The 71,795-nt window shown below is 44.6% G+C and overlaps 2 protein-coding genes and 1 pseudogene across 2 annotated transcripts; all 3 read right to left on the bottom strand.

Annotated features, from left to right (window-relative positions):
• Nucleotides 1–4,757: 4,757 nt before the first annotated feature.
• On the bottom strand, nt 4,758–31,734 carry LOC144457686 (sodium channel protein type 4 subunit alpha-like). Its single transcript, XM_078155746.1, has 12 exons — nt 31,729–31,734; nt 31,070–31,537; nt 24,629–24,764; nt 23,843–23,997; nt 21,450–21,623; nt 20,417–20,539; nt 14,007–14,285; nt 12,140–12,193; nt 11,675–11,812; nt 11,117–11,221; nt 10,167–10,437; nt 4,758–8,405 (listed from the first exon to the last, which is right to left on the bottom strand). Exons 1-12 carry the CDS (start codon nt 31,732–31,734, stop codon nt 7,198–7,200), a joined length of 3,117 nt encoding a protein of 1,038 aa, XP_078011872.1. The 3' UTR covers nt 4,758–7,197.
• A 9,932-nt stretch (nt 31,735–41,666) lies between these two features.
• Nucleotides 41,667–43,826, bottom strand: LOC144457685 (sodium channel protein type 4 subunit alpha pseudogene; annotated as a pseudogene).
• Nucleotides 43,827–46,297: 2,471 nt separating this feature from the next.
• Nucleotides 46,298–66,216, bottom strand: LOC110215889 (sodium channel protein type 4 subunit alpha). The gene is given in 14 exon segments (XM_078155745.1): nt 46,298–46,483; nt 49,471–49,709; nt 52,599–52,674; nt 53,151–53,237; nt 54,440–54,652; nt 57,127–57,268; nt 57,791–57,854; nt 59,475–59,651; nt 59,654–59,671; nt 63,196–63,287; nt 64,023–64,151; nt 65,085–65,174; nt 65,388–65,506; nt 65,916–66,216. Coding segments are annotated over 14 exon segments (1,905 nt in total). The 5' UTR covers nt 66,189–66,216.
• Nucleotides 66,217–71,795: the final 5,579 nt, after the last annotated feature.

Below are 71,795 nucleotides of genomic sequence, written 5' to 3'. Positions count from 1 at the left end.
GCTGCAGGTTCCCCCCTCTAGACCAGATCATCCTGAAAGTATTCCTCTTAGAACTTTTTGTTTTTATTCTTGGTAAGGTCCTTTTCTATGGGGGGGGGGGCTTTCTCCATCCGTCTTAATGCCAGTGGCTGCCCTATGTTGATTATTTCCTATTTACCCTCTGTCTGTGTTGTTTGTACAAAGTCATGGGCATATCATCTCCTCCTTTTAGATTGTGAGCTCTTTGAGGGCAGGGACTGTCTTTTACCTTTTTTTTTTTTTTAAATTCCCAGTGTTTAGCACAGTGCCTGGCACAAAACAGGCACTTAATGAAATCTTATTGACCAATTGACTACTTAGAATTTAATACTACTTAAAAGTTCTTTTGAGTTTATGTGGCTATTTGGGCTTTTGTGGAATGAAGTTTATATTCTCTTCCTAGTGTTCAGTGAATAAATATTTGTTGATTGACTGATTGATTTCTGATTCCAGGTACATCACTATCTACCATTCTGCACTTCCTCTCTGAGAAGAGCGGGAAGGAAACAAGAGCTGAACCCTGCGCTATTTCTCTTTTGTCCTGGCCACGTTGGCCTGAAGTCTTCTCTCATTCTCTTCCTCCTCCTTCAAAGAATCATAATAATTTCAAAGAGGAAACAATATTGGGGATAACTGCAGTAAAACTATAGTAAAAACCCCCCCCCAAAAAAGAAACCAAAGCAAACATTTAAAATATGGAAAACCAAGAGGTGTATGGGGGAAGCTCAATGTTGAAGAAGTAGATTTTTTTCCCAGTAAAGAAGGGAAATATGTTCCCCGAGACTTCATATAGAGGGTTGGGGTCTGAGGCCCAAGGCTCATACAGTGAGTTTGCAGTGATACAGATCCTTTGTCTACCTGCCATTGAAGTATGGGCTTGTATGGCAGTATGAAGTCAAATACACTTAGTCCTAAGCTTAAAAAAATATATAAACAAACAAAAACAGTACTAATGTTGAGGTTTAGGGATGCTGGGACCTCAAAATCACAACATGAGTGAATTCTACCCAAGCCACCCATCCCTATCATTCTCTCCTCAAATAAATGAGATCTCAATTCTTTTGGGATAAAGGCAAAGGTCTCGGCATGGGCACGTATCCCTTCACTAAGAGGAGATCTAAGCCCCAGGGACTATTAAAAAGCAAAAAAAAAAAAAGACTTGCGGGGACACTAATTAGATGTGACCCTGTTTTGTGTCTAGATATTTTGGTTATCAAGGGCAAAGAACTCTGGACAGTGGGCCTCTGCTAACCAAGACTCTCTACCCGAATTCAAGACTCCTCTCCCTTTTCCTCCTCTCTCCTCTTCTTCCCCTTGACCCCTCCCTACCTGTGAAGCCTAGGGAATAACAACCATCGTCATCGTAACTATGGGTTCCAGGCTGTTCCAGATGTTCCCGGGTGTTTACAGATGTTCTTGGACAAAACAAAATAACATTTCCCCGTAAAGGTGTCAGCTGTTCAGCCCACGGAACAGCCTGGGGATTACAAACAAAACAGGATTGAGCTCAGTGACCTGGGGTCTTTTCAAGGACTCCTGGCTGGCCTGATGTGTTTGTGTGTGCGCACATGTGTGGGGGTGGGGTGGGGTGGGAGAAGGAAGGCGATGCAGGGCAAAGCAGGACAGGATGAGGAGAGCAATAGTGCCCTGTACCTCTTTAACTCTAAGCTTGGGTGCCCTAACAGCCCCACTGTGCCTCACTTTGGGGGGCTGTCTGATTTTATCACACATCCCCACTCCCCTGGGAGAGGGAAGTCTTCCCAGCTAAAGAGCTAGTGGCTTCTTTCAGAGCTCAAAGGTAGGAGGGCAAGTGGAGAAGGTTTGGATTGTAGTTGTGTTTTGTGTTTGGGTTATTTGTGGTAATTGTTTGCTCAAGGGCGGTACAGTGGTTGGAGTGTGTAGTGGACCTGGGAAGGAGCGTGGGAGAGGGTCCTTGCAGACTCTATTTCCCTATCTTGTCAAAAGATAGGCCCTAGAAACCTCTGTTCCATGAAAACTCATCTCATCTTCCATCTCTTCTCCCCCCCCCACCCTCCACCCTCCCCGTCCTCCCCTTCCCTACCCCCCACACCAGGCCATGTGAAGATCCGTGGTCATAATGCAGATGTGCCCTTTTGTAGCTTCATTCCTATTCACGCCGGGTTGATCGTTTCCTGGGCCCCAGAGCGGAGCTCTGGGGACACTGTCCAGCCCCAGCACTGCTTGGTTCTGGGTAACGGGTTATTTATTACACAGGGGATCATGCTGTTCCCTCTGTGCCTTAACACAACAACATCGTACTCCACCCTCTCTGCCTCCCCACCCTGATGTCAGTGCTCCTTCCCCCTGCTGTCCCTCTAGTATCGCCTTTCCTTACACCCTGAGGGTGGGAGTGGAATCAGAGACCAAGCTACAGCTATTGAAGTGGGGGGTTAAGAAGAGAAGGGGTGCTATCAGGAAGATAGCATCTAAATAGAATTTAGGTATTGAGAGAATTTTAGAGAATGTCTAGTCCTGTACCCTCCTTTTTTCAGGCAACGAAACTGAGGTATAGACAAGAGAAATAATTTGCCCAGGGTCACAGAGGCAGTAGGTAGCAAGCTTGATTTCCAGATTTATCAGTCTTTCCATCAAATCTGGGGAAAAAAAGGGTAAATCCCACTCACTACTTCCAAATCAAATCAAGTTTCTTAGATTCTATTTGGGACCTGCAGCTGAGAGGATGGATATGTGATTTAATATTTTATTTTATTATTATTTTTTTTAGACAAGTGGGGTTAAGTGACTTGCCCAGGGTCACACAGCTAGTAAGTGTCAAGTGTTTGGTCTGAGACCAGATCTGAACTCAGGTCCTCCTGACTTCAGGGCCGGTGCTCTATCCACTGCACCACCAAGCTGCCCCCGTGATTTGATATTTTAAATGGTCTATTTGGTCCCCAGGAGTCAGAATGCATATTGCCTCTCAAGGGCTAAATGGGGTGGTTACTGGAGCCTGGAAGAAGTTGAAAGGGGGATCATGGTCCCAGAAGGCGAGAGATTTTGTTGGGTCTTCTTTCCTCAGATCGTGTCTCGTCTTCCCATTCCCAGGGCTCTGTACCAAGAAAGTGCTTGGTTTACCTGGGAGATTGGACTTAAGGCAGGAATTTACATGAGAGGGACCTCTAGACCTGAGAGGCCATACAGATCTGACAAAGGCAGGAGGAGTGGATTCAGTTATTCATTCAACAAATAAGTATTCGTGAATACCCACCGTGCTGTAGAGCTGAAAATAGGGGCTGTCCCACAGGGTAGTCTTTTTAAATTAAATTAAATTAATTTTAATTTAATTTAATGAGTCAGCTTGGTTCTGGGGTGGACTGTGTAGGACAGCAATGTGAATAATAACTGGCTTTTAAACTGTATAATTATATTAGCTATAATATATAATGATATAGCCCCTTAAAGTTTGCAAAGTGCTTTTCCATACGTTAACTTCTTTCAGCATGGAGAGTACAGTTGGAAGCAGTGTGGGATCTTAGAGTCAGAGAGTCTGGGTTCAAACCCCAGCTTTGCTACTTAACTTGGGCAAGTAAGTTAACGATCTCTCTCAACATCAGATTCCTCACTTGTAAAATGAGAGGGTTGAACTAAATAACCTCTGAGTTCTAAATCTATCATGATAGGATTCAAACAGCCTCATAAAGAATCCTGTGAAGTAGGTACTGTATGCATATTTATCCCCATTTTATAGCTGAGGAAACTGACAGTTGTAAAGGTTAAGTGATTTGTCCAGGGTCACACAGCTAGCATGCATCAGAAGCAGGATTTAAACTCATTTTTCTTCTCAGTGTTTAGCCCAGGCTTTGAATAAGTATTTGTTGACTGGTTCCTGATTCCAGGTCTAAAACTATAACATTATACTACCTTTCTTGTGTGTGTGTGTGTGTGTGTGTGTGTGTGTGTGTGTGTGTGTTTGGCAAGGCAATCGGGGTTAAGTGACTTGCCCAGGGTCACACAGCTAGTGTCAAGTGTCTGGTCTGAGACTGGATTTGAACTCAGGTCCTCCTAACTCCAGGGCCCGTACTCCATCCACTGTGCCACCTAGCTGCCCCTATACCACCTTTCTTAGAAGAGTTGGCAAAGGAGCAGAGGTTGGACCCTGGACTATGTCTCTTCTGGCCTGGCCACATGGCCTGAGAAGGGCCTAAAGTCTTTCCCTTTTCCCCTCTATCCTCTTTTATCGTTGTTGTTCAGTCATGTCCAACTCTTTGTGACTCTTTTTGAGGTTTTCTTGTCAGAGACGCTGGAGTGATTCGCTATTTCCTTCTCCAGCTCATTTGGCAAACAGGGTGAAGTGACTTGCCTAGGGTCACACAGCTAGTAAGTGGCTGAGGCCAGATTTGAACTCACAAAGATGAGTCTTCCTGACTCTAGACCCAGCACTGTATCCACTGTGCCACCTGGCTGCCCTCTTTTATCTTTATCCTGTTCCCATTTAGTTATTGTAAGGAAAAGAACACTGGCTTTGGAATCAAAAGACCTAGGTCCAAATCTCCCCTTTGCCACTTAGTTGTGTAAGCTGGGGAAAAATCACTTCCCATCCCTGGGTGTTAGTTGAATTTGCAAAATAAGAGGGTTAGACCGGATGATGTCCAAAGTCTAAAGTCCAAAGCTCTAAATTAATGATCTTATTCCCATCATCCCTCCCCTCTCATATACACTGCCCCCCCCCATTTCCACAGTGTCTCCTTTCCCTTGTCCAACTCAGACAACAGGACCAGTTTGGGTTGATGTTTATTGTAAGAAATATACAAAGGAAACAGGCTTCTCCTTACTTGGCTCAGAGCAGCTGCATCATCCCCACCCAGCTCACAAGGCCCACCCTAGGGACACTCCTGTTCCCAATGGTCAACAATCCTGCTTTGCCCAATGTATGTGTGGCAGGGGTGGGGTGGGGCAGGGGAGGGAAAGGAGAGTCTGAACTTCAGAGGGGTTGAGAGGCGAGGGCTAGGCCCAGAATTGGGGAGAAGGGTTAGGATTCCAACCCCTTTCAAGACATGTACACAGAAAATCAATCTTAGCCACACAGACAGAAGGCTTCCAGTCTAAGAATTTTCTGTCACTTCAAGAGAAATTTTCAAGCCCAGGGAAGGAGAGTAGGGCTGGCCAGGATGGTGGACAGAGAGAAGCCCTACTATTTGAATGAACACAGTGAAAAAATAGATGAGACGGAGACAGATGGAAAGAGGCAAGGGGGAGAACCAGACATAGGCACAGAAAAACAGAAGGGAAAGAGACAGAAAAATATGCAAAGGGTTGAAGAGAAACACAAAAAGTGGGAAGTAGGAGAGATAAGGGAGACACACAGACATAGACGCCTACTATGGAGTGGCAAAAAGATGCCTAGAGATGCTGAGAGATCCAGAGATGGAGAGATGGAGAGAGACCCAATGCCAAAGAGGTGAGCAATAAGTGTTCATGCTTATACACACACACACACACACACACACACACAAACTGCTCTTGTTTTGAAGGTTTTACGGTTTCCTGAACTTTAGTCAAATTGTTCACGAGAAATGAGAAGAAGAAGAGGAACTTGGGACAATCTAGTTCTCAAACTGACAAACATGAGGCCCAGCCACCAGACAAACATACCATGTATGTGCCCACACATATATGCATACATATATAAACACACATACACATGGAGGGAAGTGTGTCTAAAACAAATCATTCCCTGAGCAGCTTCTCAGATTCCCTCGCTGGCCTTGGAACTTTCTCCCTGATCTCTTGGGGGGTAAACAGGGCAGAGCTCTAGAAGGATAGTGGCTATCTCCAGATCAGCTGGGATAACATGAGGTGCCTTTTGCCTCAAGCTTGTAGGTTGTCAAGGGTATGGCTCCTAGCACTTGGGACCAGAACACTTGAATCCCTTTGGGGGCTTTGAAGGTACTACTTACTGGGCTTTCACTGTCCTCTTTTACAGAAATGGGATTAATCATTTCTATTCCTAGGATCTCTTGCCCTTAGGGAAATGGTAGAATGAAAGAGGTGGGGTAGTGGGTGGAGAGGGTGTAAGGGAGAGATAATCACTAGGTCTTGAAGGAGAAAAGATAATGTAGTTCTCTAGAGTGGGGTGGGCTTTAGCCTGCTCTTCTAATACCCCCCCAACTCCCTTCCCCCAATAACAGAAACTTTTTCTTCCTCCCACACAGTCTGGACAACCCCAGCAAAGAACTTTACACTTTAGCCATGTTTATGTTATCAGCACAGTTGGCACATAACACAGTTGCTGATCTTGACACCTGGTTAACCACAGTTCACGGAAAAATACAATTCCAAAATCATATCCTTATTCATATCTGCTCCCAAGGGGATATGGCCAGTTTGGTTAGGGACCAGGAAGACAAGTCTCAGCAGGATCACCAAATGGAGGTCCCTGTGATCCACATCCTCCTAACTGATGACTTGGTGGTCCAAATGTCAGAGTTGTTTGTGAGGCTGTGTCAGTACCAATAAGATTTCTGATGGATCATCTTTCTAGAGAGTTCTGAAGCTGGTGGGGGTGCTGGCCAGGTTTAGAAGATGCTTGGAGCTGGCATGGGCCCCAAAGATGGTGCTCCCCATGGACTCGGCTTTTAAGACATCATTCTCTTCTGAGAGGGGTGGGTGGCTGAATTCCTCTGGGGAAAGGGGGCTAGGCAGCCCTTAAGACACTGAAGATGTGAACTCAGCTGATTGGTTGTGAGGGCTGAGTATAGCTTGTGGGGGCTTTAGGTTGTATGTGACTGGCCATGGAGTGAATGCCTGAAGAAAGCAATCAGGTCCTAAAGCCCCCAGGCAGAGAGGAGATATATGGCAGCCCCCAGGAGGGAGAGAGAGAGTAGCCCCAGTGACTAATAGGAGAAACTGAGGAGAGACAGATGGACGGACAGACACTCAAGCTTCTCACCCCAACTCTTGAGGCTTTTATGGCTCTTTCAGCCAGCAGTAGACAATTCACATTTCACACGGACTGTGCAAGATTGGGAGAAAGGTCTCCGGATTCTAGGGTGAAAGCCCAAATGGCCAAATCTTTTCCCCCAAGATGGATTTGGGCATCACCCCATCTCAAAGCATGCCTCCATCACACAACTAAAACCTATAGGCTGGAGTACAGGGTTCAACAGGGGAGCCCACCTGGGGCAGAGCCCACTGAAGGAAATATCCATCCCCATCTTATTAGACAAGTGACTCCTTGACTCCAGGGCGTACTCTTTGCCGCTGTGGCTCTGGGGATGACTGGCTTGAGTCTGGAGCATCAATGGGCTTGAGACCCAGGGCAGGGCCAGCCTCCCCTGTTGCTTTATCCTCCTCTTTCTGGGAGCTGTTGTTCCCATACATCTTGTTCATGGTATCCGCAATCAGCCCCTCCTTCTCTGGGGCCTCAGACCCACTGCTGTCTCCACTATGCCGGTAGAGATAAGAGGCCTGCTTCACTGAACGCTTAAGCAGATGCCGGCGGTAGGCTCTCTGGATCTTTGTAGCACATACCTCCTCATGCTTCCTCTTCAGGGTAGTAGTGATGGGTTCATAGGAGACCTTGGATGGGTTGGCCGCCATGAACTTTTCCTCCATGGTCTGTTTGAGGGCATCCATCTCACCGGAGTCCCCTAGAACCTCTTTAGTTAAAGCAAAGAGTATGTCTAGGCAGTGAATCTTGTCTCCAGGGACCATGGGAAGATCCAGAGTGACAAGTTTGATCTTGTTGGGTTTGGCAATCCTCAGCGGCTCCTGCAGGGTGTCCACAAAGTCAGAGAGGCGACTGTAGGCAATGAACTGTGTGGCATCTGGGTCAAACTTCTCCCATGTCTCGTAGAACATCTCAAAGTCATCCTCCCCCAATGGCTCACTGCTCTCCTCAGTAGCCACGTTGAAGTTCTCCAGAATGATGGCGATGTACATGTTGACAACAATGAGGAAGGAGATGATGATGTAGCTGCAGAAGAAGCAGATGCCTATGGAAGGGTTGCCACAATCACCCTTAACGCTGCTGCCTGGGTTCTCCAGATCGGGGTCACAGTCAGGGGGTCCGCTGTTAAGGATGGGGTTCAGAAGCCCATCCCAGCCAGCCGAGGTAGTGATCTGGAAAAGGCAAATGATGCTGTTGCCAAAGGTCTCAAAGTTGAAAATGTCATCGATGCCAGATTCTTTCTTTACATAGGCAAAGTTGGACATGCCAAAGATGGAATAGATGAACATGACAAGGAAGAGGAGCAGGCCAATGTTGAAGAGGGCAGGCAGAGACATCATGAGGGCAAAGAGCAAGGTCCGGATTCCCTTGGCACCTCGAATCAGCCTAAGGACGCGCCCTATCCGAGCCAGACGAATCACTCTGAACAATGTGGGTGAAACAAAGTATTTCTGGATCAAGTCAGAAAGGGCAAGGCCTATGAGAGGGAGAGAGAGAGAGACAGAGACAGAGACAGAGAGACAGAGGAGACACACACACAGACAGAGACAGAGAGACAGAGAGAAGAAAGAGGAGAGAGAAGAGAAAGAGAAGAGAGGAAGAAAGAGAAGAAAGAGGAGCAAAAAGAGAGAGAAGAAAGAGAAAAGAGAGACACATGCAAAGATAGAGGAGACAAAGAGAGAGAGTCAAGGAGAAGCAAGAAGGGAGAGAAGCAAGAGAAGAGAGAGACAGAGACAGAGACAGAGAGACAGACAGAAAGACAGAGAGAGAGAGAGAGAGAGAGAGAGAGAGAGAGAGAGAGAGAGAGAGAGAAAGATTGATTAGGAGTTGTCTCTCTACGGGGAAGGTGAGGATGTCTACAAAGCATATATATCCTAAGAGGAGGCAAGGAAGAGGTAAGGTTTAGCCACCTTACCTGCTCCTAGGGACAATAGAACATGCAGGTTTTGAGGAGAACCTTTTTTTTTTTCTTCTCTATAGAGGAGGTTCTGAAGCCCCAGCTTTTTAGCTTAATGGCCTGGCTTCCTAAGAATGACGAAGGGGTTATAGAATCATAGAATTTGACACTTGGAAGGGGCCCTAGACACCACCTAGTCCAATCGGCACTCGCATAAGAATTCCTGTTATAATATACGTGACAAATGATCATTCAGCCTCTGGAGGAAGAACTCAAATGCGGAGGAACCCTCTCTTAAAACAATCCGTTACCCTTAGATAGCTAATTGTTAGGAAGTTTTTCCTGGCATTAAGCTTAAATTTGCCTTTCATTTTTACCAATGTTCCTGGTTCTGTCCTTTGGGGGTGTCCCTGATATTGGAGATGTCTCCTAATTTGCTGTTGCCGGGCTTTGCCAGGAGATCCTCTGAATAGCCAGGCTTTTCCCAGAAGTCTGGGAGAGTGGGAAAAATGACTCACTACTTTGCCTTCATCCCTTTGAAGGTGAACCATGGCTTGGGGAGAGATTTGTCTCCTTATAGGATCTAGATTTTGGGGTTTGTGTGTGAGAGAGCGTATGTGTACACATTTCTGTGTTCTACAGGTGCATGTGTGCCTAGTTATGTCTGTGTGTATGTGTATACACCTCTAGATTTTCAGATGTATGAGTATGTCTGCTTATATGCAAGGGTACATTCATATATGTGGTGGTCAGCATGTTCACACATGCCTATTTGTGTTTCTGCTAGAACCTGTGTATATAGTTGAGTGTACATGTATATGTGTGTAGAGCACTGATGGAAGGACATGGACCAACTAATAGAATCAGAGATAATAGGATTACAGATTTAGAGGTGGCAAGGACTTTGTCGTTATTGTTCAGTCTTTTTTCAATTGTGTCTGACCCTTCATGACACCTTTTTTAGAGTTTTCTTGGCAAAGATATCAGAGTGGTTTGCCATTTCCTTCTCCAGTTCATTTTACAGATGAGGAAACTGAGGCAAACAGGGTAAAATGACTTGCCCAGAGTCACACAGCTAGTGTCTGAGCCTAGATTTGAACTGACTCCAGGACCAGCTCTCTATCCACTGCATCACCTAGCTGCCCCTAATATACAATAATACAATACAATATTACCCTAGTGTATTCCTATGTGGGTTCATCAGCATGCTAGAGTTTCTTGAGATGGGTCTCTTTATTGGTGAGGGCAGATTTATGTGTATACATGTCTGGGTGTGGTAGGGAAGACTCAAGCATGTGTATATAGCAAGGGGCACCTGGTGACCATTGAGCAGGGGCTCACCCACAATGGAGAGGATCACCACCACGAAGTCAAAGATGTTCCAGCCAACAGTGAAGTAGTATTGACGCAGCGCTAGCATCTTGAGCACGCACTCGCCTGTGAAGATGATGATGAAGACCATGTTGATGTTGTAAAGAATGTCAATCTTGAGCTGGCTCTGGTCATCTGTCTCTACCATCATGGTGACCATGTTGAGACAGATCAAGAACATGATCGTGATGTCAAACGCCTGCTTGGTCACAAAGTCATACACCATGCCCTGAATCTTGTTCTTTAGCACAAAATGGGAGATGGGACATGGGAGGATTCAGAAAGGACATAGAGAGCCATATGACACACAGAGAAGCAAATAGCACAGGACACAACAGACAGAAAAGAGAGAAAGAAGGTGCGTCAGGTCACCTGGGAGGAGCCTTCAGATACTGTGAGAGTGGGGGATGGGGATAGAATGAGTTGGGGCTGACTTAATGCCAGGCCTGACCATTCTCCCCAGCTAGAAGTTCCTCTGGAATCCACCCCTATCAGGGAATCCTTTGTGGGATCCTTTAGGGCAAGGGCCTTTTCTGGAGGAGCATCTCATTTCAGGGGACCCGTTGGTTGACAGCTCTCTCAGCCTGGGATATGTCCCATTGCTTGGTTCATGCTCAAGGCGTTGCCCACTTGGGACACAGGACTAACATTCCCATATCCTCACTCTTCAAGAAGGACCTTGTCCAATGGGTAAGGGAGAGGTGCTGAGATGGGGGAGCAGGGAAAGCCAGTATATAGAAATATAAACAAAAATATTTATAAAATTCTTTAAACATGGATTCACTGAGAGTAGCAAATCAAAAGATAATTATTGGAAGTGGAAGAGCAGGTTGAGGGAGCATTCTGGGCTTTCATGGGGATGAGGCACTTCATTCTCCCCCACTTCCATTCCCCCCTCCACCATCCCATAGAGACTATACCTGAGGTCGAGGAATTGGCTTCTGTGGCTTCTTGGAACCCAGTTTTTTCATGGCATTGTAGTATTTTTTCTGTTCTTCTGTCATGAAGATGTCCTTTCCTCCAAAGTATAGTGGGAATAAGCCCATTTAGATGGGGAAGCCCCTGCCCATATCCTCAACCCCCCAGTATCCTCACAACACCAAGTAATTAGTTCTATCTGCATAATGACTCTGAGAACCACTAAAGGTATAGGTGTTTGTGGAGACCCCTGGCTCAATAAGGCAACTGAAAGTCAAGCCAGAAGGAAGGTTAAGCCCTCTGTCACCGTGTCATTCTATGATTCTAAAAGGCCAAGGGATTAAGGGGGGGGGGGCGAATGGAAGGAATGGCTTGCACAAGTAACGAAAAGATTGTGGGAATTGGCAAGTGGAGGAGATGGGGCCATAGGGAAGGGGGAAGAACTGGAAGGGAAGACAGAAGGAATAGAAGTAAAGGGAGAACAGGTAGGGAAGAGGACAAAGAGGAAGAGAGAAAAGAATAGAAGGAAAGGAGGTGGATGGCTGGGGTATGATACTCATCTTCTTCTTTTGCTGGTTGAAGTTGTCAATGATGACTCCAATGAAGAGATTGAGGGTGAAGAATGCGCCAAAGATGATGAAGAGGACAAAGTAGATGTACATATAAATATTCACCTCATACTGGGGTTGTTCTTCAACCTTTTGAGTCAAAATGAGGGTGAATGAGCATTAGCTACCCAGTGAGACAGACAGAGCTACCTCTCCCCACCCCCACAACCCCATCATAGAATGGAATCCCACTGTGTAAGGGAGGGTCTCTCCTCCAGAGGAGGAGAGCAGAGGAGACAGGGCTGCGCCTCTGGCAATGCTAGGGATGGAACAGCACAGGAAAAGACATCACGTTACAGGTCAGAGTTCCGCGGAGGGCTGGAAGATCAAGGGGAGTTGCTCATCTTCCTTTTCCTCCATCCAACCTGTCAAGCTAAGGATTTGGGAGGTGTGTCTGTGTGTTCCAGTTTCACTGACCTCTCGGGAATCTACAGCTGCATACATGATATCCATCCAGCCCTTGAAAGTAGCCTGGAGAAAGTTGAAGGAGAAAGTCAGAAGCATTTTGATGGGAGAAGGAGAGTCCATCTACTTACTGGAAGACCCATCAATCCACCTGTCCTTCTAGTTTTTGTAAATCAGTTCCCACCCACCACAAAGCGCAAAGCTGGTTCTCATATTCTGCCTTCCCAACAGCAGGGGTATCAGCTGGGCCAGGGTGGCTGCCCCGAGCCCCAGGGTGAGGGTGGATGATGTAACAGAATGCTGGAATGAGGAAGATCTGGGTTCAAATCCTGACTTAGATACTTGGTAGCTGAATGACTCCAGGACAAGTCACTTGACCCTCTGGACCTCAGTTTCCTTATTTACAAGGGGTTTAGACTCTTCAATAACCTTTAAGTGCCATCCTAGCTCCCAATCTAGGAGGGAAATGAATACTAAGGACAATGAGAGTCAGGAGCTTTCCCAGCATGCAGGAAGTGACCAAGTTTTGCAAAGTAGGGCTAGGCTGGGAACCTCCCCAGTTCATGACCTCAGGGCATAATAATCAATATTCCAGACCCCTTTCTGTGGCATCTTCTTAAAGCACCAGCATCCAGGACCCTCTATACTGTGTGTGTGTGTGTGTGTGTGTGTGTGTTGGGTGGGTGCTGGGTGATGAGGTTTCCCTCATAGTGGAAAGAATGCTGGACAAGGAAGGAGTACGGGCCCTGGACCTGTAGGGTCCCATTAACTCTGCCATTAACTAGCTGGGTGACCTTTGGCAAGTCAATTAACCTCTCAACCCCTGTTTCCTCACCTGAAATATCAGAATAAAAAATAATATTTGCACTGCCTGACCCACAGGTTCTTGTGAGGCAAATGCTTTGCAGACATCAAAGTGCTGTGGAAATCTGAATCCATTACCTACCTCACGAAGCTGCTGGGAGGATTAAATGAGAAAATGTTTGTGAAAATGTTCTATAAACTAATCATCTTAAAGGCCAGATACATTTGAGTTAATATTATGCAGATGCAAATTCTTATTATTATTACTGTGGAGGTTGTTATGAGAGCCCCACCCCAGATGACAGGAAGATCAGGGAGTCACTGTAGCTGTAGAAACAGGGACAAGACCAAGCAGAGGAGACAAAAATGACAGCCTGAGGGGGGTGACTGCCCGCCTCTCTCTCCTTCTCTGTCAGATAATTCTAAAGCAGAGTCTGGAGGGATTGAACTGAGGTCCCTAGCAAGGTGCTCCAACAAAATCTGACACTTTACATTACTCTTTAAAATATGCAAAGTATTTGGAATATATTATTTCACTTGAGCCTCCCAACAGTCTTGTGAGGTAGGTGCTGACACCCAGAGAGGTGAAATAATAATAATAATAATAATAATAATAATAACTAACAATAGCCAAATTTTATTTATTTCTTTACAAACCTCTGAGGTTCATAAAACACTTTTTGTGTCTTATCTAGTTTGATTTTCACATCACCTCTCTTAGGTAGGTATCACTATTATTCACATTTTACAGATGGGGAAGTTGAGGGTAAGCAGGGGCTAAGTGACTTATCTAGGGTCACTCAGTTGCTCAACAAACACTTGTTAAGGTACCGTACTAAGTGTTGGAGCAAAGAAATATCAGAAGTAGGTTTTCAACCCAGATCTTCCTGACTTCAAGTCTAAAACTCAGTCCACTAAGCCCCAGTGTGCAATACTTCCTGCAGAGCAGGTAGGTTTTCAACAAATGTGAATGAGGACGTCATGAGAAAGAACTGGGGACAAGCCCAGTTGAGATGAGTGGGGTAGAGTTGACAGCCTGGAGGCCTAGAGCTGCCATGCAGCGGGCTCCACTTACCACCTGCAGCAGTGAGAGGTAGCCAAGGCCCACATTGTCAAAATTGACCTTGACATTGACCCATCGGACCTCCCCGGTATTCATCAGTTTGAAGCAGTCCGACATGTTGTTGACAACAGAGATGTCAAAAATCTCCGAGGTGGTGGTGTTGATGCATCGGTAATACTTCCCTGCGAATAGGTTGACCCCCATGATGCTGAAGATGAGCCAGAAGATCAGGCAGACGAGCAACACATTCATGATGGAGGGGATGGCGCCCAGAAGGGCGTTCACCACCACCTGGAAGCAGGGGGACAGGCAGGTTGTGGGGGGAGGTGTCACAGACTGGGACCCAGACAGCTTCCCCTCTCCATCCTGCCTAGAATGCCAGGACCCTGAGCCCCAGTCCAGTGGAGGAAGGGGCTGACTGCGCTTAGGGGTTCATAAGCTGTTGGGTGAGAGTAGAGTAGGGTGAAATAGCCTCCATCATCTGGAAACTTCCAGCCTGATAGTGGGGTTAGGACACATACACACACAAAAAAAAGTAAAGAAAGGAGGAGAAATGAATGGAGTTAAGAAGGGAAGACTTCCTGGAGTACTTAGCAGAACTGGGAAAGGAGGAGAGAAGCCAGGAAGCTGGCCTAAGTTTGTGGCACAGCCACCAGCAAAAGTTCAGAGCTAGGGGTTGGTAGAGAATGGAGAAGGGACAATGGATAAGATTTTGCCTGGAAAGAGTCATGTGTCTGGGAGTAGAAGGTTGGGTTGGGAAGTGAAAACAAGGGATTAGAGGATGGAGAGCTATTGGGAAGGGTCCTGGTATCCATCTGTGGTCAGGGAAAGGACCTTTCTATGAGATCAGTGTGGGGTTCTCTAATCATTTCGCAATGTGGCCGCCTGGGTTGAGGAGATGGGAGGAGGGGGTTTTCACTGGAAGTATCTCTGCCACAGGTCACTGGGCAAGGGACAAACACTCCAGCCTGGCTCCCCTCCCCCTAAATAAGAAACTTGAGGCCTCAGCCACACATGATTACTTTTTCTCCCCTTCCTCCCACCCCTGACTGACTGGGCAACTATGAAAACAGCCTCAAGCATAGAAGGGAAGCCACCAGGCTCTGCTGAATCTGAAGCAGGCTGGCATGTGTGGTGGGAAACCTTCTTTCTCTTCCCATGAAGGAGTTGCAGTTAATTTTGCCTGGTTAGCATAGTCTAGCCTCACTAACTCAGAATACCAGAGCAGAGGCCAGTCTGAATTTGTGCATTCTGGTAGATTTTTTTTAAACAGAGTTTCTTGTCGCTGTTCAGTCGTTTCAGTTGTATCTGACTCTTTGTGACCCCATTTGGGATTTTCTTGGCAAAAATATCAGAGTGGTTTGCCTTTTCCTTCTCTGGCTTATTTTACAAATGAGGAAACTGAAGCAAACAGGTTGAAGTGACTTGCCCAGAGTCACACAGCCAGTAAGTGTCTGAGGTCAGATTTGAACTCAGGTTTGCCTGACTCTAGGCCCAATGCTCTATCCTTTGTACCACCCTTAAACAGAGACGCTGTTATATTAACCTCAAATACTATTGTCCATATTAACTAAATCAGGTGATACAGTGGATTAGAGAGCTGGATCTGGGGTCAGGAAGACTTGAATTCAAATCCTGCCTCAGACACTTACTAGCTGTATGATCCTGGGCAAGTCACTTAACTATTCTCTGCCTCAGTTTCCTGAAGAGTAAAATGGGGATAATAATAGCACCTACCTCCAATGGTGGTTGTGAGGATCAAATGAGATACTTATGAAGTGCTTTACAAACCTTTCCATCATCTGGAAACTTTCAGCCTGATAGTGGGGTTAGGACACATATACACACAAAAAAAAGTAAAGAAAGGAGGAGAAATGAATGGAGTTAAGAAGGGAAGACTTCCTGGAGTACTTAGCAGAACTGGGAAAGGAGGAGAGAAGCCAACGATGGACTGCCAAGTAGAGACTAGGCTGAAGTGTTTTAACGAAGGGGTAAGAAAAATTGTAATAAGCAAACTGTTTGTATACAGGTGGACACTTAAAACAATTGGCTAAATATCAGCCACACATTGGGCAGCTAGGTGATGCAGTGGATAAAGTGCCAGGCCTAGAATCAGGAAGACCTGAGTTCAAAGCTCACCTCAAACACACTTAATAGCTGTGCGACCCTGGGCAAGTCACTTCACCCCATTTGCCTCCGTTTCCTCATCTGTAAAATGAGCTGGAGGAGGAAATGGCAAATACTCCAGTATCTCTGCCAAGAAAGCCCCACATGGGCTCACAACAACAACAAACATTGTTTACTCTATTAATTTGCTTAGAAGCCCTTTCTCAGACCTGTGGTTTATCACAGACGTTGCATGAGGTGGTAAAAAGAGCGTTGCAGTGAGAGTCAGAAGGCCTAGGTTCCAATCCTGGGTCCGTCTGGCTCGCTATCTATTTGCCAAAGGATGAAGCATCTAACTTCTCTGAGACTCGGTTTGCTTATCTATGAAATGTGGAAACCAATATTTGTCATGCTATTTTTATGTGTGAAGATCAAATGAAATGTGGTATATTAAGTGCTCTGTAACTAAGCAGGATATATAAGAGTGAGCTATTATTAGCTTTCTCAAATTTTATTTCCATCAGTCACTTCCCCACACGGAGACTTGAGGTGGCCACTGATTGCTTATAGGCTCAGTGGAAACTCAGCCTGTTACCCAAAGCTGTTTGTTCACCACAACCTAATAGAGAAGAGGAAAGCAAGGTTCCAGGTTGGAGGCCAACCGGCCCTTCTATCCCAGCTCAGGACCCCAAGTCCCTAAAACTCTGAAGTGGTTCCTTATATGCTGGAGGAAAGCAGAAGGGAGGCGGTATGGGATAGGGGAAAGACACTGCATTTGAAGTCAGAGGTCCCCCATTCAAACCCTAGTTATTTTCTGGGCCTCAGTTTCCTCATATGTAAAAAGGGGATAATAATAGCACATAGGTTTTTTTGTGAGGATCAAATAAGATGATATTTAAAGCGCTTTGCAAACCTGAAAAGGCTATGATGATAATAATAGCTTTTAAGGTTTGCGAAGCATTGTACAGATGTTACCTCATTTGATCCTGGCAAAGACCCTGGGTGGTAGGTGCTATTATCATCTCATTTTACACTTAAGGAAGCTGTGGCCCAGAAAGGTTAAGGGAATTACTTAGGGTTACACAAGCTAGTAAATGAGATAGGATTTGAACTCAGGTCTTCTCCCTGACTCCAGGTTCACCGCTCTATCTATTGTGCTACCTAGACAGACCACTGTGTTTTCGAGGTCATAAAACAGCATCTCTGTTTAAAAATCTATCAAAATTCACAAATTTAGATTGGTCTCACCTCAGAGATTCTAGGTAAATAAAGTTTAGAGTATGCTAACCAGGAAGAATTAGGGGAAGGACATAAGCATTTATGGGGGTAGCTAGGTGGTACAATGGATAGAATGCAGGACCTGAGGTCAGGAAGACTCATTTTAGTGAGTTCAAATCTGGTCTCAGACACTTACTAGCTGTGTGACCCTGGGTAAGTCACTGCCTCAATTCTTCTTCCATAAAAATGATCTGAAGAAGGAAAGGGCAAACCACTCCAGAATCTTTGCAAAAACCCCAAATGGGGTCACAAAGAGTCAGACATAGCTGGAACAACAAATAAGCATTTATACAGCACATACTATGTGCCAGGCGCTGTGGTAAGTGCTTTTTAACAAATATTATCTTATTTGATCTTCACGACAACCTTGAGAGGTAGATGTTATTATTATCCTCATTTGACAGCTGAAGAAACTGAAGTCAAGTAACTCGCCCAGGGTCACACAGATAGTAAGTGTCTGAGGCCAGATTTGAACTTGGGTCTTCCTGACTCCAGGCCCATTGCTTTATCTACTGTGCCACCAGCTGCCTCTAAGGATGAACTCAAACTCCTTCATGGGAAGAGAAAGAAGGTTCTCTACCTCACATGCCAGGTTGCTTCCGATTCAGCAGGGCCTGCTGGCTTCCTTTCTATACTTGAGTCTTTGTTTTCATGGTTGCCCAGTCAGCCTTCCCCAAAGAATCCCACTGAGTCAACTCACTCCTTTTCTCTGGGCCCCTCCACCCTTGGACAAAGTGTACATTCACAGAATCACAGGACCTGAGTGGGAAAGAGCCTCAGAATTCACCTGCTCTGATTCCTGCTACAGCAGGGATCCTCTCAGCGGTAGCCCTGGCCCAAAGGCCTCCAGCCTCTCTCTTTGAAGACCTCTAGAGCCTGTCAGCTTATCAAGTGCCAAGGGTGCCCATCCCAGCTGTAGACAGCCTTAATTGTCAGGAATTTTTTTTTCTCACATGGAGTCAGACTCTCTCTCTAAGACTTCCAGCCAATCACTCCCAGTTCTACCCTCTGGAGCCAAACAGAATCTTTCTTCCCTATGACATTCTCTCAGATTCTCAGTTGTATTCCCCTCTCTGCCTAATTATCCATGCCTCCACCCTCACCCCTCACCCTCTATTTCCAGCTCCTTCTATCATGTGTGGAGTACTTTCCGGTGCCTTCACCATCTTGGTTGGCCCTTCTGGACACACTCCCGCTTTTGTCAACATCCTTCCTAAAATGTGGACCCCAGAATTGAACACGATTTTCCAGATGGTATCTGACCAGGGAAGAATGCATGGGAACCATCCCCCTCCTTTTCTCTGGATACTAAACATCTTCCAATGCAGCCCAGGATTACATTAATTTTTTTTTTGGTAGCCATGCCAAACTACTGACTGACATTGAGCTTGCAGTCCACTAAAACCCCCGGGGGGTTTTTTCACACAAAATGTTGTCTAGTTACACTTCCCCCAGTCCTAACCATTTTGTCATCCACGCATATGTCTTAATGTCCTCCATTGCATCATGTTCTGTGGGGGTAGAGGCCCCATAAGAAAACTAGTCTCATTTCCTTATAATCACACCTCCTACATTCCATATCTGTCGTTGCTGTTCATCATGTCTGACTCTCCGTGACACCTTTTGAGGTTTTGTTGGCAAAGATACTAGAGTGGTTTGCCATTTCCTTCTTTATTTCATTTTACAGATAAGGAAATTGAAGCAAATGGGATTAAGTGATTTGGCCAGGGTCACACAGCTAATAAGTGTCTGAGGCCAGATCTGAACTCAGGCCTTCCTGACTCTATGCACTGCACCACCTGTCTACCCTACATTCTCTACAGCTAGGCTATTACCTCTTACTGGGCAGTAGCTGTGTCTTCTGTTCTCTTCAATCTCTTACTCTCCACTCCATGGTGTCATAGATACAGTACTGGCCTTCTAGTTTGGAAGAGCTAGGTTCAAATCCTGCCATTTACTAGCTGTGTGACCTTGGGCAAACCATTTAACTTCCCCAGGCCTCAGTTGCCTTATCTGTAAAATGAAGGGGTTGTACTAATTGAAGTCTAAGGTCCATTCCAACTCTCTGTGATCCAAGGGGCTTAATGCAAGGTTATTGGGGAGCATTTGATTTCAAGTCAGGAGACAGAGAACACATGGGTTTGAACCCATGGTCCAGCTCTACTTCCTACCCTCTGTGTGACTTGGGGCAAGTCACGAATGACAACCCTCTGGGTCTTAGTTTCTTCCTCTGTAAAGTGAGTTGGATCACATCATCCCTAGGGTCTCTTCCAGCTCAAAAAATCCTGTGACTCTTTGGGCGCTCAGTAGGCTCTCAAGAAAGGACTACTAATTTGATTTGTGAAATAAGACTTTTTATCTCCTCCACGATCTGAGGATAGAGAGAAGTAATGGGGTTCTCTCTGAGGGCTAATGGTGGAGAGAAGGTTTTCCCAAAGGGACTTAACTAAGAAGGCATTTCCTTGCAGGGATAGGACTCAGGAATGAGGCAGGAATGTGGGCCTCCACAATTATTGCACTTATTCTCCTATCCTAGGAGATCCAGAATTGATTGATGCTTCCATGTACAAACCAAGTTGTGAATTTGGGGTAGATGTTATCCAAACTGAAAATATTTCCTCTTAATTAGGTACTTCGCATGACTATCCCAAGCCTCATTCTGTTATTTTCCATGCCTACCCAACTTCCTTCCCTTCTCCCCCCCCCCATTGTAACTTAATCTGGGCCACTCGGCAAACCCTAGCCTGAGGCTGCCCTTGGTGTGAAAAGCTTCTAGGTATGTCAGCGTTTTGGCTCTGAATGAGGCTGGGTCACCCGCAGTATAGGCTATGGATATATGGCTTCCTGACTTCTCTCTGGCTTTTTCTTGCTTAGTTAGAAGGTCCCTTGGGCAAGAGAAGAGCAAATAGTGATTATTGACCATTGAAAACAAGTTCACTCATTACTTATCTTCTTGGAGGCTCTCCCCCTCTGCCCTCTGCTTCAAATTCTCTCTCTGATTCTCTTCCCACCCAGTCCCAGGTTCCTAGAGCACCCACCCTCATGCCTTCGAATCTGGACAGGGCTCGGAGTGGCCTGAGTGCTCGAAGCGTCCTGAGTGACTTGATGGGCCCAAGTTCAGAGTAGCCCAACCAATTGGCCACCAGGCTGATGATGGAGACCTGGTGAGAAAAACCAAAGAGGAAGCATTAGCAAGGGGGACACCCAGTGGCAAGGGGTACATGGGGCAGGGGTAGAGTAGGGGCTGTGGCTCCCTGGCCACCCAAGGTATATTATCTGCTGCATTCATCTCTCCTAAGCCAAGAGAGAACTGACCCTTAATTGACACATTCCCCCTGAAGACATAATTTCAATGTGTCATTTCTCCCCCCACCCCACCTCTTCAGGATCAGGAATAATCCCTTGTATAATCCCTGAGTCCTGCCTCTTGGAGAATAGAAGTGAGCAAGTGCTTAGGGAAGCAGCATAGTACATAGTAAATAGTACATGGAAAGTACTCCCCATCTCTGATTTTTGCTTATGGTATAACCTTGGACAAGTCGTTTGGTCTTTTCAATCCTCAATTTCTTAATCCGTAAACCGGGGGTAAAAATAATCACCCTACCTACTTGATAGAAATATTTTGAGGATCAGATGAAGCAAAATAGGTTAAAAGGCTTTGAAAAAGATAAAGGGTTATACAAATATGAGATATTTGTATCATAAGTTGCCCATATTCCTACCTCCTTTTCCATTTCTTCCACCCAAAACCCATCCAGTCTCTTCTTTGTCCAGCTTGAGTTTCTTTGGGATCTTTCTATCTATTCCTTGGGCACATACCAGGCTCTGACATCCCCTTGCCTTGAAGGCTAGGCTACATATTCCATTAGAATGCAAGCTCTTTGAGGAGAGGAACTGTGTTCATTTTTGTCTTGCCTGGTATACAGTAGGCACTTAATGAAAGCTTGCTGCATCCATAAGCTGAAAAGAACAGTCCTGGTTGGGATCCTGGGCCCTCAGACATTCCTGCTGCCCTCCCACCCCACCTTTGAAGGGAGCCCAGTGACACTAGCCCCCAGCATGATGACTCACATCTACAATGAGGAAGTCAAGCCAGCACCAGGCGTTGGTGAAGTACACCTTAAAGCCATAAGCCACCCACTTGAGCAGCATCTCCAAGACAAATACATAGGAGAAGACCTTGTCTGCATACTCTAGGATCGTCCGGATCACCTTCCGTTGCTCAATGTAGATGTCTTCGAATGCCTAGATGAGGGACAGAGAGCCATGAACACACCTGGAGGGATGGAAGGATGGAAAGATGTGCACCTAGCAGCAACGTTGGGAGAGATGGAAGAAGGAGTTGGTCTCGAGTCATGTTGTTCAGTCATTTTCAGTCATGTCTAACTCTTCATGACCCCATTTGGGGTTTTCTTGGCAACAACACTGGAGTGGTTTGCCATTTCCTCCTCCAGCTTATTTTACAGATGAGGAAACTGAGGCAAACAGGTACCATGACTTGCCCAGGGTCACACAGCTAGTAAGTGTCTGAGTCTAGATTTGAACTCAAGAAGATGAGTCTTCCTCACTCCAGGCCTAGAGCTCTCTCCACTGCTCTACCTAGCCACTAGCTCTACCCACAAATGATATTACCAGTCCCCAGAAAATAGTACCCAGCTAGAATCTGACCAGTTAACTCAATGGGATAGGTAGAATTATTCAACCCTCAGTGGAGATGACGTGGACAGGGTTATGGACTAGTGCAGGGAGAGCTACTAAGGTGTATGATCCTAGTAGTATTTCTAAGATATCTACCCTGAAAGAGGTAAGAAAATTCCCCTAAGGGACTTAAAAAAAACAGCAAACCCTACTATTCATCTATGTCCAATCCAATCCAATCTCAATAATTATCTTCTTTGTGGATTATGTACAGTGATGCTTTTTTTTAAAAGATTTTTTTGATATATTTTGCTTTTATTTCACTTGGATTTTTCTCATATCTTTCTCTCCCTCTCCCAGTTAGCTATCCCTTATGACAAAGACATTTTTTAATACAAGAAAATTCAGCAAGATTGAGCAAAATATCAAAAAAAAGCTGATGTTAAATTTTAATTCAATTCATCAAACATTTACTAAGCACTCATTCTATAGGATGTCCAGTTCTAGTCTGTGGAGATATAAAAACAAGAATGAAATGGTATCTATCCTTGAAGCTAACATTTTCTGAGAGGGATAGAGAGGAGGAGCATTTATAATATTCATATAGATAGATAAAAAACAATAACAAATAATTCAAGAGGTAGAAATCACTGACAACTAGGGAGATTAAAAATGTCCTAGTACAGCAGGTGGCATCTAAACGATATGTTGAATCCTAATCTGGCTTCCCCAAGTGGCCTAGGAAACACCCTCTTTCCCAGCTCCTCTCATCCCCAACAGTCAGTAATTGCAGATTCACCAACCTGAATAAAGTAGAATAAGAGAGACCAATCTATTGCTTTTAAAAAAAAAATAAACCCTATAAAGCAAGAGTTCTTACACTGGGGTTCATGGGACCTCAAAAGGGCCAGTGGATAGATTTCAGGGGATCTATGAATTTGGATGGGAAAAATATTTTTATATGTATTTTTATATTTTTATGCCTTTTTAATGTATTTTTATAGCTGTATTTCAATATAGTTGATTTCCTTTGGAATCCTATGTATTTGACTTACTATATTTAATTATTTTGGATTATCAACAATCACTTCCATAAGCTTTTGAGTTTTAAATTTTTCTCCCTCTACCTTCCTCCCTCCCTCCCCAAGATGGTGTACAATCTGATATGCTATACATATGCATTCCTATTAAACATATTTTCACATTAGTGATGTTGTATTACTTATTATATTTAGAAACACTCTGAGAAGGAGTCCATACACTTAACTAGACTGCCAAATCAAAGGGATCCATAATATACAAAAAATGTTTAAAACCTCTTCTATATTCCCAGAGCCAAAGATGATGTAGTTAGGCAGCATGGTGGATAGAGGGCCAGAGAGAACTGAGTTCAAATCCCAGCTTGGAGATTTACTAGCTGTATGACCCTAAACAAGTCACAATGTCTCTGGTACTTAGCTTTCTCATTTGGAAAATGGAGAAAAACAATAGTACCTATCTTCCAGGGTTGTTGTGAAGATCAAATGTGACAGTATATATAAAGTGCTTGGCACACTTTAAAGTGATATATAAATTCTAGCTATTATTATATTATTAAATCACACAATTATATAATTTATCTATTAATAATAATAATTTTAAAAGAAGAGAAACTACACCTGGATCATTTAGGATACTTTTTCCTTCTGTGGCTGTGAGTAGCCAAGAGGGACCTACGCACTTTGGTTTGAACAGTGTGAACATAGTGTCTTCCCCTTTGGCTGCGCTCTAGGAAGGAACCCCAGGAGCATGGTGGAAGCAGGACTGGGTCAGTAGATGGCACTCACCAAGGCCCCGCTGCTGAGTAGGATCATGAACACAATGAATGTCTCAAACCAATTGTGCTCCACCATCCTGAAGCAAGCCTTTCGAAGGTTCCACCATATTTTCCCCCGATCCGAGGTGATGTCAACATAGAGGAAAGGGAATCTCTTTACACAGGCTGTGAAGAAAGAAGGGTTACTAGGAAGAGAGGATCACTACACCATGGCCCATGGGGGCCTGTCACAACTCCTGTGTACCCATGGAGCATCCAAAGGAGGCTCTTTCCGCCTCACCTAAGAGGAACACGGCCTCTGTATTTCTCTGTCCCCTGATCTCCCCACTGAACTTCCCAACCCCTTTGTCCCACTCCCACTTATCATCTTTGATGAGCCAAGACTCGGGGAAGGAGGGAGATGCATCTCAGCACCTCCTGTCTCCATGGGGAACTCTGGCTTCTTTCCACTGACTTGTCCTTTAACACCCACCGAACTAGGCAGGAGTAGAATTCAGTCTTGGCAGGCTGGATTTAAATTAGTTCTAAGAAAGGTCTTGGAGGGAGGCCCGTGGTGAGTCAGGATTTAGACAGGGTGACCAGGAGAGGAGGCAAAATGCTTTCCTTCGGATTCCTGCGGCCCTCATTAGGGAGCGGCATGTGTTTGGGGCCCAGGAGTTGGCGGGGGAGGGGGGGGTCCTCTCCTTCCGCACGGCTCTCGACACAAGACCTCCGATGTTGGCCGTGGCAAGGGCGCTATCTTCTGTGAAAGAAGAAGTGGGGGTGGCCTTGGCCCCAGGGACCACAGGTTTCTCACCCTCAGTGAAACACTCCTCGGGGAGCTCTCCTTCAGGGTTCTCCTCTTCCTGGGGCTGCTCTTCTTCTTCAGGTGGCTTGTAGTCAGCAGTGCTGCATACCGAGGAGTTCCCATCACACTTGGGAGGGGGCGGCTTCTGCAGGGGACAGAGGGGCCCAGTGACCCGGACCCAGGCAGGGATGGAGGAAGGCTGGAGGCGGGGACAGTGGATTGGGAGGGAGGGGGATGGATGAAAGCTGCCTGAAGTAGTGGATGGAGCGCTAAACTTGGAGTTGGGAAAACCTGGGTTCGAATCCCACCTCTGAACACCTCCTGTGTGACCTAATCTCTCTGGGCCTCAGTCTCCTTATCTGTGAAATGAAGGGGTTGGACTAGAGCTCTCTTGCATTAATATAGCACTTTCACATTTGATCCTCACAACAACCTAGTAAGTTTTGTGCTATTATTATCCCCATTTTACAGATGATGAAACTTTGGCTGACGGAGAGGTTAAGTAGTTTGCTCAGGGTCATACACGATGCAAAGGAAACAAGCATTTACTAAGCACTGTGGGCAGGCACTGTGCTAAATACTTTATAAATAGCTCATTTTATTCTCACCACAACCCTGGGACTTAGGTGCTATTGTAGTCCTCATTTTACAGTTGAGGAAACTGAGGCAGACAGAGGTTATGTGATTTGCCCAGAGTCATGTAGCTAGTAAGTGAGGCTAGATTTGAACTCAGTGCTTCCTGACTCCAGGCCCACGCTCTAACCACTGTTGAACCTCCCAGGTCCCTTTCTAGCTCTCAGACTGTAATGGGTACAGGGAAGGAACTAGAAGTGGGAGGAAGTTAAGGAGGCAGATCAATGAAATGTGTATGTGGGGTGGGGGGAGGTGCTGATGTTCTAAGGGTTGGAGAAGTAGAGGGATGAGGAGAGGGAATTATTGAGGAATTAAGCAAGTAATTCATTGAGAAGTTAAGGGAATTTGGGGAATGGGCCAGTGAGTATGAAGACCAGGGAGTAGCCAGTGGGAGGATACTTTAATGAGCAGATAGGGACATGTCAAGGGGGTCCCAGGTGAGGGGAAGATGGGAGACCAGGAGGAGGAGGAGGAGTACGAGCTCCACAGATACAAGATTCAATCCTCAGGTTCTGTTTGGCAAAATGTGTCCAGGCAGGATGGAAAATATCTCTGAGCCAATGGCCTCCAGTTTAAACCCAATAGGAATTTGATCCCTAAAGCAAGAGGTGGGGGTGGGGAAGTGGGGAGGTTCTGAGGCAGTTTATATTTCTTTCCCGGACTAGGACAGACTCTGATGTTTTTCAGAGTCAGATTCCCAAATCCTCCCTAACCCCAGCTCTTCATCCCCAGAGCTCCCAGGGCCCCCTATCTTTGAGTTTCCAGAGAAGGTTATCCCTGAAAAAATGCAGAGCATGGAGGGAAAGGGTTTTTGAGCTCCGGACTGAGGTACAGGGGTCCTTAGCACAGTGCCTGGCACATAGTAGGGACTCAGTAAATGTTTATTGACTGATTGTCATGCAAAGAGTGCTTTGAATCTTATCTTTGACACTTACTTGACCATGGGGAAGTCACTTCTCTAAATCTCAATTTCCTCACCTGTAAAATGGGGGTAATAATGCCTGTAAGGACTTTTCTCAGAGTCTTGGTGGAGATCAAATGAAATAATGTATACAAAGCAATCTGTAAATTTTAACATGCCACATAGATTCCAGCCTTATAAATGATCATCATCACCATCTAACCCAGCAGGAACTGGGCTTTCGGTGGATTGGTATCACATTTTCCAGAACTTTCAGGGCAAAGGTCGTATGGGTCCAACCCCCAAATTTCCGGCATATTTCCTTTAATTTTGCCTTTCTTTGTAGACTCAGAACTTAGCACAGTGCATAACATATAGTAGGTGCTCTGGAATAAGCTTTCCCCAGAGACATATTCCTCTTTCTGTTTCCGTTTCTAAGGCCTCTCCCCAGTTCCTTGAACCCCTACCCCAAATCTTAGAGATTTAGGGAGGCCCCTTCTTCTAGTACAGAGGTCCATTTCTAGTTATCAATGAACGTGGTTGGGGAAAAAATGGAATCTTTTCACTAACCCCTAACTGAAATTTGGCATTTCCTCCAATTATTTTTAAAAATGCATATATTCTAAGGAAAGATCCTCCAGACTGATAAAGAGGTCTGTGATATCCTCCCCAAAAAAAAGAATCCTTGGCCTAGTGGTCCTGAGAGTGGGTTGTTGTTATTGTTGTTCAGTTGTATCTGAATCTTCATTGCCCCATTTGGGGTTTTCTTGGCAAAGATGCCGCAGTGGTTTGCCATACTCCACAGTAATATTCCCTATCTGGATACTGTGACCTGGTTCAACAGCACCATCTCCTGGTAAGCTGTTTCAAGCTAGTAAAACCTATACCGGAGAGATATAAGACACATTGCTCAGTTCTTACTGTATGTGTAAGGCTGGGGAGGGGGGCAGAAGTGAGGGAGTGAACCCATTATGGGGAAAAATAAGGAGGGAATCAGAGATAGATACACAGAAAGTTAGTGAGGAAAAGGACTCAGTGCTCTCAGGGAATCCAGTCCCCTTTACAAAGATAAAGGTTTTGACAGATCCAGAAGTCATAATAATGACTGGGGGTTGGGGTGAGGAGGGACAGACTCAAAGAAAGAAAAGTTGGAGAAGAGGAAGCATCTTGAGTCAGTGAGGGTGGAGTGTCATGATGTGAATCTAGGCTCAGACATTGAAAAAAGAGAGAACTAGGTATTTCAAGATTGTTAGGAAAATTTAAGTAAACCTTAAAAAGCTCCTTTTTTTGGGGGGGGTAGGTAATTGAGGTTAAGTGACTTGCTCAAGGTCACACAGCTAGTAAGTATCTGAGGGTGGATTTTAACTCAGGTCCTCCTGACTTCAGGCAGGTGCTCTATCCACTGCACCATCTAGCCGCCCCCAAACCTTAAAAAGCCATATAAATTTGCCTTGATTTAATTTGTTTGCCCCCATAGATCTACAGAGTTTCTTCCATGTGGGAAACTCTTAATTTGGAAATTCCCTTTACCAATATAGATTTAAGAAGTCAGCATGAAGCACACCTATAATCCCTGTTACTGGAGAGGCCTGATTGAACAATGGGGTTCTGAGCTTCTGGGTACTAAGCATGACACCAATATGGTAGGTCCTTGAGAGCATAGGTGGGGACAGAGGGATAGGAAGCCACCAGGCTGCATAAGAAGGGTCAGATTGGCCCAGGTCAACAACAGAGAAGGTCAAAGTACCTATGTAAATTAGGAGTGGGACTGGGCTGTGCGTAGTAACTTTGCTCCCAGCCTGATAGGGAGAACCAGCCTCAAAAACAAACAAACCAAAAAGGCCCTTACAAATTTAGAGTTTGGTTTAGGGGTCCTAAACAAGTTGAGTGATTTGTGCAGGGTGTTTCAGAGGCAGAATTTGAACCCAGGTCTTCTTGACTCCAAAACCAGCCCTTTATCTACTATGCTATGCTGCCTTTCTCAGTAGCTATTAATATTTTGATTATCTAATCAAAAAGGCTGTAAACTAAAAGGGACAGAGAAGACTGTCTATTTATATCTCCAAGCTCAGTACCACAAAGAATAGCTACAATGTGGGAAGAAGGGGAGAGGGGGATGGAATAAACATTTATATAGTGTCTACTATGTGCCCGGCACTGTGCTAGGCACTTTTTTTTTTTACAAATATTGTCTTACTTGATCTTCACAACCTTATGAGGTAGGTGCTACTATTATCCCCATTTTATAGTTGAGAAAACTGAGATTCAGTGACTTGCCCACAGTCTCACAGTTAGCAAATGTCTGAAGCTGGATTTCAACTCAGGTCTCTCTGACTCCAGGCCTAGTGTTCTATCCACTGTGCTATCTAGCTATCTCAGATAAGAATAGTAGTTAAGACACCCAGAAGTTCACAAGACGAAATCTGAGAAAGGAGCCAGGAATAAAAACCCTTGGCCTCAAATGTCTAAACAAACTTTTCCAAAGGTTAGACCATAAGCAAGATGAGTGAGGGGTCCTAACATAAAAAAAGGCAAGTTTGGTCTCTTAGGTATCACTCAGTTACGGTGGGACATAACCTATGGCTGGTACATGGCCGTGGATGGGTTTACCACATACAAAAGAGGTAAAAGTAGGGTGGAACGAGCATCATAATATAGCATTGAATATTAAGAAGGTTTACTTGTGTGAGGAAATCCAAGAATCAGAAGGGAAAACATGGTGGATAGTGTTTAGGTGAAAGTTAATGGTGGAGAAATAGAAATTATTTTTGTCATTGGATTATACTACAGACCACTTGTACAGAATGAGGCTATAGATGAGGAGTTTGGGAAATAGATGAGAAGTCTAAAACAAATGGGGCACTTGAATGGGGAACTTCAACTATTCTGTATCTGTTTCATTCTCTCTCCCCCCCCCTCTCTCTCTCCCTCTCTCTCTCTCTCATTTTCTCCCCCCCCCAAAAGAAAAGCAGAGCAGCTAATACCTTCCTGACTTGCTTTAGTAACACTTTCATCTTTCAAAAGGTTGAGGAGCCAATAAGGAGAAATTCTATTTTGGATTTGATTCTCACTAATAGTGAAGGTAGAAATGGTGGGAATTCTACAGGGAAGTGAGTACTCCTTCCTTGAGCCTGTGATAGAGGAGAGAAAACCCAGCCAGAATCCCAACTAAATCTTAGATTTGGGGAAATTAGATTTCAAAGCATTCAGGGGAAGGCTAGCTAAGATCACATGGGTCAGCATTCTTTTGGGGAAGTCAGCTCAGGAGAGATTGGATATACTCAAGGACGAAATCCTGAAAACATACAGGGAAACAATTTCAGTGAGGAAGAAAAATGGGATTTGTCTGAAGATAATTATGAGAATGGTGCAGCTAAGTGGTAAAGCAGATAGAGCACTAGGCCTGGAGTCAAGAAGATTCATCTTTGTGATTCAAATCCTGCCTCATACGCTTACTAGCTGTGTGACCCTGAGCAAGTCACTTAACCTTGCTTGCCTCAGTTTCCTCATCTGTAAAATGAGCTGGAGAACGAAATGGCAAACCACTCTAGTATCTTTGCCAAGAGAACCTCAGAAGGGGTCATGAGGAATTGAAGAAGGCTGAACAACAACAAATTATGAGACACAAAAGGAACTCACCATCCAATTTAGATTTTTTAAAAATTCACAGAAAACAGAAGCAAGGCCAGGTAATGAGGGATTAATATAAGAATGTAGCGAAGTCATATAAAAATAGTGTCAGGACCATGAAAGTTTAGAATGAGCTAAGATTGATTAGGAAAGCTAAGGACAACAACTTTTTTTTTTATATAGTAAAGCTTATAGGGAGAAAAAGGAGGACCAAAGCACCTTGGAGTACATGAAATGAGATAGTGACAACTGGCAACGGAAAGAAGGCAGAGTTGTTTAGGTATTTCGCTTTTGTTTTCTCTGCCAAAGGGAATGACCTTTGTACTGGAAATGCAAATGGAACAAAAATGGGTAGGGATAAATGAAAAAAGTCTTACACTTAGGTATAAAAAAAGTCAACTTCACAAGTGCAAGATAGGGGAAGCATGATTACACACAACAGCTTGCTTGAAAAAGATCTGGGTGTCTTAGTTGACTGCAAGCTCAATATGAGTCAGCAGTGTGTCGTGACAAGCTAAAAACTAATGTGAAAAGAAAAAAGAAAGTATATAGGTATATAGATCATTACTGCAATGTCACTGAGTGTTTTTAGTTCATAAGCCCAGTGCATTAGTAAGTAGAGGAAAGTATTAATAAATATGATAATTTTTGAAAAATTGCTATTTCAAAAGTATTAAAAACAAACAAACAAAAAGGAACTGTACCATAGTTTAAGAATTACATTGATTAATATGGAGAGTATCCAGGGGAGGGCAACTAACATGGTGAAGAGTCATATGGGTTTCTGGTTAAGGACATAAGCATGTAAGGGGTACAAATGAGCTGTTTTCAAGTATTTGAAGGGCAATAGAGTGTTAAAGGGATTTGGCTTGCTCTCTTTGGCCCTAGAGCACGGGTGGAAAACCTGTGGCCTCTAGGTCCTCAAGTGCGGCCCTTTGAATCCAAACAGAAGCACTTGAGGACCTAGAGGGCCACATGTGGCCTCAAGGCCACAGGTTCCCCACCCCTGCCCTAGAGGGTAGATCCAGGATCAATAGGTGGAAGCTGCCAAGATGGAAATTTAGGCTCAATGTCAGAGAAAACTTCCTGCTTTGAGAAGCGTAGGTTTCCCCTCCTTGGAGCACTTCAAGAAAAATCTGCATGGGTCCTTGAAATGTACATTATAAAAGGGATTCCTTTGTGTCTGATTTGAACTAGATGGTTACTGAGGTCTCTTTCACCTCTCCAATTCCATGATTTTGTGATTGTTATGGGGACAGAGGACAGGGGGGCAGTGTGGTGCTCACCTTAATGTCTTCAGCCTCAGAAAATGTGTCTGTTTCCTCTTCTGTGGGCATCTCGAGGTCAGACTCCTCAGAAGCAATGGGCACCTGCACTGTCAAGTATGGGTTGTTGATGAAGTTCATGTGGTCAAGTTCAATACTAGTCGGTGAGCATTCCACCACCCCAATGTGGTTCAGGATGTGGTTGTCCTTCTTTAACTCTTCCTCTTCCTCTTGCTGCTGCTGCTGCTCCTTCTTCTCTTCTGCTCCACCTTCCTCATCCTCAGCCTTCTCAGGTCCCTGCTTCATGTCCCCAGGAGCCAGGATCTGACCATGTAAGAGGGCCAGGAAGAAGGCCTTGGCATAATCAATGCCCCAGGAGATGCGAGCGATAGCAATTTGAAGGTTGTTCATCTCCCCATCCTCGTCTGAGGCTGCCAGGCTGTCGGCACTGAAAGAGCTCAGGAGCAGGGCAAGGAACAGATTCAGGACCTGGAGGGAAAGGAAACTGTGACTGAGCTCATTCAGGGCCAGTTTGTGCCCTCTAAGCAGGGGCCCTACCATCCCTTGGCAACTCTGTGGCCCCTCCACATCTGTCTGAGGCAGGGAAAGACTGGCAGAACCTATGCCCACCTCCCAAACCAGGCAACAGGGATTGATGAGCAGTCACTTCTTTTTCTCACCCACATCGGAGGAGGAGATGCAGAACAGCAGGTCACCCAGGACCTGTCTAGGAAGAGACCAACCAGGCTTTTTTCCAGTTTGGACTTGTAAAGAGGAACTTGTGGATGCAGGTGGAACACATCATGGAGACATGATGATGGGGAGGAGCACTCCATCTCTCCCCTGTTTTGAGGATTCTAGACTCAGGCCCACCTCCAGTTAATCCTTTTTTTCCTTGCTTTGCTTGTTTTTATTTTAAGATTCAACCAATCAAATATTTAAACGTCTTATAATAAAGAGCCAAAATATATTTACAAAGAAAAAATAAAAATAACAATGGCTAGCATACTGAAAATGCATCATGATCATATTTATAATGATACATATATTGAATTGAAATGGAATTTACATGACAACTTACATTTTTAAAAATTTCCTCCTTTAAACATGCCTAGATATACCTGAGAGAGGCAGAGTCATACAATGAATAGAAAACTAGATCTGGAGTCAGGAAAATTGAGTATTTATAAACTGTGTTAACATGGCAACTGTCTAAGACTACAAGTTACAAAAGGTTTGAGAGTTTCCACTAGCACTGGAAGTGGGCACCATCAGAAATCCTTGACATATAGATATACATTTCCCTTACAATACTACTACAAATAGTAAGTAGTGCTTTGTTCAGTTCTTTCAGTTGTATTTGACTCTTTGTTTTGTTTTGTTTTGTTCAGGCAATGGGGTTGAGTGACTTGCCCAGGGTCACACAGCTAGTAAGTGTTGTGTCTGAGGTTGGATTTGAACTCAGATCCGCCTGAATCCAGGGCCGGTGCTCTATCCACTGCGCCACCTAGCTGCCCCTGTATTTGACTCTTTGTGACTCCATTTGAGGTTTTCTTGGCAAAGGTATCAGAGTGATTTGCCATTTCCTTCTCCAGCTAATTTTATAGATGAGGAAAATGAGGCAGACAGGGTTAAGTGACTTGCTCAGGGTCACACAGCTAGTAAGTGTCTGAGGCCAGATTTGAACTAAGAAGATGAGTCTTCCTGACTCCAAAAGACTCATAATAGAAAATGCTATCCACATCCAGAGAAAGAACTATAGAGTCTGAATGCAGATGGGAGCATACTATTTGCTCTCCTTTTCTTTTGTTATTTTGTTTTGTTTTTGCTTTGTCATGGTTCCTCCCATTAGTTTTAATTCTTCTTTACATCATGACTAATGTGACGATATGCTTAATATGAATGTATAAGTAAAGCCTATATCAGATTGCACTCCATCTTGGGGAGGGGGGAGGGAAAGGAGGGGAAGAAAATTTAAAACTCAAAATCTTATGGAAGTGAATGTTGAAAACTAAAAATAAATAAATAAATAATTAGGAAAAAAAAAAGAAGGGGCAGCTAGGTGGCAAAGTGGATAGAGCACCAGCCCTGGATTCAGGAGGACCTGAGTTCAAATCCAGCCTTGGACACATAACACTTACTAGCCGTGTGACCCTGGGCAAGTCACTTAACCCATTGCCTAGCCCCACCCCCAAAAAGATGAGTCTTCTTGACTCCAAGCCTGACACTATCCACTGCGCCACCTAGCTGCCCAGTAAGTAGCACTAGTCATCCACAAGTCTATAATTTTGCAGAGCGTTTTCCTCATAACTATCCTGTGAGGAAAGGAGTAAAAAAATAATAACAAGCTTTTACATAGTGCTTAAAGATTTGCAAAGTGCTTTACAAATTTTTCCTGATTTTATCCTTAAAATGACCCTGGGAGGTAGTTGCTACTATTCTCATTATTTTACAGATGAGCAAACTGAGGCAGCAGTGACAGATTTAGAGACTTTCTCAGGGTCACATAGCTAGTCAGTATCTGGGGTGGGATTTGAACTCTGATCTTTCATGCCCAATGTTCTATCTCCTGAGCCACCTAGCTGCCTCTTTACTAGTAACAAGTGTTACTAGGTATTGGGGCAGATTTCATTAGTAAAGGGAATTCCTGAATATGAAAACTCCACAGAGCACCTTCTTTATAATTTAGTCTCCTGGAACGCAGGGAGGTTATATGACTTGCCCAGGGTCCTCTAGCCAGTTTGTATCCCAGGTGGGATTTGAATCCAGGTCTTTCTGACTTTGAAGCTAGCTCTCCATCCACTATTCCATCCTGCCTCTCATAGAAGTGTCATTACACCCTTCATAACAAAATGAGGCAGTCAGGCTCAGCGAGTTGAAAGCAATTTGTCCAAGTTCGCATAGGCTGTAAATGTCACAGCTGAGATTTGAACCCAGGAATCCTTGACTACCAGCCCAACACTCTTTCCACTAGACTGTGCTGCTTTCTAAAAGAAACACAATCATTCTGTGACCCTAACATCCCCAACAGCACCTGTCCTATTTGTCTCCTGTCTTCCCTGACACCATTTCTAGGAAGGGTGGTCTCCATTTCCTCACTCCTAATAAAAGAGAATAAATCCTGAAATTCCAGCTCTGTTTGCCAACATTCTACTCCCACTGTACTCTAGAGGACTGACAACCTCCTCCCCTTGGCTAAATCCGATTCTTACTCTTTTTTGCCCCTGGTGTGTTTGGTACTACTGGCCATTTCCTATTCCTTCTGAAATCTTCTTGCCTCCGTGTCAATTCATGTTCTAGGATACCATGCTCTCTTGATGTCCCTCCTACCTCTCTAACTTTATCTATTCCTTGTCTCATTTACTGACTCCTTTACCGATGTGGCTTCACGGGTTTAATCTTATAGCACCAATTTTTAAAAAGGATGGAGCTCAGGATATGTCTATCAACGGGGGATGGCTTAACAAATTGTGGTATATGATTGTGATAGAATGCTATTGTGGTGTGAGAAATGATGAGCATCTCAGAAAAACCTGGAAAGACTTACATGAACTGATGCAAAGTGAAATGAGAACCAGGAGAAGATTGTATACAGTAACAAAAATATTATATGATGATAAACCGTGAATGACAGCTATTCTCAGCAATACAACAATCCAAGACAACTCTGAAGGACTTATGATGAAAAATGCTATCTCTCCCTGGAGGAAGAACTACTAGAATCTGAATAGAGATACTTTTTAACTTTATTTTTCTTGTGTGTTTTATTTTTTGGTCTATGTTTTCTTTTACAACATGACTAATATGGAAATTTGTTTTTCATGACTACACATGTATAACCTAGATCAAATTGCATGCCTTCTCAATAAGGGGGGTGGGGAGGGAGGGAAAGAATTTGGAACTCAAAACTTTAAAAATAAATGTTAAAAATTATTTTTACAAGTAATTTGGGGAAAATAAAATAATAAATAAATGAAAAAAAGGGTGGATCTCAGAAATGAACATTTCAAATGTCTCATGCAAAATCATAGCTGAAGACATTGTCCATTACACTGATCACTGTCCTTATGGAAGCTTCCATGGGATAAATTCCTTCTTGAATTCAGGGTCAGAAGCCCCCAAATGACAAGTGGTCAAAGGAAATGAAGAGGCAGTTCTCAAAGGAAGACATTTAAGCTGTCAATAGTCACATGAAAAAATCCTCTAAATCACTAGTAATTAGAGAAATGCAAATTAAAGCAACTCTAAGGTTCTACTTCATAGCCCTCAGACTGGCAAACATGACAAAAACAGGAAAATGACAAGTGCTGGAGGGGCTGCAGGATAACAGGCATTATTAATGCATTGTTGGAGGAGTTGTGAATTGGTCTAGCTATTCTGTAGAACGATTTGGAACTATGTCTCCAAAGTCAATAAACAATGTATACCCTTTAACTTAGCTATGGCACTCCTGGAGCAGGTAGGTGTCACAGTGGATAGACTGCTGGACCTGAAATCGGGAAGACCTGAGATCAAATTTGATCTGAGACATTTACTAGCTGTGTGACCCTGATCAAGTCACTTAACCCTGTTTGCCTCAGTTCCCTCATCTGTAAAATGAGTTGGTTAAGGAAATGGCAAGCCACTAAAACAACAACAAAATGCCACTCCTAGAAGGGTACCACAAAGAGATCAAAGAAAGAAGAAAGGGACTCATGTATACAAAAATATTTATAGCAGTACTTTTCAGTAGTGGGAGAAAACTGGAAAGTAAAGGAATGGCTAAACTCAGGAATGGCTGAACAAATTATGGTGTATGAATGTAATAAAATACTAATGTGCTATAAGAAATAATGAAAGGTGAAAACTAAAAATAAATTAATAAAATCTGAAAAAAAAAGAAATAATGAAAGGAACAATTTCAGAGGAACTTGGGAAGTATGAACTGATACAGAATGAAAAGAGCAGGAGAACAATTTATGCAGTAACAAGCAACATTGTAAAGACAAAGAATTGTGATAACTCAAGAACTCTGACCAATACATGATTCCAAGGAACAATGAAGAAGGCTGCCCGACTCCTGACAGAAGGATGATGCACTCAGGGTGTAGAATGAGACACAGATTTTCGGAAATGGTCAGTGTGGGAATTTGTCTAAATTGATTATGCATATTTATTACAGAGTTTCCTTTTCCTTTTTTCTTTTAAATGGAGGTGGGTGGGCGGGAGGGATAGCAAATAAATGCTTGTTAATTGAAGTGATAAATTAAATTTTAAAGTGAATTTAGGGATAGGAAAATGTGAACTCATCCTGTCAGATCTACTTATGGTTCCACTGAGGCAGAGGACTTGGGTTCTAATCCTGGATTTGCTACCAGCTAGTCACAAAGCTGTGTGTGGCTTGCCCTTTGTTCTCAAAGAGGACCATGACATCAGGAAGATGATGCTATGACTTGCAAATGAACTGGATTACAGTGAGGGAGGGCTGTGAAAAGTCATGAGCCTCATTTTCTTCTCCAAAGCCATCTGGGTCCAGTGGCCAGATATGGATCAGGACAACTAGAGATGGCCCAGCAGTCACAAGCTTTGTGACCTTAGACAAGTCATCTTCCCTGCCCAGTGGTCAGATTTCCCTTCTCTAAAATTAGGAGGTTGGACTGTATGGTCTCTCCCTTCTAACTGTAACCTTCTGTGATCCTATGACCAGACAATGAGAAATAAATAAATAAATCCAAATTTTTCCCCTTTTGCCTTGGCTGCCAGGACCCTCAGCGCTAACATTCCATATCCAGCTGTGTCAACAAAGAGCTATTATTTCATGTCCAGCTGTGGCAATGAACTCATCCCAGGTGTCTGGCAACATCTATTTCCCCAGTTCCTTTTAGCAGTTTTCTGTTCTGTTTTTATTTTAGGAGTCAGAGTGGTATAGTAGAAAGAATGTTAGATTTAGTGTTAGAGGATATGTTTGATTTAGTACTGAAAAGGGACCTTAGAGGTAACTGAGTCTAGTCCCTTCATTTTACAGATGTGGAAACTGAGGCAAACAGAGGTTAAATGACTTGTCCAGGGTCACATAGCTAGTAAGTGTCTGTGGCAAGATCTGAGCCTCAGTCTTCCTAATTCTAAGTCTGATACCCTATCCATTATGCTAAGCAGCCTTTCTCATTTCAGGTTACTTCCCCCAACCTCCTGCCATCTGTAGCCAATACCCTCTGCTGGAAGATTCCTTATTCACACCTTCCTCTTTCCTTACCCATCTTCCATTTATTGGGAGTGTGTAAGAGGGCTACCACAGATTACCTGACTGAAGCTAGAGCTTCAGGGAGGCAGTGGATGAGATTGGTGCTAACAGTTAAGGTTTAGGTGAAAGGCTGTATAGTGCAGTGGATAAAGAGCTGTCCTTGAAGCCAAGAAGACCTGGGTTCAAGTCTCACATCTGACACAACTGGTTGTGTGGCCTTGGGCAAATTAACCTCTCAATATTCTAGGCCGGTAGAGGCAGCTACATGGTGCAGTGGATAGAGCACTGGTCCTGGAATCGGGAGGGTCTGAGTTCAAATGTGGCCTCAGACACATACTAGTTGTGCGACCCTGGGCAAGTCACTTAACTCTGTTTGCCTCAGTTTTCTCATTTATAAAATGAGCTGGAGAAGGAAATGGTAAATCACTCCAGTACCTTTGCCAAGAAAACCCCAAAAAGAGTCACGACATGTCTGACAAAACTGAATAACAAAAAGCATATGAAGATGGAGAGCACTCTGGAGGGCTGAATGTAACCACCACCACCACTCACCACTTACACACCCTTTAGAGCATCCTTGAAGTTTACTGAATAAGTTTTCATCTGTGTACATTGATCGAGGCTGATAGGGGTGGTATACAATATCTGTTTTGCCTTGAGCCCTGCATTCCCTAGGTATGATCCCGACACTCCATGTCCCAGGATGACCCTCTTATTATGCCCTCACCCAGCGCCTCTGCTTTAGCTAAGTCAGTTTGTTAATTCTGCCCTGAATCCATCTGTATCTTGGTTTAGTTCATTCCCATCCTTGGAAGGCTTTCCTCCCTTACTTTCTTCCTTTCCAATCCCTAACTAAACAGTGTTTCCTCTGCAAAAGATCTGGGGTTGTTTCTGTTGTTTTTAGCAAACTGAAATCTTACTATGTGTCAACTGTATGATCTAGCAGCAAAACAAAACAAAAACCTAAGTCAGTTTTAGACTGCATTAAGAAGAATAGTGAACAAGCTAAGGAGGTGACGGACCTGCTGTACTCTGATCAGAATGTCATGTTCAGGTGTGAGAAGCCATATGTTAAGAAGGACGTTGATAAGCTTGAGGTCATGCACAGAGGGGAAAGGTCATGAGCCTGAGCCGTGGAGGAATCAGCTGAAAGAAGCAAAGATGGTTAGCCTACATAAGAGGAGTAGGCAGGGCACAAGCCAACTTCAAGTATTTAAAAGGCTGTCACAGGGAAGAAGGTTTTAGATTTATTTTGCTTTTCCCTGTATGGCAGCGTTAGGTGCAATGAGCTACAAGGAGACAGATGTAGCTGGACGCAGTTTCTGGTAGGAATCTCCCTCTGGATCCCTTTGGATCTGGACAGTTGACTCTGCCCTCCCTTTTGCACCTTCACCTTGTCTCTGTCCTTCCTTGACCCTGGCTTTTCCCCTCCACTGCCCTGTCCTTTTTGTCTCTGCCCCATCCTTCCCTATCCCCTGCCCCTTGTCTCCTCCCCCTTCTCTGTCTGTCCCTTGTCTCTATCCCTATCCTTTTCTGACCTCAGTTCCCTGTCTATGGCCCTATCTTTCCCTGCCCCTTCTCTTTGCCCCTTTCCCTCCTTGCCGCTGCCTCTAGTCTCTGCTCCCATCCCCCCTGCCTCTGTCCCCTGTCTCTACCCCATCCTTCATTGCCCCTTGTCCCCGCCCCATCCTTTCTTGGCCCTAGTCCCTGTCCCTCCCCTCCCATGCCCCCTGTTCTCTGCCTCTGTCTTTCCCTGCCCCTCTCCCTTGATGTCTTTGTTCTTATGGAGCAGGCAAAATCAGGGCTCCCAGCTGTCAAGAAGGGGAGAGCAGGGGGCTGGGGTAGGGGGTGGAGTGGCCACCAGTTGCCAGAAGCACACATGAGATGGGAATTAGCTGCTCTCTGGGTCAGCAGGGTTTGCGCACGGCTCCTGCCTTGGTACAGAAATAGCTGCTTCAGTCAGGGTAGGGTGTGTGTGTGTGTGTGTGTTGTGTGTGTGGTGTGTGTGTGTGTGTGTGTGAAGTAGCTTTGGGGTGGGTGAGTACAGCGTGATTGAAAAGAACTGCTCTCACACTGGGGGCTGCTGTAGAGCCAGGGACAGGGCTGGGTTACTGTGTCACCCTGAGTTACTTCCTCTCCTTTTCCCATAATAACCCAAAGGAAATGACAGTAGACACAGAGAGGGGGGAAGCTGGGGAGGGGGGCACGCACCGGGTCCCTACAGCTGCTGGCATATTTCCCTCCAGACACACACCTGTTCCCCACCCCCTCCTGGAGAGATGACCCATCCTGGAGAAAGGGTGGGGGATGGGGGCACAGAAGCTCAGTCATCACAATGCCCCCGTCCTGCCCTTCAGTGTATGAGACTCCTGAACTGAAGGGCTCAAACAGAAGAGGACTGTGAAAACGATGGCACAGGAAGGTGTGTTCTTGAGAGTTTCCTGAACACTTAGGCCAGGCAGAATCGCCATTCCTGCCAATATATCTCCTTCCTGTGCCACACACATAAAACGCATACATGTACACACTCACAGTGCATGTTGGATCCCCTAGGCTAGCCCGTTTGGGCAGGGACAATTCTTCATTTTGTTTGGTCCCCAGCACAGTGCCTTGTACCTAGTAGGGCACCCGAATGATTGTTGGATTGGATAGGATCGCATCATATGCATTATGGCTTCCTTCGTTTCCTCCCCTCCAAACAACTCACATTCATAGATGAAGACAAGACACAACCATAGACACAAAAAAAATGTGCACAATACTGGTGAAATGGAGATAACAATAATACCTGCTTCCTAGGGTTGTCATAAAGGCCAGATGAGATATTTGTAAAGTTACACTCAGCATAGTGCTGGGCACAGAGTAGGTGCTATATAAGTGTTAGCTATTATTATTGTTGCTATTGTTATTATTATTATGACACACCAACACACACACACACATACACAGATCTAGAACACACAGTGCATCGCTGATTGGCAAACACTGTGCCCACATAGTGTACATATCATACAGCTCCTGTATTGCCTGACCCTGATTAATTGACAGGGTAGTACAGTGAAAATATCATAGGATTTGAAATCCCTTTGGTGTGACCTTGGACAAGTCTCTTAACCTCTGTTAGCCTCAGTTTCCTCAACTGCAAAATGATAGGTGTTAGGCTATATCACAGAACTTGAGCTGGAAGGGACCTCAGCAGAAATCTAATTTAATCCATTTTTGTTCTGTCATTTTCAGTCATGTCCCATTCTTCATGACCCTATTTAGAGTTTTATTGGCAAAGATACTGGAGTGGTTTGCCATTTCCTTCTCCAGCTCATTTTACAGATGAGGAAACTAAGACAGACAGAGTTAAGTGACTTGGCCAGGATCACACAACTAGCATATATCTGAGGCCAGATTTGAACTCATGAAGATGAGTGAGTATTCCTGACTCTAGGCCCTACACCACCTAGCTGCCCCAATTCAATCCATACAAGAATGGAATCCCTGCCACAGTGCACCCAACAAGTGGTCATTTAGTCTCTGCTTGAACGTCTTCAAGGTGGAAGGGCCCACCACCTCCAGAAAGCAGCCCATTTAACTTCTGAACAGCAAAAAATTGTGTAAAAATTGTCCTTGCCTTCTAGCCTAAAATTTCCTCTTTGTAATTTCCGAACCCCATTGGTGCTGTCCCTTGGGGCCAAACTGAAGACATCTACTCATCTGTTCACCATGACAGCCTTTCCAGTGCTTGAAGGCAGCTCTTGCATACATTCCCCTTGAGTCTTCTCTCCACATTAAACATGCCCAATTCTTTCAACTGGTCTCCGGTGAGATCAGACTATCTCTGTCATCTCTCTTTCAGTCCTACATCCTATGATTCTCTGAAGATCAACACATACACTCAGACATGTGCTCTGACAAATAGAGGCACAAATATATACACTGCCCAGCATGGTACAGTGGAAAGAGGACTGCCTCTGGAATCAGAGGAACTGGGTTTGAATCTTACTTCAGAAGCTTACTCCCTCTATGAATTCTGGGCAAACACACCCTCTCTGGGGTTCTGTTTTCTCATCCACAAAATGAGGAGGTTGGACCAGATGTCCTTTGAGCCCCCTTCCTGCTCTGTAGATCTATGAATCCGTCCTCATTCGCACCCTAACCCTCCTGGTACAGCAGCGTTGGAGTCTGGGAAAATCTGCCTTCGAGTACTGCTTCAGATATATTGGCTGTGTGACCCCCGGGTAAGTCACAGCTAAGTGCCCTCAAGCAACTCTGGAATGTTATATATTGTAGAACACTTGCCAATTTGCATTGGCAGAAGCAATTTCCTTACTGGGAGTTCCCTGAATCCAAGAAATTACAGATCCAGATAATACAAACTCCCAAAACCTTCACTTCAAACACTCTTCTTTATGAGAGTGGGATGAAGACATACATAGACTGAAAGAGGGAGCAGAGAGCAGAGCTCCCAAGGTCTTGGAGGGGAAGTCAAAGCTTGCACCTGCTCCCAGGGTCTCTCCCCAAAAATAATAATGATAATAATAATATTAATAATGATAACAACTAACATTTATATGCACTTCCTATGTGCCAGGTACTGGTCAAAGTACTTTACAATTATTACCTTTCTTGATTCTCCCAATAACCCTGGGAAGTAAGTGTTATTATTATCTCCATTTTACCGATGAGGAAACTTAGTCAAAGGGGTAGAGTGACTTGTCCAGGGTCACACAGTTAGTAAGTATCTGAGGCCAAACTTGAACTCGGCTCCTCCTGACTCTAAGACCAGCACTCTATCCACTATAGCCTAGTTGCCCTGACAGTTTGGTCAGAGATTGTTAGAGCTGGAGGTGAGGCATAGAATAGGGTTGGACTGAGAACCAGAAAGACCTGAGTTCAAATCCTGCCTCCAACACTTACTTGACCTTATCTCAGCCTTCCTTTCCTCATCTTGAAAATGGGGATAATAGGGGACAGCTAGGTGGCACAGTGGATAGAGCAGCGGCCCTGGATTCAGGAGGACCTGAGTTCAACTCCGGCCTCAGACACATAACACTTACTAGCTGTGTGACCCCGGGCAAATCACTTAACCCCTATTGCCCAACCAAAAAACAAGCAAAAAAAAAATTGGGATAATAATTATACTTGCTTCATAGGGTTATTGTGAAGATTAAATGAAATAATCTATAAAAATAAGTGCTATGTGAGGTCTAGCTATTGTTGTCATGAGAGCCCTCTTTCTCTCTTTCCCCTTCCTCCCCCTCCATAACACAAACACTGGTTAAACTTCTTTCTCTATACTCCTTTCAAGGTATTGTCTGTCTTCTAGAACAAACCTAAAGGTTCCTCTTTCCTATTGCCTTTAGGGGCCTGGTCTCTCCTCCTCTCTCCTTTCCTTTTCCCCCATTGGTACCTCCTTCCCCCTCTCCCCACCCAGAGATCAGCATTTGTAAGGCATTTGAAAGATGCTGACCCAGCAACCCAAGAATTTCACACATGTGGAATGAGCCCCTCCACCACCACCATCACAGAAGGCCAGCTGGGCATACAGCACGTGGCAAGGCACAGCAGACAGCAGGAGTTGGGTGCCCTACTTTTCTCCATGGGGCTAGTACCCAAATGTGTCTGTCTGCTGTGCTAGGTTGTAGGGAACTCCCAGTGGGGTAGCAGGGGTGAGTGCTGTGCCATTACTCTGAGCAAAGGATGCCTCCGAGGTTAGGAGGGAGAAATCTCCCCTCCACGTGTCACCAATTAAATATTGGTTAGCTGGACTGTGCTCCAAACCTCACTGGTGTATTCCCTTCCCTCTTCCAACCATCCCCTGCTCCCTTTCCCAAACAACCCCACATACCAAACCCTGACTCACAGGGAACAAATGGAGCTTGGTATTGGGGGAGGGAAGAGAGAGACTCATTTTGACCCATTTCCAGGTTGTCATTGGGATAAGTGGATGACGGAAACTGGGAGGATGAGGATGTGTTTGACAAGAGGCAGCACAACATAACAAAAGGAACTCTGGACTGGGAATCGGGAGACTTGGATTTCAACCACTTAACAGGTCATATTTTCCTCAGATTCTCATTCTCTCGCATTAAATGAGCCAAGCTGAACTAGATAGATGATCACTAAAGCCCTTTCCACCTCTAATAGTCTTTGATTTATGGGAATTAGGACCTGAGGGCTCTTCTCTTCTTCCCTTTCTCCTTTACTCACCACAAGGTTTCCGATGACCATAACCATGAGAAAGACGATGAGGCACATGGGCTGACCGGCCACCTCCATACAATCCCACATGGTCTCGATCCACTCGCCACACAGGATGCGGAAGACAATGAGGAAGGAGTGGAAGAAGTCATGCATGTGCCAGCGGGGCAGGGTGCAGCTGGAATTGATCTTACACACGCACTCCTTATAGCTCTTCCCAAAGAGTTGCATGCCCACCACGGCGAAGATGAAGACGATGATGGCCAACACCAGCGTCAGGTTTCCCAAGGCCCCGACTGAGTTACCAATGATCTTGATGAGCATGTTCAATGTGGGCCAGGACTTGGCCAGCTTGAAGACTCTCATCTGGGGATAAGGAATGAATTAATGAAAATAAAATGGATGAACCTCTTTTGTTAAGATGCTCTCCCATCTTGAGCTGTAAGGGAGAAACATGGCCATCTTTGATGAACTCTTGGTTTGATGGAGCACATGCCCTTCTTGCCTATGGGAAACCATATGTCCCCATTCTCTGGGAGTTCCTGTACTGATAGGAATAGGAAAGAGGATCAAGGTGGGATGGGGCTGGGGTCAAAAGGATTTTAGTTCAAGCTCTGCTTTTCACCAGTTATCATAGGATTTAAAGCTGGATGGGACCTTAAAGACAATTTAATCCAGTCCCCTCATTTTATGGCTAAGGAAATTGAGGTCCAAAGGGATTGAATGAGTTACCAAGTTTGTCGTTGTTCAGTCATTTCAGGTGTGTTCTACTCTTCTTGACCCTATTTGGGCTTTTCTTGGCAAAGATACTGGAGTGGTTTGCCATCTCCTTCTCCAGCTCATTTTACAGATGAGGAAATTGAGGCAAATGAGATTAAGTGACTTGCCCAGGGTCACCCAGCTAGTAAGAGTCTGAGGATGGATTGGAACTTAGGAAGAGGAGTCTTCCTGACTGAGGCCCTGTGTGCTATCCACTTCACCACCTACCTGCCCATTACCAAATTTATACAAGTTCTATGTCCCAAGAGTTTGGATTCAAATCCGATGAATCCTCAAGCTCAACATGCTCATAACAGAAATTATTATCTTTCTATTCCAGATTGACCCTGATTCTCTCGTTTCTGTCAATGGCACCACCACTCACCCAGGCTTAAATCTCATTGCTGTCCTCACCTCTTCCCTCTCTTTCAAGTCCTATGTCAGTCAGTCAATAAACATCTGTTAAGTGCCTGCTAGGTGCCAGGCACTCTGCTAAATGCTTGGGATACAAAGAAAAGCAAAAGACAGTGTTCGCCCTTGAGGAGTTGATGATCTATGTCCAGTTGCCAAGTCCAGTTGATTCTATCTCTATAATATCACTTTAATCTGTCCCCTTCTTTTTTATTCCCATTGCCACTGCCCTAGAAGATGGCATCCTAATCAGTTTCTGACTATGATTAGCAGCCTCCCACTGTCTCCCAAGCTCTTTCTTTTCCAGTCTTCCATAATGACACATCTGATTGTGTCAGCTCCACACTCAAAACCCTTCCATTTCTCCCAATTGCCTACTAAATAAAGCCCAGACTCCTCGGGCTAACAGCAAAGACTTTTGTCTAGCCCGTTTTTCAATCTTATTTCACGTTTCTCTTCTCCATGTGTGCTATAGTCTATCCATACTGGATTATTCACTATTACTTGGGAGTGTGTGTAGACACAGAGAAGCGACAATGCACCTCCCATCTCTATTGCCTTTATTCGTACCAATTTCTATCCCAAGAATAGTCTATTTCTTTTTTTTTTTTTCTTGGTGAGGCAATTGGGGTTAAGTGACTTGCCCAGGGTCACGCAGCTAGTAAAGTGTTATGTGTCTGAGGCCGGATTTGAACTCAGGTCCTGAATGCAGGGCCGGTACTCTATCCACTGCGCCACCTAGCTGCCCCAAGAATAGTCTATTTCTAACTTTAGAAATCTTACCCATCCTTTAAGATCCATCTCAAAAAACACTTCTTCCAGAAAGTCTTCCCTGAGCCTCCCTCCTGGTCAGAAATAATCCAGCCTCCAATAAGACTTTGTACTTCTTTGTAGTCATATTATATTTTATTCATTACTAGCGTTATTATATACTTATTACATAGTATTGAATATTTGTACCATATGCCCCATGCTACATTTTAAGTTCTATATGGGCAGGCAGTGTGTTCTAATTATCATTATATGTTCCCTTGGGCTTAGCACAGTGTTGTACACTTTAGACAGCCAGGTGGCACATTGGATAGAGTACTGGGCCTAGAGTCAGGAAGTTGTTGTTGTTGTTGTTGTTGAAACCCCCCATTTGGGGTTTTCTTGGCAGAGATATTGGAGTGGTTTGCCATCTCCTTCTCCAGCTCATTTTATAGATGAGGAAACTGAGGCAAATGGGGTTAAGTGACTTGCCCAGGACCACACAGCTAGTAAGCATCTGAGACCAGATTTGAACTCATGAAGATGAGTCTTCCTGACTCCAGGTCAGGCACTCTATCCACTGCAGCACCCAGCTGCCCGATTTTAAAAGAGTGGTTATATGAAAATGATGATGATGGGACAGGGGAGACATTGAATCAGCTCTTGTAGAGTTCACAATCCTACTGGTGAGACATAATCCCTGCCCTCAGGGAGCTTCTAGTCTAGACATGATCCCAATATTTGGAATTCCCAGTACAATGGAGGAGACACTGTCCCAAATCTCAGGGGGCTCTCAGCCTGATGTAGGAGACCTGGTCCCTGCCTTCAGTGAGCTCCCAGTCCAAGAAAGAAGACATGGTTCCCAACCCTAGGAGTCCCCAGAGTAATGAGGAAGGGGACTGCCAGGCAACCCCAGGCTAGGCACGTACCAAGCGGAAGGATCGAAGCACAGAGAGCCCTTGTACATTGGCCAGCCCCAGCTCTACCAGGCTCAAGGTGACAATAAAACTGTCAAAGATGTTCCATCCCTGCTGGAAGTACTCATACGGATCCATTGCAATCAGCTTCAGCACCATCTCTGCGGTGAAGATGCCTGTGAAAACCTGGGGAAAACGATCAGTGTTACAACTGCTCCCTAATCTCCTCCCCGTCATTCACAAAATGACTCCCTCCCTCCCAAACGCGTAAAATACATTCCAGGAATCCCCCTTCAGAGCCTACTCCCTTGGAATTCTCCCCTTATGGCTTCTCAACAACCATAAGGCATCAAGAAAGGGGGGCCCAGGGCTGTCCACAATAGTAACTGATGATGCCCTGACCTTGGAATCAGAAAAACCTGAGTTCAAATCCTGCCTCAGACATGTATGAGCTGTGTGACCCTGGACAAGTCACTTAACTTTTGTCTCAGTTTCCTCAATTGTAAAATGGAAATAGTAATAGCATCTGCCTTCCCGGATTGTAAGGATCAAATAGGATAATATTTATGTAGTATGTAGTACAGTATCTGGTACATTGTAGGAGCTATGTAAATGCTTTGTTCCCTTTCTTTCCCTTTTCCCCCCTCCTTACAGTTTCTAGAGAACCACAGGACATCAGAGAAAGGAACCCAGGGCCATGAGCTTCAGCAGCAATCTGTTCCCTGGGCTTGGTAGGAAACAGTGGCAAGAGAGCAGAGCTGGGCACAGCCCCAGAGGCCTCTGCACCCTGGCTCTGCACCTGTCTCCGCCAAATTCAACAAGCATTGATTAAACACTCATTATGTGCAAAGTACACAAAGCAAATCTGGTATGGACCGAAGGAATTCTTTTCCTGATTAAACTTCAGGTGCTGCTGACTTTATGTGCCTGAGATGGAATTTCGGAGATAAGGTCGGGTAGGGGTGCCCTCCAGGGCAGAGTGGGAGACAGATGAGGGAACTGAGACCCATACATTTCAAAAGCCCTGTCTCCCTGGGTGTCAATTAGATCCCTGATCCTGATTTCATGCTGAGATTTGAGCTGCTTAGCCTCAAAGCCATAGGGGGAGGGGTCTCAAGCCCTAACCCACGGACACACAGGCCCTCAGAAGGGCCTCTTTCCCCACCTGCCTCAGGCGTATGCTAAAGCCCTCTCTGGGGAGCCTTCTTTGGTCATAGCAGGTGCCCAGACCACAGAAAACAGCAAAGGTCCAGGGACCAGTCAGTGGAACACACCCTAGAACAGCTGTGTGGCTTAATCAAAGGGAAAACCCGTTTCCAGACCTGATCCTGTGTCTCTGGATGGACATTCCTCAGGGCCCCTTTGGCCGTCCCAGTCCCGCCGCTTGTCACTCCATCTATACCCCAGCTCTCACCCCTGAGGCCCCTATCTCTAGGGTTTTACTCTAGGCCCAGGGCTGATTCCCATTCTTCCTCGGTATCTCTTGCCTCTCCACATAGGAGGTTTCTCAGGACCCAACTCTCCCCAAATCCATTGTGGTAGGAGCTAAAGCAAGGACCAGAGAAGGCTCAGCTTCCTTTTGTCTGGGCCTGGCTCCCAGCAAGGGCTGGGAATGAGGTGCTAATGCTTCTAATGGTGAGGGGATAAGCACAGAGATCAGTGCATGTCAACAATAGAGAGGGAGGGTGGAGAAGGGAAATTGGGGCAGATGGGCAGGCAGGCAGGCTTGGAAACCTTAGGACTAGAGACTGGAGCCCAACAATTCCTAAGCCCGCATATCCCTCATTCTGGGTTTGTCCTCTGTATCCCTTGTTCCAGGAAGAGACTGGGACCCTGGGACATGGATCCCCTTCTCCAAGACAAGCTAGCACCAAAGACCCATCACACTCTCAGTGACCTAGGTTGCCCAGGTATCTCCAAGAACCCTAAAACATAGCTATATATACCTCCAGATACTTCCTCAGGACATTCCCACAGACATCCACATACCCCCACCATCATCCATACAATCACAGACATCCTCCAGACACCTTCACATGTGGCTCAGAGGTTTGGAGCTGAAAGGAACTCAAAAATTATCTAGTTAATCTAACCTCATTTTAGAGATGAAAAAACTGAAGTCTTAAAAGAAGTGACCTGCCCACGATCCATACGACCAGCCATAGGGATGACAAGGGGCAGAGCCATGTTTTGTTATGTCTATTATACATGCCAGCAATGGGCAGGTAAACCCAAGAGCCCAGGTAATAGCAACTCCCTCCCACCCCCCCACTTCAGCTCTGCCTCCAGCCAGATCCGTTTAGCTTTCCTCCAGAGAAGAAACCCTCACAGAGACTGGACCTGGAAACTCCCTCTTCAGGTACTGCAGGGTCCGTCTCCTAAGGGGGTTTGTCGTTGTTCAGTCATTTCAGTCATGCTGGACTCTTCTTGACCCTATTTGGGCTTTTCTTGGCAAAGAAGTTGGAGCAGGTTTGCCATTTCCCTTCTCCAGCTTATTTTTTTTTTACAGATGAGGAAACTGAGGCAGAGTGAAGTGACTTCCCCAGGGTCACACAGCTAGTAAGTGTCTGAAGCTAGATTTGAACTCACAAAGATGAGTATTCCTGACTCCAGACCTTGCAACTCTATCCACTGTGCTACTTAGCTGTACCTCCTAAGGGGGTACACTTACTGAAAACCCAGTAAAAAAAAGTCCTCAGCATTGTCAAATGCTTCATCATCAGAAACAGATATGGATTTCTCAATGGCAATGACTCTAAATAAAAGGTCTTGCCATCTGCACCCTAAGGACCACTTGGCCTTTTCATCTGACTTGCTGCTGAAATTTTTGCCATGAAGTCTCCCCAATTATTGATCATAGATTCAGAGCTAGAAGGGACCTCAGAAGCCATCTGGTTTAACCTCCTCTCATTTAGAATGGGAACTCCTTGAGAACAGGGACTGTCTTGCTTTTTCATTTGTACCCCCAACACTTAATGCAGTATTTTGCTCATAGTGAGCACTTAACTGAATGCTTCACTACTAATTAATTCATTTATTCATTCATCCTTCTATTCACCCACAGACTCCCCCCTCACACTCCCCTACATACACTCAGAAATTCACCACATCCACCCAGCCCTCTGCTCCCTTTCTCCATAGAAATCCCTCCATCCCCTCATCCCCCTCTGTACCAGGTTGCCCACAGTGAGCACATGCTCAAACTGGGGAGTCATGGGGTAATGCTCCATGGCCATGAAGACTGTGTTGAGAACAATGCAGATGGTGATGCCCAGGTCCACAAAGGGGTCCATGACAATCAGGTATACGATCTTCTTTAACTTCACCCATGGAGCACAGCAATTCCACACCAACAGCGTATGGGCGCACTTGTACCACCATGGTGGGCACTTCTGATGGGCCTCCTCCAACTCTGGGGGTAGGGGGTAGGAAGAAGGAAGCTCAAGGTGTTTCAGGCCCACTATCCCTCCTTCCCATTTTGGAATCAATTGGGGACAAAGTGACTCTGTGCCCACGAGGAGGAACCAGGAGTAGGTATAGCTAGGTTCTTCCAGAGGATAGTTGGAGAGAGTTCCATATTCCTTGTGAGTGGACAGACAACAGAAAAGGAAGTGTTTTCCCTCCACCTCCCCACCACTCAGGGAAAAGGAGGAAGAATTTAGAACCATATGTCAAAGGCAGCAAGAGTTGGCTTTAGGAAATCCTTTGATTAGAAGGGAGCATCATCTAGACGTGGGAGTTAGGGAAGGGCAATTGGGGAGGTGTGTAACTTGGACTAGGAGTAGATGAGATTAGCAGCACCCAGGACAGGGGTCTCCAACATTTTTGGTCCCAATACAACTTGACTTTCAGTAAACTTTCCCATGCCCCCTATTCAATATGAAAGGAAATAAATTCCAGAATTTGTCATGCATATGCACATAATAATACAAATAGGATAATATAATCATTTACCAAATATTCCCCATGTTCCTTTTTTGTCCCCCTGACCTACAGGCAGTGTGGCCCACGGAAGAGTGTAAGGAGGGACATATATTATAACTTTTTACAAATGCCCACACATCTTTAATGCCAGAAAATCGCACTCTCCATGGGATGTAGGTATTTATTTTGTGATAAATCAAAGTATTATTTATGATGACTTAAAGCTTCAAGTAGACAGTGGGTAAGGGTAAAGGAAGGTTTTTTAAAACCTTGTCCTTAAACTTTTTCCACTCGCTACCCTTCAGCATTTCTTAAACTGTGGGTCAAGACCAAATATGGCATTCATGACTCACAGTCTAAGAAGCTCTCTGAGGTAGATATGACATCTCCACTTCCATTTCCAACTACTTGCTTGACATCACCTGAATGCCATCTCAGAATCAAGATATCTTAATAGATCTTCTTCCTGAAATTGGCTCCTCCTCCTGACTTCCCAGTTTTTGCCAATGTCCTCACCATTCTTCCAGGCACAAGCTGAGTCCATCTATTCCTTGCCATTCCTTTCACTAACTACTAGTTCACACTTGTACTACTGCAATAATTTCCCAGTAGGTCTTTTTCATTTCATCTTTCCCCTTCCGGTCTATCCTATGTACCATTGCTAGCTTAATCTTCCTAAAGCATAGCTCTTATCTTTCCTCTCTTCCTTTTTGTTTATTCCTTTCTTTTCTTCCTTCCTTCTTCCTTCCTCCCTTGTTCTTTCTTTCTCTTCTTTCCTTTCCTTCTTTCTTTCCTTCCCTCCTCTCTCTTTTCTTCCTTCCCTCCCTCTTTTCTTCCTTCCTTCCTCTGTTCTTTCCTTCCTTCCAAACCTGCACGCTCTTCCAGACCTATGTACTTTATATGTCTAACATGACTGTACATGTGTAACCTACATCAGATTGCTTGCTGTCTGGGAGGGGGCAGTGGAGGGAGGGAGAAAAATTTGGAACTCAAATTTTTTACAAAAATGAGTGTTGAAAACTATCTTTACATGTAATTGGAAAAAAAATACTATTAAGCAAACCTATGTACTTCGGAAAAGGAGTTGGGCCAGTCAGGCATAGAGTGAAGGAAAAGAGACAGCCCAATTGCTGCACCCACTGGGAAATCCTCCAGTAAATTTGCATATCGAATCTATAGAGGATCCATGGGGAAACATGGGCAAGAAGCACATTAGATTACAAGATACGGATGAGTTGAGATCTATGTCATTGGACGAGTGTCCACATCAATGAGAGCCTAGATTCACTGAGGAAATATTGAAGATTGTGTGATTGTTGTCAAAATCTTTGAATGGTGAATTTTGATGGATTGAAGTCTCACTATTCTGGAGTAGAGGAATGGGGTTAAAACAAAACAAAACAAAAAACCCACCTGGAGTGAGGACAATGTGCACTTCCTGTAGGAAAGTGTTATTCTTTGTCTTTTGACTGTCTAACACAATATCTGATGCCATAGCAGGTGCTTAATATTTTGAATAAATATTCTCTATTTAAATACTAGTTGGAAGTCTGAGGTTGTTTGAAGGAATAGAAACTAACTATTCATCAGGTTCTTAGCCATGGATTTTTTCCCCTAAATTTCAGATAGCTTGTTTCATTACTTATTTTGTTTTATGCATTTAAATACATTTAGAAAAAGGCCAGGAACCCTTGCCCTCTAAAGGATAGCTACACTGTTAGATTATGTTTTTCCCAGAGAAACTGGAGGGGAGGAGGATGGCAGAATGACCTACAGAAAAATCACAGAGAATAATCTTGATTTGTTCCCTGTACCTCCTCAGCACAGTCTAGCCTAGGGGAGTTCCACTCTTGTACTAGTCTATCCATCCATCCACCTGCTTCACCATCTAGTCCCCAATCTTCCTCTGAGCCCAGACTGGGGAAGGTAATGACTTTTCCATCTAACTTCCTGTTTGGGTTTGTGGATGGAGAAATATTGCACTTGGAGGGTTCTACTTTTGCCCCTTGCCTTGGAATTCTTGGGGACAGAGGTTTCCAGTTTCCGGAAATGTGGTCCTTCCTGGTTAGTATTATTAGACTGTCCTTCCTCATCCCCTTGTCACCTTCCCTCCCCCATTCCTGCCCGGAAGCCAATGGCCCTTAGAGCTGCTAGGCCCTGTGGCCAGTGCTGGGTCCAACTAAGCTGTGACTATATTTATCACAGCCATTTCTTCAGCTCCAATATTAGGTTACGGTTGTCCTAAAAGTCCAACTTGGCCTGGCCCTTCCTTGCCGACCTGCCCCGAAGCCAAAACTACTCAGGTCAGTCATATGGCAGTGGACCGAGGAGGGAACTAGGGGGGTATCAAGCACGTCCCAAAATATGGGCCCTTCACCTTCCATGGCATCCGAGACGGCACTTTCCATGCTGCAGCTCTGTCTGTGGGGGTTCTGGGATGGTCTCCTTCGGGACTGCAGAAGGAGAAGGGTTGAGTTAGAAGGGCCAAAAGGCACAGATGGGGTAGGGCCAGAGATGGAGGAAGAGTTGTAGGGAATCCTCTCATCTGATAGAATAGCCATCTGCTTCCACACAGAGCCCAACCGAAGATTTTAATAGACTGAACACCAGGCCTGGGGATCAGACAAGGGTGCCAAGGGTGTTGTGTTAGGAAGGGGAATTCCTCAGATCCTCTTTGAACTAAGTAGATGACTGTGCAGCAAACAGAATAATTGTTGCATGAGATGAGCAAAGGATGAATTAATAGCTCTCTGGCACTTCTGAATAATAGAGTTGCCCCCCCACCCCATTACATACACCACGAGATAAGGAGGTCAATGTTGCAGCTGTCCTCCCCCTCCTCTGTCTTTATATCTCCCATCCAGAGTTAGACACCTCCCCACCTGACCCCAGCCTGAAGAAACAGGTTACATCACAAGACAGATGGTACCTCTTCTGTATCCAGGCCACCATTGCAATCCTTCCCCTGCATCTGCAGGTCCCCATCTCCCTCACCATTCTCCAGGGCTGCTTGAGCCTATAAACCACCAAGGATGAATTAGGTGAGGCCTTCCCTTAAACTATGAACCATTTCCTGGAACTAACTCTCCCCTTAGCTCAGGCATGAGCAGAAAGATGACAAAGGATGAGGGTCCCAACTTCAGGTTACTCCAAATCATGTAGGGTAGTTAGACCCTACATCTTGAGAATCAGCATGATTTTGGATGAATGGAAGGAGGATGGTATTGGCTGAAGCCCGTGAATCTGAACAGATCCCATTCTATTTTCATTCCTGTTTCTGCTTTTTATGGGTTGCTCTTGGTCCTTCATTCTTGAAGAGGACCAATGACATCACAAGGGTGATGTCTTTGTGGGTTAAGAATGCAAAGGGAGAGGGATCTTTCCTCTAACCTTTTTGGATGTAGGCCGGCTTCTCCTCCACACGCCACATAGCACCAAAACCTGGCTTTTCCTAATAATTTGTTTAACAATACTAGGCACAATCACATTCTCTGATGAGATGTATCTCTGGGCCTTTTCGGCCAAGATTGGCCTAGAGGTAAATGCATAGACTGTCAGAATGTCAGAATTGGAAGAAAACTCAGATCATGTAGCCTAGGGGCTATTAATCTTTTTCAAATCATGGATGCCCTTTATTAGCTTGGTAAAACCAACAAGCCTCATCTCAGAAGAATGTTTTAAATGTATAAAATAAAATCCATAAAATAACAAAAGAAATCAAGTATATTGAAATAGAAATATCAAAATATTTTTCAAAAGACAAGGTCAGAGACCCCAAGTTTATAACCCTACATCTCACTTAAGAGCCTTACTTAAAGGAGATCCAGAGAAAGGGAAGAGACTTGTATGTGTGTGTGGGGGGGGGAGGGGTTGTCCTTCATTCTCAAAGAGGACCATGACATCAGGAAGATGATTCCATGACTTGCAAATGAATTGAATTTTAGTGAGGGAGGGCTGCAGAAAGCCAAATCTAAAACCCCAGGTTTCCTGACTTTCAGTTTAAGAATCTCCTTCCCTAGCACCAACACCACCCCATTTCCCCTCTAATGTCTTGAGTCAGGACCCTCTACTCTTTCTCTCTCTCTCTCTCTGTCTGATATCCTCTGCCCTCCCTTACCCCCATCCCATAGCTCCTTCATCACCATCCCACCCAAGAGGAAACGTGGTCCCAGGGGTCAGGTCCCAGCTCCAGGTCTGTCCCCCAGCCCAAACGCTGACCAGTTTCTCCTGTTCCTCCTGGTGCTTCTTGAGTTTCTCTAGCATCTGCTGGAACTCCTCCTCCTTCTCTTGCTCCTCTGCCAGGGTGGCATCATTCTGCTCCGCGTAGGCCATGGCCACCACCGCCAGGATGAGGTTGATGAGATAGAAGGAGCCCAGGAAGATGATGACTACAAAGAAGATCATGTAGGTCTTGCCAGCCGCCCGAAGGGTCTGCGGGAATTGGGGAGGAAGGGGGATGTCCCGTGACTCCCCCTCTGAGCATGACCTCGACCACCCGATAACAACCACCAGGGTAACATGGACAACAAGAAGCTTTAGCGTGCCAACACCACAGTGAGTTTGGGACCTCGTCAATGTGGGAAATGCCCTCTGGTGTGCCTGCCCATCCTGTTCGACTCTTTTCCTTTTTATAAAATAGATTTACATTTTTTCCCCCATTGGCTTTATTTCCCATTGTATTCCTCCTTTTCCCTCCCCCTCCCAGAAAGCTATCCCTATAACAAAAAATTTTTTAAAAAAAGGACAAAGAAAAGGAAAAAATTCAGCAGAACAGAACTATGCAACATTCTGCTCCCATGAAGTGCCCCCTACCCCTACCCCACCCCTGTAAACTAGTGGAGGGTGGCCTCATCTCTCTTCTTTGGGGTCAAGCTTTATAGGTTTGCTGGATGGCTCTTTTTATACACTCCCCTAATTTGCCAGAAGGGAATTTACCCTGGGCTGCAGACTTTCCTCATGTCAACTTGACATAGTAATAATAATATTAGTAATAGTTAATAACAATGTAACAACAACAAAAGTAATAACTATAATTGATATGTGCTTGAAAGTTTGCAAAGTGTTTTACAGCTACCTCATTTGATCCTCATAACAATCCCAGGAGGTAGGTGCTGTTCTTATTCCTATTTTACGGATGAGGAAATGGAGGCAGGTTAAATGACTTGCCCAGAGTCATACTGCTAGTAAGTGTCTGAGGCTGGATTGGAACTCAGATCTTCCTAAGCTTCCTAAAGTGCTTCCCACAGCCTTTTATGCATTCTGAAACATCATCTAAACACCCATTCTTCTGGCTGTGTTCCACAGTTAGCTAGGTGGTACAGGGTGAATGTAATAATTTTGATCTCTGTTTTATAGATAAGGCTCCAGGATATTAGTTATCCCTTCCAAATTTCTGAGGTTAGGGGGAGCATCTCCTACATGTAAAATTTTTTGGCCCTTCCTTCAGCACTAAAGAAGTCTGGATTATTAGGGTATTAAAATATAAAATGTTATACTATAAATAAATGTATTATATTTATATATATTATATATTACATAAGAGTATATATAAATATACTATAAATATAAATAAAACTATAAATAAAATATATTTTACAATGCTATACATATATTTTATGCATTTCTGCATTTCTAAAACTTTTTCTGTGTTGTCTGCTGGCCTTTGCATGTTGTCTGTGGCTTCTGCAAAACTCCAAAAAAATTCCGATTTAATTTTTTATGCCAACCCACGATGTATCATAACCAACATGGGGAAAGTTGCAATGTGGAAGGAATAATTGTACTTGACTTGCTCCTTGCCAATCAACCATACACTTCCCCTGCCTACTGCTCCTATCACCCCCAACAAATAATAAAACTATTAAGCTATTAAAAAAATTTTAAACTATTAAAATAATAAAAGTATTAAATAAATAACAAAACTGAATGTCTATGTAACCAATGACCCTGAGAAAGAGAGATCCTTTCTTCAGGGAGCCTACAGCATAACTCTGGAGGGGAGCCAGAGAAGGAACAGATCAACTTAGTGGACAGACAGCTTGCCTCAGGGGCAAGAAGACCTGGGTTGAAGTCCTGCCTTTGACACCTCCTGGCTTTATGTCCCTGGGAAACTCACTTAACTCTAAGCCTCCATCCCTCATTTGAAAATGAGAGATTTGGATCAGATGGCCTCCGTGATCCCTTCCAGATCTAAATTTGTGATCCTGTGACCCCTCAGGCAGAGCCAGGCCAGCCTCAATAGAGCTACCTACACTCTCCCTTCGAAAGTGTGTGCTAGCCCTGTCCTATTTCTCAAGAGCTTTAACAACTCACTCCACCACACAGGCGTAGGCAGACCTTCAGCTTGTGTGTGTGTGTGTGTGTACACATACACACACACACACACACACTATGGTCCTCTCCTGTTTCCTCTTTCCGTAGACATTACTCTACAGCTCATTCAATGCCCCTCCTCCAAATTCTCTGGGATGAGGGAAAGAGGAGTGAAAGGCAATTGTGTGGGTACCAGGACCCAGAGAGACAGGAAAGAAAGCTATGAATGGGGGTCCTGGGAGAGTTAAGTAGGAGAAGAGTAGGAAGTCCCCAGGAAGGGAGTAAAGGTAGGAAGAAACCATATAGGAAACAGATTAGACTTGGTTTTTCTTGATTTCAGAGGTCAGAATTAGGTACAAATACAATGGAAGCTGCAATAAGGCAGATTTCTGCTAGATGTAAGGGGAAAATTTCTTAAGATTTAGAGCTGAGAGTGGAATGGAGATAATTACACAAGGAATGTGGTCTCCATCTCTGAAGGTTGGACAATCATTAGTTGGGGATGCTGTAAATAGGTTTGATATTTAGATGTAGGCTAGGCTAGATGACCCCTAAGAGAAGAGTGGTCTTGGGGGCCTTAGAGGATGGCGTACCAGCTGGAAGAGGTTCTCCCAATAGTCTTGTGTCATGAGTCGGAAGAGGGCAAGGAAGGCCCAGCTGAAGGTGTCATAACTGGTGTAACCATAGTTGGGATTCCTGCCTGCCTTCATGCACTCGTAGCCCTCAGGACAGTGCCTGAAAGAGAAGGAAGGAGGTTAACAGGGTATGTACTGAGGCTGGATGTAGCTTCCTCCAGCCTTTCATGTCTATGTAGCCTTTACTAACTACTGGGGGGCTTGTAGTCTTGGAATCCCTGAGTTGGGGCATGAAGGAAGAAGATGGAGTAGGACTCTTCCCAATGTCTTTGTACTTGGGCCAGTGCCTTGGGAGAGGAGGAAGAGCTTGAGTTTCTGGCTGGTAAAGAGCCCCAGAGAAGGGATGTGAAGAGAAGCCACCTAGGTTCTTGGGCAAGATGGATAGGAGCTCCACTGTGGAGGGAAGCTTGGGGGTGCCCAGTGAGAGGTCCTGCCTCTACCCTCAGGCACCCACATACCAGCTGGATCATTTTCCCCTTTCTCTGCATGTCTTGGTTTCCATAGCCCCATCCCAAGTCCCTGCTCCCACGTCCCCTCTTCCTGCCTTTCCTTCCCCATCCCTTCTAGCTCAGTATCTCCAGTCTGTGGGGGTAGCTTCTTCCTTCCCCCTGGTATCACTCACCCTGCATCGCTGCTGTTTCCACAGAGCAAGGCATCAAGGGCACCCTCCAGGAAATAGAAGTTCCCTTTGTTGGGGATGAGGGGCATCACAGGTCATGGAGGAGGGACATCACGAATACAAACGTGTTGGGGCACGTATGTATACAAACATACATAAATACATTACATACATACATGCTCCTATTCCTTATTTCCCACCCAATTGGGAGAAAGGGGGCTGCTCTGACTATCCTTTGAGCTCCTACTGCTCCATCTTTCCTCTCCCTCTGCCCATCCGCAGGCCCCTGTCTCAGTCTAAGTATCTCCAAGGAACGTGACTTCAGGGGACAGAAGCTCAGAGTCCAATGTGGCTAAAGAAACACAAAGCAGCTGACACTAAGTGTTTCTATGATGCTGAAGACAAGTATGTACAGTCAGTTCTCATCATTTGTGGTAGCTTTGGTCTATAGAGTCAACTTGAACACTGAATTGGCAAATACTCAACCATTGGTGCTAGGGGAAATACAGGGTTAAGTTCCTGTGAGCCTCTGGTCACAACATTCACTTTAGCACTTTCTAGAATGGCCTCAAATACAGATTGACAAATTTCCTCTTCCTTTTTCTGGACATACCATATTGTTGATTCGTTAACACCGAATTTATGGCTGACAACATTATGACTCATGCCCAAATGAAGCTCATCTATTGCATGTGTTCTCTCCATAAAACATATTGCAGCCTTTTTGAGCTTAGAGACTCTAGACAATACTTCAGCGCTGTGCTTGGGGGCCATTTTAAACAGGGAAATCACAAAAAAGCATGAAAATGTAGAATAACATGGCACTAAATAGACCTTGAAAAGAACCTCAGCTGGGAACATTCCCACTGGGTGACTCCAATTTTCTGCTGCTCTTTGCATGTGCACAAATGACCAAGAAAGCATCTTGAGTGTTGATTTGGGGGTTAAAGATAAATTTTATCAAGTAGGCAAATTTAAAAATATGGAATCTATGAATAATGAGGATCAACTATATATATATATATATATATATACATATACATACATGTATGCATATCACATATATTTATATACACATAAATGTGCATTATATATATTACATGTATACAGATAATATCTATATATAACATACAGATGTCTTTTTCTCTGTCTCTATCTTTCTCTGCCTGGGAAGATAGGACGCTATTGTTGCCCAAAACTGGGTGTCTATACAGATTAAACAGAGAGAGCTAAGTGCTCAGAGATTGGGAGAAAAGGACTTCCCTAAAGGTGAGAGGCCAACAGAAGTATAACTAGTATAGGGCAATTGGAGCTTTGTCCTAGGCATTTAATCTGCAGGGCACTGACATCACTTGGAATTCTTTGGAGCACTGGCATGAGTTCACTTCCCCTCTTCTACCAATCCCAAGCCATTTCTACCTCTCTACCCTAGCCCAGTTTCCACAGCATCCTGAAGTCCATGCTCTGAGGTTTCTGTCCACCTTCCTCTACCCCTCCCAGCCAGTCCTCTTCCTTACACTCCAGCTGAAGGCTCCTTCTTTCTGGCTACTTGTCCTGGGCACAAAAATCCATTATTACAGCTCTGGAGGCCTGGCCCTTCTCACCTTCATCATTGATGTAGGCATCCCAGTCAAAGGTAAAGTTGCTGTATTCTGTGTTGTTACCAAAACCTGTCTCATTGCTGAACAAGGCCGTCCCATGTCATACCAAGTCTCATTGATGCCACTGAAGGGGGGTGGCCATTTCACACACTTTTGCCTCAGATTCCCCATGAAGAGCTGGAGCCCAACTAAGGCGAAGACACTCAGGCAAAAGACTGTGAGAATCATCACATCCGACAGCTTCTTCACCGACTGGATCAGTGCCCTACAATTGTCTTCAGTCCTAGACAAGAAGATGGCAGTGATGGTGGGCGTGCATGGGGGTGCACCAGGGAAATAGCTCCCCCCCCATTGCTGAACTTGCCATACTCTGACTCTCGTTCTCTGCATCAGTCACCTCTTTCAACACCCGGTTTAAAGACTTATCCTCCTTGTGAAGCCTTCCTAGATGACTCCAATTATTTCCTGGTTTTGTATGTCCTTGGTTCTGTTTCTCATAGATTCTTAGACCTTAGGATCTACACTATCTCGCAGTAACAGTTCACATTTATATCATACCTTAATATACTTTACATGCATAATCTCATTGCATCTTTACCATAGCACTGTATAGGAGGTATTATTATGTCCATTTTACAGATGAGAAAGTGAGGCTCAGAAAATTTAAGTGATTTGTCAAGGGTCACTCAGGGAGTAAATATCTGAAGTGGGATTTAAACCCAAAGTCTTCCTGACTTCCCTGTCATTTCCACCCTATATATCTTGTTTGTACATAATTATTTGCATGTTGTCTCCTTTCCAGAGTCACACAGCTAATAAGTATCTGAGACTGGTTTTGAATTCAGGGCCTCCTGGCTCCATGTCCAATACTCTGTCCATTGTGCTACCTAACTGTTTCTTGAGGGCAGGAACTATTTTAGCCTTTCTTTGAATCCCCATTGCTTAGCATAGTGCCTGACACACAGTAGGTGCTTAATAAATGTTTGTTGCCTGACTGACTTCCAGCCTCCTAGACACTGTCACATTCTTTATACTTGATTAAATGCTACCTCAACTTACTCTCTGTTTGGTCAACATATGTACAGGCACCCAGTGGGTCCTTAACTATAAAATAGAGATAATAGCACCTCCATTCAGGACTGTGTGAAGAAAAAATGAGCCAATATTTGAAAAGCACTTAGCACAGTGCCTGACACTGCTGCTAAAAAGCTGCTAAAAAAATTCTTCCTTTCTTCCTTCCTTCCTTGCTTTTTCCCCCTTTTTCCTTTCCTTTTCTTTCTTTCTTTCTCTTTCTTTCTCTTTCTTTCTTTCTTTCTTTCTTTCTTTCTTTCTTTCTTTCTTTCTTTTTTCTTTCTTTTTTCTTTCTTTCTTTCTCTCTTCCTCAAATATAGAATCATAGATTTATACATTTAGAGCTAGAGAGTTTTTATTCCCCAAGTAAAATGTGAGCTTCTTTTATTTTGCCTTTTTTGCGTGAGGCAACTGGGGTTAAGTGACTTGCCCAGGGTCACACAGCTAGTAAGTGTCAAGTGTCTGAGGCCAGATTTGAACTCAGGTCCTCCTGACTCCAAAAAATGTGAGCTTCTTCAGGACAGCCTGGCTTATACTTCATGTCCAAGTATCTCCAACTCTCAGCATAGTACTTTGTACCAAATGGTCACTTCATAAATTTTTTTGGGTTGTAAAGAGAACACCTAGTTCAATCACAACATATTACAGACAAGGAAACTGAGACCCAGAAAGATGAAATGACTTACATGAAATCACTTTACAAGTGGCAGAATGGAGACTAGAACTCGAGTCATCATACTACAAACCGGTGCTCTTTCCACTCTACTTCCCCGACTTCTTGGATTAATTGAGTAATTGATTGATCTTGAGAAATAATTTGGTACTGCTCCCTGGTACTATACCTACAGACAGCTATCTAGTTTTGATCATTTCTAGGGACAGAGAGAACAATTCCACAACTTAACCTTGAGTGCACATTCCAATGACCTATCCCTTTGATCCTCAAGAGGTCCTTCCTCCTATCAGATCAGAATCTTACTTCCTTTAGAAGCTCATTTCTTCTTTTTCAGTCTCATGTGGGCAACATGCTTCAACAGCCTCCTCAGCAAAACCTACCACAAACTTAGAGACAGTGAGCTGTGTGGTACAGGAAAGAACCCTTGACTGAGAGTCAATAGACCTGAGGTGTCATCCTGGCTCTGATGCTGACTAGCTGTGTGATCCAAGACAAGTTGCATGACCTTTCTAGGCCTCAGTTTCCTCCTTTGTAAAATGAGATGGTTGAACTAGATATCTCACATTTATAAAGCAATTTCCTCCCTATAATCCTTGAGGAAGGTAATATAATTACTATTACCACCATTTTAAAGTCAAGGAAAATGAGGTTCAGAGAAGCTTTGTCCACGATGATATAATATCTGAAGACAGAATTTGAATCTTGAACCTAGACCATCTGACTCCAAGTCTGGCCAGCATTTTGCCCCTGTACTACCTAGAATTAACTTCTAAGGTCCTTTCTGTTGTTATTCACTCATTTTAGTCGTGTTTGACTCTTTGTGACCCCATTTGGGGTTTTCTTGGAAAAGATACTGGAATGGTTTGCCATTTCCTTCTCTAGCTCATTTTACACATGAGGAAACTGAGGCAAACAGGGTTAAATGATTTGCCCAGGGTCACCCAGCTAGCAAGTGTCTAAGGCCAGATTTCAACTCAGGTCTTCTAATTCCAGGCCACCTAGCTGTCCCCTTTCTAGCTTTGATATTAGAGTGTTTCTTCCTTTCTAGCTTTGGTGTTAGAGTGTTTCTTTGATTTTTCCTCTAAGAACTTCTTCTCCATCCCTTTGATCAACGTGGTCTCCACTTTCTCTACCTTTTCCAGGTCCTAGGTCTCTTACTTCCTATAGTGACAGATTCCTTTATGCTGTTTTTACTTTGCACTTGTCAACTACATTACTTTGGAATTATATTGCTGTTGTTTCTAGTGTACGTCTGTGTGTGCTTGATCTCCCCTAATAAAACCGGAAGTTCCTAAAGGATATAGCCCCCTGTCCCAAAGCCCACAAGGATGGGACTCACTCCTTATTGATGGAGATGGAGATGAGGGCTTTCATCTTCCTCAGTAAAGAAAGAGTCCCGTCCTAACAGGCTTAGGGACAGAAATTTCTTTTCTTTTTTTCCCTTTTTTTTGGGGCAATTGGGTTTAAGTGACTTGCCCAGGGTCACACAGCTAGTAAGTGTCAAGTGTCTGGTCTGAGGCTGGATTTGAACTCAGGTCTTCCTGACTTCAGGGACAGTACTCTATCCACTGTGCCACCTAGCTGCCCCAGGGACAGAGATTTCAAGGGGAAGATATGAAATTCTTCCAGGGACCTCATGCTGTGTTTTAACATAGTAGGCACACAATGGTTCTGATGTTGCTTACTTTCTTTTCCACTCTGGTCAGAGGAGACTTTTTCTACCCTGTGTTTTGGTCTAAGTACCTCATAATGAACAGGAGCCTATGTTTCTCTGGCCTTAAGCTTTTTCACTCTGGGAAAATTTCTTTTGATCTGAAGTATCCTGTTAAAGGACAACAGCCTCGGGTAGGGGGAGAAAGCAGAGGAGCAAATGCTTCCAAGGCATGGAAAATGGGATGGAAGCCATGAGATATTTGCAAAGTGCTTTGCAAACCTTAAAGTGTCATATAAATGCTAGCCATCATCATCATCATCATCATCATCATCATCATCATCATCTTTTTTATTATCATTATTATTCAAAAGTCCCAAACCCCACCCTACCCCAGAACACCCAGTACCTGGAATGACTGTTATAGTCTTCAGGGCTCGAAGCACACGGAAGGTCCTCAGGGCTGAGATGTTGCCCATGTCCACAAACTCTGTCAGGTACCTGCAGGACAGGACAGTGGAGAAGTATTCATGCCAGTGCCTTAAGAGGTGAGAAAGGATCAGTTGTGTGTCTATGGAGGGGGGAGTGGGGATGGTGTAGCAGATAGCACTCAGTCGTTTTAGGTCTACCAAATTAAAGGGATTCCTAAGGAGACAAGGCTGGAGTTGGGGTGTTGGGAGGGACCCAAACTGTATGTAACCCCTATTGTGAACCCCAAGAAATGCTCCAATAGAACAGGAGACAGAAGAGCTGGAGAGAATGCTGTTTAGTCCTCTCAAAGAAAGTTGGGGGTTTCGTAACAAAGCATTTGTAAAGCACTTTATAAAGCACTTTCCTTACAACCTTGTGAGGTTGCTCAGGCAAAAATTGTTGTTCCTATTCTACAGATGAGGAAACTGAGTCTCAAAGGAATTAAGGGATTGGGTGCTCAAGGTTGCACAGCTAATAAATAGTAGAACTAGGACTTAAAATCCAGGTCTTCTGACTTGAAGCTTTCTGCATCACACCATAACTTATGGTCTGATAAAGTAAGACCATCCTCTTCTCAGGATCTACCCACATGCTAAGTAAGACCATCCACTTCTCAGGATCTACCCACATGCTAAAAGGTCACCTAATCATGCTGTTCAGGACTCCTGATTCCCATTCTCCCACTTCTCTAAGACAGCACCTTCCTGAGGTGAGTTCCCTCACACTCTCTGGACCCTTTTCCTGTCCCCTCAGAATTCCCCTCACGCCATCATGATGACACTGAAGTCTAGCCAGTTCCAGGGGTCCCGGAGGAATGTGAAGTCATCAATGCAGAAGCCTCGGGCAAGTATCTTGATGAGGGACTCAAAGGTGTAGATTCCTGTAAAGGTGTACCTGGGAGCAAGGGTGAAGCTGAGAGTGAGGGAAGAGCCGTGACCAGCAAAGAACACTAATGTGAGACTTTTTTTTTGCCCTAGCACTGTCCTGGACACACTTCTTTTCCTATGTGATCCTGTATCCTAGATGGTGACAGCCTCATTCTGGAGTCCTCTGCTTTCTTTCTCTGGCAGCCTTATACCAGGTGAGTGTACCCTCCATTCATCCTTCCCCCACACCCATTTCTACCCAAGCTTCTTGCCCAGGTGTGAAAATTCTTAGTTATAGCTTTGGGTGAGGGTGAGGGTGAGGGTATATGTGTATGAAGTATAGGAGGTGGGCTTACGAGTGGTTGGGTGTGAGCGTAAGAGTGAGGAAGGAAGAAAGACAATGAGGGTAGTGGTAACAGATGTGTATCTCTGGAAGGATGAAGGTGACAGAGGTTGTGAAAATTCAGGAATATTAAGGAAGTATCCCTATGAGGGATAAGAGTGACAACACCAGAGTGGATCTTTCCCAGGATTCAAAGGGCATATTAAGGACAAAGGTTGAGAGGGAATCTGCTGCATCCCAGGGAGGAGAGTGACTGTGATGAAGTATGCTACTACCCCCCTTCAGGTAGGGGGACTGAACCTATTATTTTATTGGTATGAGGAGCTCCCTTAAAAAAAAACAACTCCCCTACCAATGATCCTTCTCTGCAACTTCTAGTCTTAAAGAATTATCTAGAGCACTTGGAGGTTAAATGACTACCCAGTCATGATGCATCAGAGGTGGGACTTGAATGCTGGTCTTCTTTTCTCTGAGGCCAGCTCTCTATCTATTGCACCACATTATTCTTAACATACCCCTGGAGATAAGGATTTTGGTGAAATGAAGGTGTGTCCCGGGAGGGAAGTGTACTTGGATCATGCGTGAGAGGTGTAGAGGAACCACACATGTGAGACTTACTCCACGTTTTTGGACCAGGGTGGTGGGTCACTCATGGTCATGAACACACAGTTTGCCAGGATGGTGATCATGATGAATAAGCTGAACAACGTTAGGAGGGGGAAGGGTTAAGGAAAGTTTGAGAGTAAACAGAGATAGGGAGGAAAGGCAAGGGGTCAATACCGGTCAACACTCTAGTTTTCTTCTCTATGTCCCTCTCAATAGATGTGCCTTCCCACAGCCTCCTCCCTTCCCTGTCTATCCCTCCAGCTGCCCTCTCCAGCTCCAGCCCAGGTGCCCCCATGCCCATTCTGGGAAGGATATGAGTGGATGAGAACTTTGATGGCCCCACGCCTTATCTTACTGAAGGGGCTCAGCATATACAGGGCTGGGGTGGCTGAGAATCGGAAAATGGATTTTCCCTTGTTCAACACGATGAAGGTCTGAGAGGCAGAGGCCATGAGAGACACAGAGATATAGAAACAGACATTGAGAGATGTGAAAATACAGTGAGAGATACTGATGGAGGTTTTCAGAGACATTGAGTAAGACGGACTCAGATTGGGCAAGAGAGAGACGAAGACAGACTATGCAAGGCACTAAGGAATGTAGACAGAGACAGAGAGATGCAGAAAAGGACCATGAGAGGTGCAAAGAGATAGACATGGAGAAACAGAGGGAGGGAAAGAGATGAAGAGACAGAGATACACAGTCAAAGGCTGCAAAATATGTAGAGAAACAGGAAGAATTAGAGAAACCCATTGGTCAAAAGGTATGGAGAGCAAAGCCACAGAGACAAAGGGACTGAAATACACCAAGAGGCAGAGGCACAGAGAGACACAGGGACGAGACCTTCTTGTCACTGTAGTAGGGATCCAGATCCTCCAGTGGGATGCCGATGACCTCAGGTGGGGGGTCTCCATAGATGAGGGGCAGATTCTTCCCCGCTTCCAGGTCACTTCGTGGCTTCCTCTCGGGCTCCTCCACCTCAAGCTGCTTGTTCCGAAGGAGTCTTGCCTCCTCCTCTATTGCCCGCTTCTCTATGGCCTGCAGGGACTCAAGAGTGAAGGGACGCAGGCAGTCGGGTCCAGGGGGCACAAGCATGGGCACAGGTGGGCTTGCCATCCTTTCATCCTGTGATCAGGGGCCAGGGAGGGTGGGCAGGATCAGAGCAGCTGCAACACATGACCCCCCCAGAGCCAGGGATCACTGTGGCCATCCTGGGGCCAGTGCCAACCCAGAGCCCACCTACTGCAACCACGTACCTTTTTAGAGTTCACCCCCTGATCAATACCAGGTCTGCCCAAGGCCCCTCCCTGCCTTAGGACAGACAGACCCCAATATAACCTTCTTCCTTATGAGACCTTAACTGACCACAGGACGTCCCTGAGCAGAGACTAGAAATAAATAAGTAATCCCTAATTTACAAGATCTATTAGGAATTATGTGTGTATGTATATGTATACATGTGTGAGTATATGTATGTATATATTTGTATATGTGTGTTTGTGTATGTGTGTGTGTGTGTATATTGCCAATAGGGGACTCACAGCAAATCGTCTGATGGGTTTCAATGCACCAAAGCCATAATTCTCTTCAAAGGCCTCTTGGTTCAAGCACTTGGAGAATTATTGGGAATAAGTCTGCTGGGGAAAAAAACATCACATAACATCCTTGTTGGTTTTCTCCATGGAGACCCCACCCCACCCCACCAACAGGATCCAGGGATTAGGAAGGAGGCAAAACCAAGGTGAGGGAGTCATGCTGAGCTATAGCATTGGGGTAGAGGTCTGGGGACTTGGGAAAGGATAAAGTACTCAGTGAAGAAGCCAGAGAAAAATGAGGGGGATTGTAGGACTACAGATTTAGGGCTAAAAGGAATCTAAACAGTTCTCATTTTGCAGGTGAGGAAAGGGGGGAAGGAGCTAAAAAGGATTTGCTTGGGGCTGAGTGTAAGTGATATGGAGGCTTCCCACCCTCCACTGTGGCTGGAGCGGGAGTCATAGCTGTTGTAATCAGTTCTCACTTCAGACCTTTGGACAGAGAAAAGGAAAGAGGAGATTCCCTGATCTCATACTCTACATGGTGCCCTGGTTAGACCTTGGTTCAAGGTGGCTCAATGGTCTACCCTCCCTTTCTCCTTTCCAAGAATCACCTAGCTACTGAAGTCCTACCCCAGACAGGATATCTGGTTCCCTTACATCTGATCACTCCTTCCCAGACTCCTCCACACTCTCATACTCCTTGTTAGAAGGGGAAGAGTGATTGACACCCCATATACATACACTGAAAGGAGACATAATGATGGCCCTGAAGAAAAGGACCTCTAGACAGCCAGGATGGGACACCCACAGATATAATCTGCCACACACATAGACTCACTCAGTTATGGTCAAGTTGGGAAGAGGAGGAGATACCCAAGGCATGGATGCCAAAGTTTGGACAACTCCTCAGGAATGATCAGAAGATCATAGACTTCAAGGGAAAGGACCTTAGAGGCCATCTAAGGGACAGAGAGTTCCCAAACTGATAAGGAAGCAGCCGAATTAATCAATAGAGAAGCATCTACCATGTGCCCAGCATTGTGCTAGGTCCTGGGCACTGAGGAGGGAGTGTTCAATGGTAGGCAAGTAAGGTTTGGGTAGAGTGTTGTGAGAAAGAGTCCCTTCCCTAACTACCTGGAAAGGGCATCAATTGTGTGTGTGGTGTGTATGTGTGTATTATAGGGACACAAATACAAACATAGAATGAAACACATGTGGACACAATCAGATATGGACACTGGCAAATACAGAGGAAGACACTCAGAAACAATCACATAGTGAAACATGGACAGAAACACAAAAACAAAATGAGGTACGCATTGCTACAGTCATGTGTACAAAGAGACCCATAAATTTAGACCCAATACACCACAGGTTCCCAGCCTGGCATACATGTACTCTCAGTGGGTCTAAGAAGTTTGTCAAAGGGGTTCAGGGAATAGCTGGTAAATATTGATATTGATATGTCATACATGCCAAAACATGATATAACATGGCATGACACATGACTTAATATGTTGTTTGAAGTTGTTCGGTCACGTCTGACTCTTTGTGACCCTATCTGAGGTTTTCTCGGCAGAAATACTGGGGTGGTTTACCATTTCCTTCTTCAGCTCATTTTACCAATAAGAAAATCAAGGCAAACAGGGTTAAGTGACTTGCTCAGGGTCACCCAATTATTAAGTGTCTGAGGCCAGATTTGAATTCATGAAGATTAATCTTCCTGACTCCAGACCCAGCACTCTATCCACTGTGCCACTTTGCTGCCACATGTGACCTAACATAGCATAATGTAATAGGACATAGTATAATTATATAGTATAGTAAAGTACAGTATAGTAGAGTATTACATAGCATAGCATGTTATATCATGATTTGACATAGATGATATACTATAACGTATCAAAACATAGCTTAGCATAATATAGTTTAGTAGAATGTAACAGAACAGAATAGAATATTCCAGAAACTCTGGATTGATTTCTAATTAAGTTACAAATTTTTTTGTGTATCCTTATTGAAGAGAAACTAATCACTTTACTTCTTCCATGCATATGCATGACAAGCTCTAGAAGCGGTTTCCTTCCCTATTGAATAAGAGGCACAGGAAGGTTTACTAAAAAGCCAAGGAGTACAGAGATCAAAAAAGACTGGAAGATTTTGCAATATCCAGAGAAAGAAAAAAACTTGACCCAAAGAGAAACATAACACATCCTCACACACACAGGCTCACAAGATGATGGGCCCTATCGAAGCATGGACACTCCCTTTCTGATGGGGATCAACAGGCTGGGAGGGACAGTCTCTGGGGTCATTGGGCTGGGCTGGCCACAAACGCTTCCAACAGCTCTGGCTCCTCCAGCTCTCTCCCAGGCTCACACAAGGAGTCATGTTGCCATGGCATGATGACTCAACTCATTCTTCCAGAAGAGAGAGAAGGGAGAGAAGGAAAGAAGATGAGTAGGATAGTAAAGAATCCCTCAAACAAACAGGTACCTCTATTAAATTTACCCCGTAGTATCTCTATGGTACAGACTTCATCACTCACCTTATCACAATCTTCTTCGTATCTTCAAACCATCCATCACCTGCCCCTTTTATAACACACACCAACAATACAATCTTTCCATTATATACACTATCACCACCTTATCATGTACATCCACATGCATCTTGCCTCCAAGATAGGCCCCATTGTAAGTCCATCTTACCCCTAAACTGGATTGCAACCAGAGAAATAATTTTGAACAAGATTGCCCCAGAGAGACTCCTGCGATTGCAGCACGATATTTAAGGAACTAGAAAATTAAAGCCGAGGCAGCAGCTCTCATCTCATAAATCACAGATCATCTCAATCCCTTATTCACTTACTTTTCCAAGTATGGATAGTTTCCCAAATTCAAGGAAGCTCAATTAGGATAACTGAGGCCTACGTTGACAGAAAGAGACTCAAAGGACAGCAAGTGATAAAAAGTATGCTAATGTATGTTGTAGACAGCTGGTTAGGTCTATGGTTAGTTCTAGTGGTTCTCAAACTTTTTTTTCCATGGACAAGTCTAGGTGGCAAACATTTCTAGAGAGACCATGGCCCTGCCCCTGCCTCTGCCCTCTCTGTTTGCCCAGAGTAGGAGAGAGAAAGTGTGCTGCTTCTGAAGGTATATCAGGCAAGAATGAAAGGAAGCCTGGGTTTTATCAACAATCAGTTCATACCAAAGACTAGTCCAAGATAGAGTAAGAGAATCCTCCTCACACAACCCACTAAACAACAAAAGAAGAAAATGGCTTTAATTCATCATTCAAGAAAATAAAAACCAAATAAAATTTTAAAAGAGTAATCAAATCAGTTAATGTACCAGAAAGATCAGGTCGTTGGTGCAGTGAATAAAGTGTAGGGCCTGAAGTCAAGAAGACTCATTTTTCTGATTTCAAATCTGGCCTCAGACATTTACCAGCTGGATGACCCCGGGCAAGTCACTTTACCTTTTGCCTCAGTTTCCTCATGTGTAAAATGGAAATGGCAAACCACTCCAGTATCTTTGCCAAGAAAACCCCAAATGGGATCACGAAGAGTAGGGCACAACTGAAAAACGACTCAACAAACCATACCCCTAACTGTAAGGGAGTGGGAGTTTACGTCCAGGTCTTCTACGTTCTCTTTCGGTGACCTTGCCAGCTCCCATGGGCATGATTATTATGTTTATATAAATGATTCACGAGTCTTATCTACCTATCTATCCCTAGTATCTCCCCTGAAGTTCAGTCTTTCATCACCAACTGCCTATTGGATGCTTCAAAATGGATGTCCAAGAGGCATCTCAACTCAACTCAACATGTCCAAGATGGAAGTCATTATCTTTCCCTCTTATGAACGTCCTTATTCCTGTCAATGGCATTACCACCCTGCCAGTCTCCCAGGCTTGCAACCTCACACATGTTTGACTCCTGGACACTCTCATTCTCCTCACATATCCAATCCAGCATTGTTATCTTGTCCTTTCTATCTTTGCAACATTTCTCACATACATCCTCTTTTTCTCCACTCAGTTCTACTCCTGATTTGGGCCCTCAACACATCTCAGCTGGATTATTGCAATAGCGTTCTAACTAGTCTCCCTGACTCAAGTCTTTTTTCTGAAACATAGATCTCGTCATGGTATTCCCCTTCCTCACACATACTGTGAGTGACAGTGGCTCCCCCTTGCCTCCAGGATCAAATAAATATAAACCACTCTGTTTGGCATTTAGGGCTCTCTTCTTACCTTTCCAACTTTCTTACATATTACTCCCCGACACACACTCTATGGTCCAGCCTGAGTGGCTTTCTTGCTGTTCCGTGCACATAACCCTCTAGCTCTTGTCTCAGTGCTTTGGCCCTGGCGGTCTTCCATGCCTGGAATACTTTGCCCCCTCACCTCCGCTTCTTCGCTTTCCCATCTTCCTTCAAGAGTCAGCTCAAATCTCACCTTCTGCAGGAGGCCTTTCCTGACTCCCCCCAGCTGCTGATGTCTTTCCATCTCAGGTTACCTCCCATCTATTCTGAATATATCTTGTGATTAGTTAAGTATTTACATGTTGTTTCCCTCGTTCGTATGTGAGACCTTGAGAGTAAGAACTTTTTTTCAGTGGGGAGGGGAGCTTTCTTTGTGTCCTCAGTGCCTGGTACACATGAAGCATTTAATAAACCCTTATTGACTGACAGACATTCTAGATTCTACTCTCTGCCACCTTACCACCTTACTTTCATTCTTCATCACTCCTCATTTAATATTATAAAAGCCTAATAATTAATCTAAGTACAGCTAGGTGGCACAAGCAGGTAGGTGGCACGGTGGATAGAGTACTAGGCTTGGAATAAGGAAAACTCATCTTCCTGAGTTCAAATCCGGCCTCAGACATTTATTACCTGTGTGACCTTGGGCAAGTCACTTAACCCTGTTTCCTCAGTTTCCTTATCTGTAGAATGAACTAGAGAAGGAAAAGGCAAACCACTCTAGTATCTCTGTCAAGAAAACCCCAAATGGGGTCATGAAGAGTCAGACGCAACTGAAATGACAACAAAAAAGTGTATATATAAGTATATATGTATATATATATATATGTATAAGGATATTTATATATATGTCAGCATAGATATGGTATATTTACTTATAAATACATACATGTACATGTAAGCTACCTAAGAGTAGAT

Source organism: Phascolarctos cinereus, unplaced genomic scaffold (assembly GCF_003287225.1).
Source record: "Phascolarctos cinereus isolate Bilbo 61053 unplaced genomic scaffold, phaCin_HiC Scaffold_5;HRSCAF=322, whole genome shotgun sequence".
NCBI lineage: Eukaryota > Metazoa > Chordata > Mammalia > Diprotodontia > Phascolarctidae > Phascolarctos > Phascolarctos cinereus.
This window is presented reverse-complemented; position numbering and strand designations above follow the sequence as displayed.

Excerpts from the sequence above, each read along its gene's own strand:
- LOC144457686 (XM_078155746.1), bottom strand. Across the intron at positions 11,813-12,139 it reads CAGCTGTAGATTCCCGAGAG|GTTGAAGAACAACCCCAGTA; the intron begins GTCAGTGAAACT and ends TTGACTCAAAAG. Across the intron at positions 8,406-10,166 it reads GGTGATCCTCTCCATTGTGG|GCCTTGCCCTTTCTGACTTG; the intron begins GTGAGCCCCTGC and ends TCCCTCTCATAG.